Consider the following 72,089-nt stretch of genomic DNA (forward strand, 5'->3'; position numbering starts at 1 on the left):
CATAGCTCAGGAACTTTGAGTAAGCATGATGTGGTGGCACCCCACTTTAATTCCAGCACTCACACAGCAATGGAGGGTATTTTAAATGGGTTCAAGGCAAGCCTGGTCTAACAGTGACTTTGAGGCCAGCCAGGCTTCTTTCCTCTCTCTTCTGTCTGTCTGCCTGTCTGCCTGCCTATCTGTCTATTTCTATCTTTCTATCTGTGTGTATCTGTCTGTCTTTGTGTGTGTGTGTGTGTGTCTGTGTGTGTGTGTGCTTGTGTGCATGTGTGTATGTGTGTCTGTGTGTGTGTGTTCTTGCATGCATGTGTGTATGTGTGTGTGTGTGTGTGTGTGTCTATAGCTCTGTCTGTGTCTATAGCTGTGTCTGTGTCTATATCTGTGTCTATGTCTATGTGTCGGTGTGTGTAGACAAGCTTTCTCTGGGTTGCCCTGGCTGACTTGGTATTGGCTCTACAGACCAGACGAACCTCAAACTCACAGAGATCAGACTGCCTCTGCCTCCTGAGTGCCGGCACTGATAGCATGCACCACTATGCCCAGCTTCTACTCTAATTTAATATAATAAATTTAGTTGTACCACATAGAGACAACCAAATTCTCAATTTTCTTCAAGCTTATAACATGGAAGGATACCTGTTCTCTCTCTTTCCTCCCTATTAATCTGTCTATGCCTCCAAGGTACACTTCAAATTAGTAGACTAAGAAATGTGACCAATTCAGATGTATTTGGTATCCAGAGATAAAAGCCAGAGCCAAATCCACTTTTTGAATGTTTTCTTTGTGATTGTTGAGTGGTAACCTCATGAACAAATTGCTAAACCTTTTTACTCTGACACATTATATTTAAAATCCATGTAGAAAGACAAACATCACTGTTTCTTCTTTTAGTGAGATAGAATTAGTGATAAAATGAATTGCATATATTTGTGGCCAGCAAAGTGATGTGTGATACACAAAGTGTAAAATAATGAACACAATCATGCCAATTAACGTATATTCTTCTCACAACCACCCCATGTATTATGTTTGTATACCTGTGTGACGGGGACACTTAACACTACCTTCTGGGCCAACTTTAAATGGAGAAAAAAGCACTACCAGTAATTGTACTGTCACTAAAATTCTGTGCCATCTGACACATACTTTTCCTCAACAATATATGACCCACCACCCTTTCATTGCTTCAAAGTATGACATTTTGAGTCTATATTATGGTGATGTCATACAACACTTTTCCATCTGCTCCTGGTTAAATTTCTGGAGCCTAAGAATCTCTGAGACTATGCACGCCAGCACATGGGAACATACCTTTGGGTTTTTTTGGTTTTGGTTTTGGCTGTTGTTGTTGCTATTGTTGTTTATAAGATTTAATAGTGTTCTGTGTAATATTAATCACAAATCTGTATACATTTCCTTCTAAATAGTAATGGCCATAGGCCTAAGTTTTCTTTCAGAAAACTGAGTGATCCTCTGTTTGCCATGTCCCATTAATTCAATATAATTAAAATAGTAAACATTAAAGTTTCATTTTTAGGCACAAGGAAACAGCATATATCACACTAACCTTTTTTCTTAGAACTTAAGTAAAACTGACCTATGACCTATTAAAACATCCTATGCAGAGCAAGAAGAGACAGCTAGTGAAGAGCAGCTACCTGTCAGATACAACGGGTCTTCCTGTTTAACTGAAGAAGACTCAGAGGGAGAATTTGGAGCATGGGTGTTAGTAGACTCCGGAGTATGAGTCCTACAAGATTATGTTCCAAGTGTAATGGCACAGCACAGAGAGACGAATCCCTGAGAATTGAGACTTTCACACTCTCTCCTCTTGAATCCATTGATTTAGCTTGTTTTAACCCAGTTAAAGGTGTATAGACATAGTGTATTATAAACTATAAAATAAAGAACTGATCTACTAAGTTTCAACCAGTAGTCCCAGCACATGATTTAAAATACAGTATATTTTTCATTTGGAAATGTATTTAGCATAATTCACCATGGTTCAGCATATGCAGTCCTACAAAATCACATTACATTACACTTTCTATTTTGTCTATCTCTAAAAGTCATGAATTTATTACTTGAATAAACTTAGGTCAACTTTTCTCCTCCAGAAAAGAGTTATGAACAAAATCATAAGACCATGAAAAATGAGCTCTCTAAAACTAAGTACTTATCTATGGCTTAAGGAAATATGTATTTCTTCAGAAACAAAGTTTATATGAAGATGTTTTTTAAAATTGAAATTGAAATTAAATTTTTTAAAACTTTATTTAAAAATGTAATTTATTTTAAATTTACCTAATTTTTATATAGTTGTATGCATTGATAAACTGACAGGCAAGTGCTCTCAGCAGACAAATACATATACAATATTTAAATCGCATTTAATGTGATAGGTAGATATTTTTTAACTCGCTTATTCAAACAGATCACTCACTTAATCAGATATTTCACTCACTCGCTCATTCATTCATTCATTCATTCATTTGCTCATTTTCTTTTGGTTTGAGACAGAGTCTTGCTATATAGTTCTGGCTGTCATTGAACATTGAAATCCTGACTTTGTAATTGATCTTTACACTTAGTTTTAACTCCTTCTCAGATATATAGAATATATATCTATTCCATCTCTTTTGTATTGTCTTTTCATTCTGTTCATTATTCTCTTTCTGTAGGCAAATGCATTTAATCCCGTTTTCCTGTCTTTAGTTTATTTCCTGTGCTGTTGGGATATGTGTAGAGATGCTGCCATCCCCACCCCCTTTGCAGTGCTGAGGGTGCAGGTCCACACTACCACTCAGTTTATAGGGGCGTGGGATTCTCCATGTTGGGCATGCAGCCCTCAGCTAAGGAGTAACACCCCAGTCCGTCTCCACCCCCTCACTACCTTCAAAGTCCATGTGGCTTTCTCTCACTTTCTTTGTCTGTCTTCCACTCCATGTGTTCCAGGAGGGGCTTTGAACCAAAATCAATATTGACACTAAATATTTACTGAAGACACAAGAGAAGAAGCAATGTTTCCACTTGTCCTTTTCATTAAATATATGTTATGAATATGCATATGTGCATGGTGAAGTGTATAACAGAAAGATGAGTGTCATACAAATGTTTTGTGTTGACTGTTTTGAAATTCAATAGCAATAAATCTGAGCAGGCTACACTATAATATAACAATTGAGTGGGATACAATATAATACTATAAAATTTTTCAAAATAAAAGAAAATTCATTTGGAAAGCTTTTTACTAAAACAAAATAATTATCTAAATTTTGAAAGTGCTGTGACTTTACAATACCTTTAAAGGAACATATAAAAGTAATAATTTTAGAATATCTTTGCTATTTAAGGTAATAGTCAAATGCCCACCCATGAATTCTTCCTGTATATGATTTATTACATAAAACTAAAGCATTTCTCCCATCCTAAAGTTGGAACTGACACAAATTAAACTAGAGAATTGATCATCGTGGATATTAATAGGTAGGATGAAATATCCCTAGAAACATACACTTTTCTTATTACATATTGAAAAGCCTTTCTGTGAAATATAAATTTTGGTTTGCCTTCCAGAGCAAAAAAAAAAAAAAAGCACTAACATTTTTAATTCAAAATGATCAATAAGTAACAGCAACAGTACAAGGAGCTTCTAGTTCATAAACTGACACTCAGAATTCTTTATGATTTGTAATAAGTATGAGAACAAAAAAAGAGGATTAAACATTGATTCTCAATAAATTGAAAGGATTAGTGTTTTCTTTGGCATAGAAACTTGCTGAGAAGCTCAAGATAGAACCATGCATTCTAAAATGATAATTGCTGTCTTGAAAACACACGCAGTTGTAGGTTTTAAATGAAGGCTTGTAGATGAAAAATACATTGAGAAAAATCATTCCTCTGGAATACCATCTTTGAAATCTGTGAATAAGAAATGCACCACTTTAAGGAAGAATTGCTGATGTGCTAACACCATAGTTCCTGTGAAATGGTTCATTTTGCTCTATTCAGGATACAGCTTGATTCATCATGAAGTGTTCTGAGGCCTTTGCAGAATGAAGGTTAGGAGCGGCTGAATGATCATTCCATAAATACATATCCAATCCAGGAAGAAATAATTTACCTTCACAAAGCCTTATTTCCTTTTGGAGGGAGTATGATTAAGTCATATCAAATATGGCCTGACTTGAAGTTATTTTAACAATCGCGTAGTAAATTCTGTAAGTTCCTTGACAGTTTAATAAACTATTACAAAGTGGCCTTCTAAGTCAGTCAAGGATATAATGTCTTTGTGATATTTATTTCTTCTAGGTAAGGGTATGGGGGATTCTGGGTACTGAAATAGGAATTTGAGTTAAAAATAATGTGGACCACATCCTTTAAAACAGCTTAAAGTTTGTGTTAGCTACTTGCCTTAGTTACTGCTCTATTGCTGGGGGGAAGACACCAGGACAAAGGAAACTTTAAAAACTCATAAGAGACAGTCATTTGTGTGGGCTTGCCCCTTACTTCGGAAGGAAGCCATCGTGGTAGGAAGCACAGCAGCAGGTGGACAGGCAGGAGTTATGCAGGAGCAGCAGCTGAGGAGCTGCTGTTCATGCACAAGGCAGGGAGCAAAACTGGGCCTCAAACCCCATCCCAAGTGACCCTTTCCTCAACAAGTTCACACTTTCTCATCATTCCTCAACTTCAGGAACCAAAACGTTGACATAAATGATCCTCTGGGTGGCGCCATTCTTACTCAAACCACCCTACAGCTCTTCTTGTTGCAGTGATAAAATGTCTGATGACAACCAACTTAATGATGTGTTGATATTGTCTTATTGTTGAGGTTCAGCGTCCATCATGGTGAGGAAGGGAAGGCATGTTAAATGCCCTCATGGAACTGAGAGGGCCAAATGCTGGTGACACCATGCTTGCCACTGTACTATTTTTAGTCAGCACAAGATCACAGACCATGCAATGGTACCACTTATATTTAACATGCATCTCCTCCAGTAAACCTCTCTGGAATTGCCCTCATGTGTACCCTGGAAAGTATATTTCCCAGGAGCATACCAATATGGTGAGATGTCAATTAAGATCAATATCCCAGAATTACACAATGCCTGTAGAGGATAGAGGGCTCTATGAAAATTGCAGATTCTCTATTTCATAGACAGATAATCTTGAACAAAACATCCTCGGCTTAAATTTCTAGTTTTTATCTGAGTAATCAAAGCTAATATCTACCTGAATGGCCTTTGTGTATTTGAAGCATTCAGCGCAATGTATTTGTTGTGTATGAATTACTATATTATAGGAAATAGATATATAATTGAATACATATTTAATAAAATAATGTCACAAGTCTATATCTCAGAATTATGAAGATACTTAATTGCTTTAGGTAGTGATAGACATCATTGCGATTTAAGAATATTATTAGAGACTGGATGAGGAACAATGACTTTTCCCTGGCTGACGGCCTTGGGCTATATGTAGACTGGCATTCAGATGAAAATAGAATAGAAGTTTGGGTTTCTTTCCACCATCCCCTCAGTTTCAGACATTTTAAGGATTCCACAAATATCAGATATCCTTGGCTTCCACAACTACTGCCAGTCAACCATTTCAAGTGAATTTTTCACCCAGACTGGTTGATTTTCTGGCCCATTAAGAGAGCTGATTCGATTCAGTCAAGTTTATAGAGTTTAATCCCCCATGCATGCTGTAATGTCCTGCCAAGTGGCAGCTGGCCACAGCTATAGGTAATCCTTCATAGAGGTCTCTTATCTCTACTCGCTGTGTCCTGGTTTCTAAGAGGGACTTCGTGGTAAGATTGCTATGGGGTCTTCAGCACTTAGAATCACATCATTGATTCGGATGCTAAAAGGAAGAACTAAAGAGTCAACAAATTTAATTTGTCCTTTCAGTTTTTGCAATGACATGACCCTGCGAGTGAGGAGCTTGCTCAGCTTTGACTTCTGAGGCCCTCGTCAAGGATATTAAAATCCTGCACGGCGTTGTCGTATGGTGACTTTGAATTTCAAAACTGTTATCTTTTTCAGCTTTCCTGAAGTGAAGAAGATAAAAGAGACATTTAGGTCAATAGAATTATTTAGGGTAGATTAACATATCAAGTGATTTATTGATTCTAACAAATATGTCCAGAAAGTTATGATTAGAGCAAAAATATGTAGAACAACACCTGTCTTTCGTGATATAGTTTTGTAGAACAGATTAAAGAACTTGAATTTCATACAGAATGCAGACCAAAATCACAATCAGTGGCAGCATAATTTTGTATATAAATTTTAGAAGAATATTCTGGATTCTTTATGAAGGATAAGATGTGAATAAAACGAATATCTTGTTGACTGCTTCTTCTTCTAGTCTAGGTAAGAAAGAAGTCTAGATTTGTTTGTGATTGAGCACAGAGAAGATGGTGTTGTACCCATAACCCATGTCAATTACAAAGGAAGTAGGAAGACAGTGGTGGGAAATTGTCTGCAGAGGGGAGTGGTTAAAATGGATGACTGAATTGTAATATTCAAAGATGTGAAGAAAAGCAAGAATACATGGCAAAGGTCTGATTTGGGATGGCAGAGCGAATATTCTCTTTAGCATAAATTAATTTAAAAACAAATCAAACCGCAGACAATCAAGTAAAAGATTGAGTAGTAATTATTAATTTTTGTTAAGCTTATAAATGAAGCACTGTGTCTCTGGGTTCCTCAAAGAACCCCCACAGAGACAGCGAGGAGGGAGAAGGGGCGTATGTAAGGAAAGATGGCAGAGAACAGAAATCCAAAGATTCTGTGTATAAGAACTTACAACCAAGACAGAGGAAGAGCTCAGAAAAACAAATAGTTAAGAAAATAAAGGTTAAAGAAAGAAACTGTGACTGTCAGATGAGTCAGGGAAGCATCAGGTAGCTCAAATATGGATACAGATGTTTTTATGTATTTACATTTCAAATGTTATCCCGTTTCCCCCTCTCTCATACCCCCTCCCCCTGACCCTATTTCTGTGATGATGCTCCCACTCCCACCCACTCCAACCTCAATGCCCTGGCATTACCCTACACAGGACCAAGGGCTTTTCCTCCCATTGATGCTGGACAATACCATCCTCTGCTACATATGCGGCTGGAGTCATGGGTCCGTCCATATATCCTCTTTGGTTGGTGGTTTAGTCCCTGGGAGCTCTGGTGGGGTCTGGTTGGTTGATATTGTTGTTCTTCCTATGGGGTTGCAAACCTCTTCAGCTCCTTTAGTTTTTTCTCCAACTCTTCCATTGGAGTCCCCTTGTTCAGTCCAATGGTTAGCTGCAACCATCATCATCTGTATCAGTAGAGCTCTGGAAGAGTCTCTCAGGAGACACCCATATCTGGCTCCTGTTAGAAAGCACTTCTTGGCATTAGCAATAGTGACTGGGTTTGCTGGCTGCATATGGGATGGATCCCTAGGTGGGGCAGTCTCTGGGTGATCTTTTGTTCAGTCCCTGCTCCACTCTTTCTCCCAAAAGTATTTTGTTCTCTCTTCGAAGGACTGAAGAATCCACATTTTGACCTTCCTTCTTCTTGAGCTTCATATGATCTGTGAATTTTTTCTTAGGTAGTCCAAGCTTCTGGGCTAATATCCACTTATCAGTAAGTGAACATCATGTCTGTGCTTTTGTGACTGGGTTACCTCATTTAGGATGATATTTTCTCGTTCCATCCATTTGCCTAAGAATTTTATGCAGTCATTATTTGGGGAAAGAAAATTGTGGGGAAAGCTGTGGGGAAAGAAATAATTCTGGACTTAGTAACACTGTCAGTTCATTGACAGCTTCTCAGATGTTTTGGTAACAGAGTGTGATAATGAAATTTTTGCTATAGGGTAGTAAAAATAGTGAAGACGGCAAAACTGTAGATACTCTGCTGAGCCTAGGCACATAAGTCTTCCAGGCAGAATTCAGGCTGAAGCAAGAGAGCACCAATTCAAACACAGGGTGTGTTTGTCTCAGAAACGCAAAACAAATATAGTAAAAAAAAAAAGTCTGCAAAGAAATGATATATTATTTTTATAATTTCTAAATTATTGCTTCTGTGATATATATCACATACGTAAAACTAAATGTCATAGAATGTAATGAAATAATTATTTTGTTTCCTGATATAATAATTAATTGGATGGTTTATTTAGGAGAATTATAGTTTTTTAAATTATTATTTCAAGGATGGGGATTACTTTATGTAGAAGAATTTGAAGGCAGATCTGTGGACAAGAAAAATATTTGGTATATATGGTATGTCTTTCACATGTAACAGTTGTTGAAATTGACTTTGCCCATTACCGTTATGAGCAGACATTTCCCGTGGTGAGTCATTCACCACATTTCCTCACTTTCTTTTTTTTTTTCTTTCTTTTTTCTTTTTTTCGGAGCTGGGGACCGAACCCAGGGCCTTGCGCTCGCTAGGCAAGCGCTCTACCACTGAGCTAAATCCCCAACCCATTTCCTCACTTTCTGATTTGGTTGTTTTCTCTTTCTGTGTAGAGTATCATAGCTGCCTCCTATTGGCTGGCGTTCACAGACTTCAACTTAAACTCTTCCGCTAACTCTACCAAACTGGAGACAGGGCTGACTGGAAAAGATGCAGGTTATTGTTGCGTACACTTGCCCATGCCTTCTTTGTTGGAATGTAGCCAGCGGTGTTTTCATTTTGTCCCTTGTTTTATCTCCCACAATGTAGTATCCTGTTTCTCTTGGCTCTTGGTGAAAGAGCTGCAAGACCCCGAGATCATGGCCTGCGAGTGGGAGCTACCATGGTCCCTTCTCTACTTTAGGTCTCAACCTTTCTCTTGCTATAACATTGCAAAACACTCCTCTCCCCTCAAAGAGCTTAAGACTGATTTTATTTTTATGGGAAATACAAGTGACCATTGCCCAGAAAGGGAATTCAAATTGGCAAAGAAAAGCATGCTTTCATGTGGGGACAGTTTCATGAATTTTATAGTTAAAGACTAAAAGAACATCATGAATTGTTCCTAAATACATTATTCAGAACAAAAGGTAGTGATGTTTTATCTAAGCCTGCCACTCTCTGCTCTGGCGTTAGTGTGATATCTGATAACACTGTTAGTTCTGTAGTGGTGGAAACTATTCGCTTGGTCAGTGAATATATTCCTTAGGTTTCACCTGGTGGATGCTAGGTCAGACACAGCAGTTAGCAAAGACTGGCTATCAAAGGGCCAAACAATAGAGCAAAATAATTTAATTATGGATTTTCAATGTCCAGACTCTCCACAATCATGAATTTCTACTCAGTCACTAAGCATTGCAGAATCTTTGACAGAGACGTGGCTCTTTAGAGAGAACTTCAGTTCAAAGATATGACTCAAACTCAGTGAATTAAATTTTTTTGTATTTAAAGAGCTTATAATGGTTAATGCTAAACCCGATGGATAAATTGAGGTCACTGTTCTTAAGGCTGACTAGAGCAGTGGGCAGCTTCATCCATACTTATCAAAATAGCTGCATTAATGTCATTTAAAGACATAAGTGTTCAGAACACTCTTTCCACAACCAGAGAACGATTAGATTATGGGACAGACTGCTGCATTCAGAAATTGAAAACTTAATTTTGTGTTCTTACGGATTCTTAAGACTGCTCTTTTTTTCACAGTCTGAAATTGTTTTATCTGTGCTGCTGTAGTGGCATTGTGCTGAAGAAACTTCAGTGCTATTATTTCTCACTGACTAAATATTTTCCCTGGCATGCTTAATAAAATTCTGTTAGCCTTTTGTGATTCCAACTCCTTGAAAAAAAGTCTGTAGTTCTACTATGCCTTTTAAGTTAGCATTTTCTGTTTCTCCTCACGTTTTGCCCTGAAACTATCAAGCTTGAGTCCTTTGATTTTCGACCCTGTTCAGTGACATTTGTTTTCATCTGTGTCACGTTTCTCTCAGGACAACATCTAACTTTTACTCCATATTTATGACCAACTCAATTTTATCCCTCTGTTACAATTAGTAGTGAGATGAAGAAGGAAGCCATGGTTTTACATCCCATTCATTAGTTCTGGGTGTCCTCAGTCCTTCTTAACGGGGTTTGCCACAAGGATGTTTTCCTTCATTGTGTATAATTTGAAAACCCATTTCATGAGTGAGTGCATACCATGTGCGTGCTTTTGTGACTGGCTTACCACATCAGGATTCCATAAGAATTTCATAAAGTCATTGTTTTTAATAGCTGAGTAATACTTCATTGTGTAAATGTACCACATTTTCTGTATCCATTACTCTGTTGAAGGGCATCTGGGTTCTTTCCAGCTTCTGGGTATTATAAATAAGAATGCTGTGAACAGAGTAGAGCATGTGTCCTTGTTATATATTGGAGTATCTTTTGGACATATTCCCAAGAGTCGTATAGCTGGGTTGTCAGGTAGCACTCTGTCAAATTTTCTGAGGAACCTCTGGATTGATTTTCATTGTGGTTGTACCAGCTTGCAATCCAATCAGCAGTGGAGGAGTGTTCCTCTTTCTCTACATCCTTGCCAGCATCTGTTGTCACCTGAATTTTTTTTTATCTTAGCCATTCTGGTGGGTGTGAGGTAGAATCTCAGGCTTGTTTTGATTTGCATTCCCCTGATGATTAAGGATGTTGAACATTTCTTTAGGTGCTTCTCAATCATTCAATATTCCTCAGCTGAGAATTATTTGTTTAGCTCTATTCCCAATTTTTAATAGGAGTATTTGATTCTCTGAACTCTAACTTCCTGAGTTCTTTGTATATATTCGATGTTAACCCTCTATCTGATGTAGGATTGGTAAAGATCTATTCCCAATATATTGGTGGCCATTCTGTCCTATTGACAGTGTCCTTTGCCTTACAGAAGCTTTGCAATATTATGAAGTCCTATTTGTCAATTTTTGTTCTTAGAGCCAAAGCCATTGGTGTTCTGTTCAAAGAAAAGTTCCCCTTTGCCCATTTGTTTGATTCACTTCTCTAATTTCTCTTCTATAAGTTTGAGTATATCTGGTTTTATGCGTAGGGCCTTGACCCACTTGGACTTAAGCTTTGTACAGGGAAATAAGAATGGGTCAATTTGGATTCTTCTATATGCTGACTTCCAGTTGAACCAGTACCATTTGTTTAAAATGCTGTCTTTTGTCCATTGGATAATTTTAGCCCCTTTGTCAAAGATCAAGTGACCATAGGTATGTGGATTTATTCCTGGGTCTTCAGTTCTACTCCATTGATCTGCATGCCTGCCTTTGTACCAATGCCATCCAGTTTTTATCATGATTGCTCTACAAATACATCTTGAGGTCAGGGATGGTGATTCCCCCATAAGTTCTTTTATTGTTTAGAATAGTTTTTGCTATCTTGGGTTTTATACTTTTCAAAATGAATTTGCACATTTCTCTTTCCAACTCTATGAAGAATTGAGTTGGAATTTTGATGAGGATTGCATTGAATCTGTAGATTGCTCTTGGCAAGATGGCCATTTTTACTATGTAAATCCTGCCAATCCATGAGCATGGGAGTTCTTTCCATCTCCTGAGATCTTTGATTTCTTTCTTCAGAGACTTGAAGTTCTTGCCATACAGATCTTTTACTTACTTGTTTAGAGTCACACCAAGTTATTTAACTTAATTAGTGGCTTTTGTGAAGGGTGTTGTTTCCCTAATTTCTTTCTCTGCCTGTTTATCCTTTGAGTAGAGGAAGGCTCCTGATTTGTTTGAGTTAGACTGGACTAAATAAGCTTTGTTAGTTTGAGAGTCTGTGTTAAATGAACCTTGCTAAAGAAAAATCTCAAACACTGATGGAAAAAACTGTACAGCTTAGAAACTCTTCTTACACTTAAACAAAAACATTAAATCTTAAGAAACACACTAATCAAAATGGCTAAGATCAAAACCTTAGGTGACAGTACATGTTGGCTAGGATGTAGAGAAAGAAGAATACTCCTCCATTGCTAGTGGGACTGGAATTTTTCTTTCTGAAATAACAGCAGGGATAAAAATGGAGAAGAGTCTAAGAAAAAGGAACTTCAGTGACAGAACCAAATTGGGATCCAGCTCAATAGGAGGACCCAGATCCTGACACTTTTATTGATGCTGTGCTCACAAAAAGAGGCCTATCATAACTGCTCTCCAGAAGACCCAAGAAGCAGCTGAAAGAGTCAGATGCAGATATTTACTCCCAACCAATGGACAGAAGCTGGTGACCACTGTGGTTGGATTAGGGAAAAGCTGGAAGAAGCTGAGGAGGAGGGTGAAACAGTAAGAGGACCCACAGTCTCAAATGACGTGGACCCCTGAGATCTCTCAAACACTGGACCACTAAACAGACAGCATATCCAAGCTGATATGAGGCACCACACATATACAGCAGAGGACTGCTAGATCTGGGCTCAGTCAGAAAAATACCTAACCCTCAAGAGACTTGAGTCCTCAGGGAGTAGGGAGGTCTTGTAGGGGTGGTTTTGGAGAGGGATGGGAACATCTTCTTGGAGATAGGGGGAGGAAGCATGGGATGTGAAATAGTCAGAGGGGGATAAAGTCTGGAATATAAAAAATATTAAAGAATAAAGGAAAAAAATATTTATTAAAGTTTAGAATATAAAAATATTAAAAAGTAAAGAATAAACACAACAGGTATTCATAATAGCCACACTTTGAAATATATATCATTCTCATTAATACATGAAAGCTGCTAAGATTGAAGTGTCCAATGTCAATAAGCTTGAAAGATGATTATGGCCAAATGAACTCTGTTGTCAGCCACTAAATTCTATGTCTGAAGTCAATTCTTCTGAAGAAAATAAAAAGCTCTCTCCTTCCCATTATATTCAAGTCATAAGCCAGTGCCTTTTTTTGACTTTGAATACATCTTCAACATAATCACATCTGGGAGAAAAAGTGAAGCTTAAAAGTTATTGTGGATATCTGGTAGAAAGTCTTTCTTTGATGGCCCCTGGATCTGCCTTCTTTCCACCCATTGTCTTGGCTTTCCTTTGTGTGTGAGCTAGTAAAATCTGAGCAAGCACTCTTACACGACCCAGACTATACCAAACCAAATCCAAATACTGGAAATAATCTTTTTAGAATATAATCTTAATTTCAGAATAGTTTTAGCATAATCAAAGATGTGCATCTCGTGTGCAGTTCCTCTTGCTCACCCCTGACACAGGTGTGGTGCTGTTGATAGACAATGTCAACTCGCTGCTATCAGTGTCTAAACTTTACTCAAATTTACCAAAGTGTGTAAAAGTCTTTCTGTGGCAAATGGATGGAACTGGAAAATATCATCCTGAGTTAGCTAACCCAATCACAGAAAAACACATGGTATGCATTCATTGATAAGTGGCTATTAGCCCAAATGCTTGAATTACCCTAGATGCACAGAACATGTGAAACTCAAGGACGACCAAAATGAGAATGCCTCACTCCTTCTTTAAAAGGGGAACAAGAATACTCTTGGGAGGGAATAGGGAGGCAAAGTTTAGAACAGAGGCTGAAGGAACGCCCATTCAGAGCCTGTCCCACATGTGGCCCATACATATACTGCCACCAAAACTAGATAAGATGGATGAAGCAAAGAAGTGCAGGCCGACAGGAACCAGATGTAGATCTCTCCTGAGAGACACAGCCAGAATACAGCAAATACATAGGCGAATGCCAGCAGCAAACCACTGAACTAAGAATGGGACCCCTTTTGAAGGAATCAGAGAAAGGACTGGAAGAGCTTGAAGGGGCTCGAGACTCCATATGAACAACAATGCCAAGCAACCAGAGCTTCCAGGGACTAAGCCACTACCTAAAGACTATACATGGACTGACCCTGGGCTCCAACTCATAGGTAGCAATGAATAGACTAGTAAGGGCACCAGTGGAAGGGGAAGCCCTTGGTCCTGCCAAGACTGAACCCCCAGTGAATGTGATTGTTCACTGTGTGGGGGAGAGCAGTAATGGGGGGAGGATGGGGAGGGGAATCCCATATAGAAGGGGAGGTGGAGGGGTTAGGGGGATGTTGGCCTGGAAACTGGGAAAGGGAATAACAATCGAAAGGTAAATAAGAAATACCCAAGATAATAAAGATGGAGAAAAAAAATAAAAATAAAAGTCTCTCTTTTTCTTTTCTGTTTCAGAATCCCATCCAGAATAACACATCGTTTTATGTTGCTTTGGTACCTGAGGGTGTAGGAATATCTCAAATTATTTTTGTGTTCAATAACCAGAGGGATTTGGGAAATAACAACTCAGAAATTTAAAGAAAATTTTTTACCCAAGTTTGATCTCATGCTATTTTTCACCCTTAGCCTTGGTTATAAACTCCAAGGGAAAGAATGGAAATATCACCATTCTGTTCCCACTGCGTTGAGTCCAGGGCTAACTTATCAATAAGAATTATTCTTGATAGCAAAATGGTGTGACCGGGGTGGTTATTAGAGTTTCTCCACAGTAAAATTATTGTTGTTCTTTTTTCCCTTTTCGTTATTGTACTTGGGGGAAATCAATCATCCCTTCTGCTCACATTTAAGAGTCTTCTTTTCCACAATGGCTCCTAGTTGTTTCCATTTCGGATTCAGTGCTCAAACTACACAAAGGATACATATCTTTAAGACAGTTATTTGGCATATGAATATGTGGAAAAATTGACCATCTCAAACTCCTGCAAAAAATTACACAAAAAGTTTCATAGAAAGTCTCATGTTCATTGCCAGCGAGGTTGGCAAATGGCCTAACCACATCAACAGGTTGTGGACAGGACTACGTTGCTCCAACAGAGTATCTAGAGTGAACCATTCAATAACAGCACATGCTTCACTGGACACATGTTTGCATGATGAATTTATTTAATTTGTGACTCTGGATTTGACTTTATTTGATACAAGGAGCTCCAAATACTTAGGAAAAAGATTAGGGAAAGTATGGGCAATATAGCCAAATGAAACCCTTGGAACTTACGTTCTGTTAGATACATCAGTTTTACTAAATAGAATTTTTTAATTAATAGCCAACCACCATAGTATTCAATAGTAATTAGTGACTAGATAAGAATGTCACTGGTTAGTTTAATGGTTGGTTTACGTGCCTTATGTCATGTAGGTGCCATATGTCATTTCATACTCTTACTCAAGAACTGTTTCTGAGAAATTGCATAAAGCAGAAGCATGAGAATAAGGAAGGACAAAAGAGAGTTGAGTAAGCTCACTTTCTGTTAGCCTTGTCTTACAGAACTTTGGGTTTTATGAATAAATTTTCAAAATACTGTACACACATTCACACAGTGCACACATACACATAAATATACATACCATGTATCACACACCAGTCCATGCTGACATTTCAGAAAAGAGTCAGCATTCATTCAAAAGTTGGAGTTTGGTAAAGAGTGAAGGAAAGATTTTTCAAAATTATATGATGAGGAGAGAATCATGTATGCTGTCTATAGTAAATGCTTGCCTAGGAACCTGGAGATCTGTTTCTGTGGGACCACATTTTCAGGATCATTAATAGTTGTATGCCAGTTTGAAAACCTCAATAGCTATTTTCAAACAGCTCCAAAGGGTTGACACACTAGACAAAGGATCTAAGAAGAACACATGATTAAAGTAGCATTATGCATTCAGTATTCTACAGTTTTGTGAACAAACTAAATGCTCAATAAAGAATTATTTACTGAGTGAATTAGAGTAAAAATGTTAATACAGTTTTAACATTTAGCATCCCTTAGTTTACTTTTATCATCATATTTTCTGGACATGCATATAAATTATAGTGTATTTCCGCAAGTTCATTGGCAGCTTTACTTATAATAATACATATCAGCACCCAGATATATTAAATATATATACACTAGAAGAGCATGCTAAAGTACTTTAAATAATTGTTACATTTTGTTCCTAGTGATTTCTTAATCACGCAGAAATAAGATGCTCCTTCATCTCCTAGGTGGTTTCTCTAATCTCTGGAGTAAAAGGATTGCCTCATGCTGTGCCTCTAACCCTGGTGTAGCTCTTGTAAGTGCAGATGTTATTCATAGTATAAATGTCTGATCCCTGGGAATCTTCCTGAGCTCTCTGCTTCAGTGATTTCCTTCACTGGTGAATACAGATGGATTCTGAGTCACGCTCAAGGTACTGCTATTAAAATGGAGATCTCATTGTTCCCCTGCCATTGACCTGCATGTTTATTGAAAGGAATCTTCAAGAAAGAGTTTTCCTGACTCATCTATTACATTTGTTGTCCCTGCTAAACCAGACTTTATTGCTCCTATTCGATAAACGCATCCACAAATGTATTTGCTCACTTACAACTTAACAGTTGAACACGTTGACAGTTGTCGTTTAGTGTTTCCTGATAAAGTTCAGGAGGTCTCACCTCCTGTAATATAACCATTGATTCACACAACTACACAGTGTTACTTTTCATATTATTTTACATACGCGGTTTAATATTAGCAAGTATTCTGTTGCCTCTTGAACACTAAACAGCTTTCTCATTGAACTATTTATAATGATTTCTAAATGTTTTACCTCAGAGACTCGAGGTAATTCAGAGCCCTCAGTGTTCATGGGAAGTTTAAATTAGGTTTCTCAATATGCATTACTTTGCACTTATCTACACTAAATTTAATCTATCATCATATTACCCAATCACCTGGGTTAATTAGATCCTTCTGGATTTACTCATAATCGTGCAAGGTTTTTGCTATAACCTAAATCATTTTTTGGCCATCAGCAGAAATTTAATATCTCAGTTCCTAAGCCGTCGTCCAGGTCGCCAATGTTTTGGCAGTCCTGAGCCTGCCATCCACATCTGGAGAACCCTTCAAAGAAGCTGCTTCTTTTGGAGAAATGCGTGCTTTTCTGTCAAGTACCTTCATCCACATGTATTTACAAGGAAGTATAGCTCAAAATTCTACCATGTCATATAATAAATTCTTAATATATTTTTAAGGAAATTTCAGATTTGCGTTGAAATATCTTCTCTCAAGAATATTGTGGAAGCCTCTCCGTTGTAGAATGTTGTATGCATGCTATGTGGGAAGAAGTAGAGACTTAAAGAATAAGTCAGTTCCAAATTTTCTCATGTAGGTAAAAGTTTTATGTGTCTACAGGGCCCAGGGGAAAGAAGGAGAAAATGAAGATTTAATGAGGGCCTGGTAGAAGTTTCTGTTATCTGCTCGGGAAGATGTAATGAGCCTCACTGAAGTTGCTAGGCTTTACTTGATATTCCTGTGTGGATCTTCCAAGGTAACTCAGACACTGAGGACGACTTCATCATCCTGTGATTACCAAAACCACAAACCTAGGTCAGAGGGGAACAACAGTTTAGAACAGACCATTTCTTCCTAGGACACAGAGTTAAAGCCTTCCTAACTGGATATACCTTTTTCGTAGATATTACATATGATGTTTTCATATGTGTTCCTTAACTTTTTGGATGAATTATATAGAATGCATGAATGTTATAAAATGAGAGTGTTCTGAGTGTACTCTCATTTCATGATGAAACATTATAGCACATATTTTTCTATTTATTTCTAGTTTGTTGATGGCATAATGCCTCAGACATCGCTTCTTAAGAGTCTTCTATTTATTGAGAAATAAGACATTTTAAAAAGAATGACCTGGGACAAAGAAAACTGCATGCAGTGTCTGTGTGTTATACCATATGGTAGGTGACTCTGGGATACAAATAAAATTTAAAACAAACTGACACTGTCTACCAATAAAAATATTCGTTTTGTGAATATCAAGGAAGGCTTATGGCAGAATTTAAAAGGAATCCTTAGACTTTATCTTTCTCTGATTTTACTGAGCTTCTTACCATGAAATTCTAATGGCCCATGGTCAACTGTTGACACAGAAGCAGTGGCCAATTCTGAATTTGCACTTGCAGTTAGAGGAAGTATGGTAGAAAACTAAATTCTACTCTCTCATCTGAATTTAAAAAAAGAATTCCTCTGGTAATGGGCAATAAATCTTCCATAGGTATAATTAATCCAGGCCATTCTTGATCCACACCATTGTACCTAGAACTGTAGATGGGGTCACTCACTCCAGAAGAGGATGAACCAAGAGAAACTCAGTTTTCATTTCCTCTAAACAAGTCATTCAGTGTTTACAGATAAACTTACATATAACTTTGAACTCAAAGACACACACACACACACACACACACACATTATTCAAAGTATACAAACATATAATAGAAGACATAATACATGCAAATAAAAGCAAGTTTATATTTTTAAGTGACTTCTTCCCAGAGTTCTTTACTGTTTCCAGTGGTGACTTAAGGATGTCTCAAGGAAGTAATGGGTTGATTACTATCAAGACAAGTTCTGAACAAATTTGTAAGTTCTAGAAAAGCAAAGTAAGCTTAAGGGAGAACAAAAATGTCCTGTAGTCTAGTTAGTTAATTTAGAGCTTGTAAGGACACTTTAATTTTTGTTTTGTTTTATATCAAATGTACTTACTTATAATAAACACCAAAATCCAGCAAAAATGAGCATTTTCTGTAGAAACAAACTGCTATTAAAACATAGGTAAGTTATTTAAAACCTCAGGAAAAGATGAATATCACTTGAGAAAGAAAAGATAATTTTTTTCACTTACTATTTTTATACTTTAAATCACTTCTTTTATTATTGGGGTTATAATGTAATTACATCATTTCCTACCTAACTTTTATTCCTATAAATCCTCTCATATTACATCTTTGTTTGCTTTTAAGTGCATAACATCTTCTAATCAATCATTGTTACATACATACACACACACACATACATACATTCATACATGCAATCCTAAATACATAGGAACAATCTTCTTATCTATACAATGTTCCTTACACACATGCTTTCGATGATGATCTTTCTATTAAACTGTCAATATAAGCAGCATAATTAATTTCTAAACCTCAGGAGGCACTACACTTTGTCTGTAGGCTTTTGAAAATGTTTTGCTTTCATATTTACTTGAAATCTGAATCTCAGGGTGTTTACATACATAGCCATTTACTACTGTGATCTAGACATCCTGCATCTAGAGGAGGATGTCCTCTCAGTGTGGCTTTGTGTTTACGCCACAGGCAAATTCACCATTTCTATGCCTATCTGATTGCGTGTTCGTTATTGGGATATCAGGTGACCATTTCCTCTTGCTGTAGGGATGGTAATGTTGGGATGGTAACAGAAATACTCATTAAAACCCCTCCTTCCTCCTTCTACCCATCTTCCATGACCAGATAGTGAGTAAAACTAAATTCAGCTTCAGCAATAATAATAATGAGGTTTCCTGGAGGCAAATTTTATCTTATAGGAATGGTAAAGCAAGACTGATGGCTGTGTACAGTTTACTACAGGGGCGACCAGAGGATCACACTAACAAGCATGGTCTGCACATACCCTTGAAAGACTATTCTGGCATCATAGGCTTGGAGAGAAGTAGATGATGCTGGCTTGAATAGATCTACAGTCATTACCCAGTACCCTATCCAAAGAGACTATTAGATTCTCAGATCCTAAAGGATGAAGAATTGTTGACATTTTGTCCACTTGTATTTCAAAGGAATAAACTTGATATTTAAACATTAGAAAATAAACCACACAAACTAAAGGACAACAACACAACTGAGTAACTAAACCAACAAAATCCGTTTGATTATGTTTTTACTAAACAGGTATTGTCTTCTGTTGTCAGGGGATACAATGTATTCTCTCAGCACTCAAGGGTAGGGATTCAGTTGTCTGGGACTTCAGAGATTAATGGGAACCAAAGGACTAGAACAACTTCTCTGTAGATAAATGAACAAAGAGAGCAGCATGGCATCTGGCTTGGCATCATTTTATATTTCCTTTGTTCTAAATGATATCTCAGTAAGCCACTCCACAATGAAGATGAATCGATACCTGAAAAGAAGATACCGATTGCACTGCATTAAAATCGAAGACTGTTGTGGAAATCAGGAAGGAGAGTTCGCAAGGAAGCAGCAGCCACAGGTACTGGAGGTGGTCACATTTGAGAAGGACAAGAGTCAATAAACACACTCTGAATCTGTTGCTTATATTATCCTTTTTAATAGATCACCACATTTGTAGGCATGTCCAAAGTTAGTGTTTATAAAACAAGTGGGATTTTTGACCCACATAAATGACAAGCACTTGGACTTCAAATATTATTTGACCTCAGGAATGTAGACATGATCATCAATCATATTACTATCAGAAGTCTTCTTTCTTGTAACAGGGTATGTGTCTGCTCTCTGGACACCTGGAATCCTGGAACCCTGTATTTAAACAAGCAGATAAGTGCAGGCTTTCCTTGGCACTGTGCTGGGTCCTACAGCAGTGTTCTCACCCACTTCCACTTGGTACAACATTCTTTTTATATCTCTTTGAGCTTTGCTTGAGATAGTTGGCACATGGATACTTGCTCTGTCTACAGTCCTACTTGGATGCCACAGTTGCTGGTATTCATAAGCATCAGCATCTCATCCCAACATCCGACACGTTGATGTTCGAAGCAGCTGCCCTACATCATCCTGGTATTCCAGAACACAGTCTTGAGAGCTTTTGCATTAAATGCTCTTAGCATGTTCACAGTTTAACTACCTATTTGCCAGTTATATGGTCTCTGTAATTTAAAGGGATCTACCACAGGAGTGAGTCACTCTTGCAATGAAGGCCTTACTGCTGCATTTGACCATTATGAAGCTGTTAGGATTAGGACCAACAGACTCTGCTCTGGTTTTCATTCCCCTCCTCTTTAGACCCACACTGAATCAAGTGCACCTCTCTTGAACAAGTCATTATATCTGGACTCTGACAGTTTTTTAAATGCATTCAAGTTGAATAAATAAATAGATGTAAAATGTATATTGTATTTAAAAATACATGTATTCAACTGAAATCAATATTTCATACACTTGCAGGCAATTTAGAGTAAGAACTAAAGTTTGCTGTATATTTGATTCCATGATGCATAAAAATTATGGTTTATTATTCATTTGTCTTCACACTAAAATATAATCAAATAAACATCACTCATTTTTATGATAAACTTTAAATAATACAAAGATATTCATCAGGTATATTTCATAGCTGTACTGAAACTGACAGTTTTGCAAGTAAAATACAATGTTGCATATAAATTATGTTACTGTTTATGTTTTATTTGAAATATTCATAATGTTCATTTTGTAAATACAATATGCAGTGTAGAGAAATGACAATCTTGTAATTGAACTTCGATGAAAAAACTTGCCTGTTAAAATTTTAGATGAAATCCATCTTATTTGAATTTCGTGGGGTTCGGGAGACTCAGGCGCACTCAACCTTTTCCTATTTTAGGACATGCGTCGTGTATGGATTTGATGCCACTTCTTAATTTCACTTCAATTAGTAGTCTGCTTAAAACAACAGCATGAAAAATAAGCAAAACATATTCTTCATAGCTGAAACATACTACATGTTAGCACTGCAAGGTTTTTTTACATGTTCTCAATTAGATTGCAAACATGTTATAATTTTAGGTTAAATAAATAAGGTAATTAAATATGTCATACATAATATTGTTTTCAAACACTGGCATAAATAAGCTTCTATGCGGAAGAGACTATCATTGCTGTATAAGTGTATCTCATAATTTTTAATGTTATAATACAATGTGGTTTTTTGTAATGTAAAATGGTAAAAAAATTACAATGTTGTCTTTATGAATGACAGACAGGAATGAACCTTGTGGTAAAATTATGAACTGAGCAAAATAGGATTATAGTTTGCCAAGCCCTTGAAAGACAGCCAAATTAAATAAGATTTTTTCAACCTTTCTTTTCTTGTTAGTGTGTCCCTTTCAGAGATAAAGCATGATTTTTGAGAGGTCAATATGTAAAAGACCAGTCATATCCTACTGGAAGCTGTTAATTGTCCTCCCTTCAGCAATTCAGACCATAAAGAGAAAAGTCTCGAGAGGAACACAAAGAAGGTAGATATTAAAGTCAGCCTCCCATTTTACCACTAAATGTTAATGGGATCAAGTCATTCCATCTTTGAATATATCTCTGTCCAAGCAACTAGAAATGTTGAGAGAAATAATTCACTTTGTTGGACTATTATATTGTTGAACCATATTAACAGAGATATCATATGTAAGTTAGACTTTTGAAAAGAACAGTTCTGGGTTGCCTTATATCGGTGAGAGGTAGTTCAAACCACCGCTTGCTAAACTGGAAAGTGTTCAAGCAAATCTGTAATACTAAAAAATAGTTTACAACAACACCTAATGATGAGAATAGCCTTTGATATCAATGAATCTTTGCTTCCATGGAGTTTCTAACTTGGAGAAACATAGGGTGTTTAGAGAGTGTGATGGGAAATAAGAATATACATTGTGTTAATATATATTAAGGTTTTGTTGTTTTATTAAGTCTTCATTCTCAATAAGAAAGTGAATAACAGGTGATATCCTGGTATTCAAATAATTAGCACAAATCATAATAGGATTTTCTTATATAGAGATATAAGTCATGCTCATTACTAAGTGGTTTCTCCTGGCCAGAAACAGAACAGGATTATTTCACTCTAGTAACATATTTGGTAAGGGAGACAAGACCTGTGTTTACAGTGTGAGAAGGGAACAGCAGATTTCCCAAACATCTCTGTATATGAAATAAATACACAGAACTCTATTTGGTGTCTTGGGTAAGAATGCCCCATGGACTCAGGTTTGATTCCTTGATCAACAGGGAGTAGCACTAGAGCACGTATGGACTTGTTGGAGAAAGTGTGTCACTAGAGGTGAGATCAGAGGTTTTCAGATGTCCAAGCCATGCAGGATTAATAACTCTTTTTGCTGCCTGTGGATCAAGATATAGAAATCTCAGCTCCTTCTCCAGCACCGTGTCTTCTTCCTGTGTACCGCCATGCTTCCTGCCATGGCAATAATGGATTAAACCTCTGAACTGCAAGTCAGCCCCAATGAAATGACTTCAATTATAAGAGTTGCTATGAATATGGGGTTTATTCACAACAATAAAATCCTAACAAAGAATTATATTTGAAAGGGGTTTATATTTCTGCCAGCGTGCCAATGTTTCCTCTTTAATTGGACATAAAGGTCTTCCTTCTCTCACTGATAGCAACTGAATGTGTGACTTGAATTCACCATCACACATCTTCACATCCTTCCACTGAACGCAAGATACAGCCCAGATACGCTGTGATCTAGACTGTGATTTATCTGACATGATCCTCTCTGCATGTAAATGAAGGAAAATTAGCTTACTAAAATTTATAATATCATAGAGGAGTAAAGCAGGCAAGAAACAAGCTCATTAGTCGAAGCCCCCCTTTTTTTTAAACAGATGAAAAAATACAGTGTCTGTTACAACATGAATAATGCTAAAAATGCTTACAAGAGTAATTGGTTTATTTGTAATGAATTTGTTTTTATTCAGCTTTCAAATGAAATATGGCTTACTAGTTAACACAATGCAATGTTCAAGGCAAAACGGACATAAACATTATATCTTATATCAGTAGTTGAATTGAATATTTTCTTTTTATTATAGGTAGAACATATTGTTAGTGGCCAAAGCCCTTGTCCTTCACATGTTAATTACACATTGATAACTCATTAAATAAATGTAACATATGTTTACAACATCCCTGAAGCAGCACATTATGGGAGCGTTCATGCTTTGGCAAATAGAAATAAGGCACTCTGAATTATTTATAAACCTCACACAAGCAGAGAAAACTTTTTGAAATCACTAAGCAATTCTACACTTAAAAAACTTTCATTTTTAACAATATTTTTGAAAGAGTATCAAATTATTTTAGTAACAGAGGTAAAGATATGAACATTAGCTTTACACACTGCTCAATAAATAAGCATGTAGATATTGTTTAATGGGGCCTTGTTCAACTTATAAAAGTTACTCTACTTTGATATGTTAGGAAGAACTGCCTCTGGATTTCATAAAAATCTGTGCCCATTATTGTCTTGGGAATCTGGACCAGAAATGTCAGCAAAATGTAAGAAATCTGACCCAAATGACTTTATAATCATGGACATTTTAGTGGACATTCATGAAGGAATGAAAGCTGCAATATTTGTAAAACTTGATACATTTAATCTGTTGTGAATCATGAAGAGAGGCTCTATGTAAAGCTGTGAAATGAGTGTCCTTGTGCTTCCTTTACCGGGGCAAAGAAAACAGATATGAATGAGTAGCTTAAAAAGAAGACATAATTGGAATTAGGAGGGTTGCATATTGTAAACAGAATTTGAGTTGGAGGATCTGGATGTTCTCAGGTCAAGAACACTGAAGGAAAGTGAACACCAATTTGAATTTCTAAAGACATAACTCATTCACCATTAATGCTTTCCTTGCCACTATGCTAAGCTTACCCTACCTGCTAAGAAGTAACTTACCTGACAGAGCATTTTATTTTGCTCAGGAACCAACAGTGCAGTAACATCATGAGGAAGGTATGACATCATCATTGCTGTGGGCATGCAGTATTAGAACTTCTGTCTTAGTAGAACAAGGTGGAGAAATGGTGGGAAAGAAAGAAAGCATGCTATAAAACCTAATCCCACCTACCAGTGACTCCTCTCCAGCTATGCCAATGATCATCAAGTGTATATAAACCCAAAAATAGAAACGGGAGTTTACAATTGATTTTATGGGGGAGATACATATCATATCTGTGATATTGCACAATTAATTTCTGTTGAGTTTATTACCACACATTTTAAAAATTAAAATAAAATATTTTCTCCCTGTTTTCCCTCCTGCTCCCTCAAAAACTCATGATGTCATTTTTATATCTCTCTCTCTCTCTCTCTCTCTCTCTCTCTCTCTCCCTCTCTCTAGCACAAAAATATCATTACAACATGCTGATTCCATTCCGTTTTTCTCCTTAGTGTATATGTTTTAGGACTGACCACTTGGCATTGAAAATTCTTCTATAGGACTCATCTATGGGGCAGACAATTTTTCCTCTTCCAACAGGTTTTAGTTTTCCTTAGCTCTTCATCTAATGGTGGAGCCCGCCAAGAGTTTTTCTCCTCATCTGTGTTGGCATGTCAACTGCTGCTTTCAGGGTTTGGGTCATGTTTGAGTTGTCATATTGTTGAGGTTTCATAGGTAACGCTTCTGGTCACATCTAGAAGACATGACCACTCAGAAGCATTCTTCTGTATCTTCTCCTCTCCAGTGGTTTTCCTTTCTGGGCTGCCAGGCCAGATTCTAGAAAGTAGCAAATGTAGACGGTAACTGATACTCATTCTCATGAGGTGTGAACACTGCCTGTTTAAGGAAATCGCTTCTTTCAAGATCCCACCAAGAGAATTAGTCATTAGGGGCAGAAGCACAGAGACTCAAGAGGTTGGCAAAGAATGAAGGGAATGGTCTGTATCTCTCCCTTCTATTTATAAAACCTTATTTTTTTCACACATAGCATTCAGAAGGAAAACTGGGAAACAGTTATTGCCTTGTGCTTATTGTTTTAAAAATGCGGTTGGGGATTTAGCTCAGTGGTAGAGCGCTTGCCTAGCAAGCGCTAAGGCCCTGGGTTCAGTCCCCAGCTCCGAAAAAAAGAAAAAAAAAAGAAAAAAATGCATGTTGCCCTTCTTTTTTCATAGTAAACTATGAATAGATAGAAGGAAAAAGCTCTGTTGAATCAGGCACTTTTGGAAGTACATATAGCAAGAGTGCATGGCTAGATCTTCTTCTAGACAATGCTAGATATGTTCATATGCTTAAAGGACAAAGTCCACATTCTGCCAAATAGTGAGGCATGTTCAGTCTTAAGGTAGGGGATCATGGCAATAGTAGACTATTTTATTTCAAAGGGAAAAATCGTGGGAACAACCCTGTACAAGGTAAATTGGTCTCCCAATTTTATCTCTAAGATTGGCTGTCCTACACTAAGAGGCAAATATTCCATATTAGAATCTATGCTGTCATTGCTTGAAGTTCTATTCCTGTGTCTCCTTCCTATTGGTGGGGTTTATGTTCTTAATTATCATTAGATGACTTGATGATCTTGCTGAAGTCTACTTATAACATGGCCCTATAATTACTAGCATGTTAATACATAGGAAGCAAAGTTTTATGTCCATCGTCATCCTTTTGCTGTTGTATACACTGTGTATTTGTTAAATGTTCACAAAAGTGACATGCTAAATTTATTGGAAGTAGAAATCTGTTTGTGAAGAGTAATTTGTAATAGGAAAAAAAGTCATATAGGAAAATAAAGAAGAAGACAGTGGGATTAGCTCAGCCAGGGGAGTTAAAAGAAGCACTTTTATCAAATATTTACACTCACAATGGTGGTCAAACAAAAGTATATGATGATTTTCTATCTTAAGCTTTTAGTGACAGAATTGAGAGAAAATGTAAAGAAATTATTCAAATTAAATGTGGTCCTGGTTCTAAAATAATAATATAGAATGAATGTTTCACTAGATTTTTAAATTCATTTCATGTTTCTGATCTCAATTCTCTTCACAGTTGTAAAATAATACAGAAGTTCATTCTCATAATATCTTTCCTTTTTTTCTTAAAACCACCATACCCAAGCACTGCTACCTGCCTGATAACTGAACATTTTTCTCCCCATTTCTATCATAGATCGCTATTTCAATGAAAAGAATTAGACATTGGAAGAATCAACTCTCAAGTAAGATAATGACACTTTAAAAACTCTAGAACACTCCACCCACAGTTCCCCGGCCTCTCCCTCATCTCTCCTACCTGATAGTGCAGAAGAGCTGATACCCTACCCTCCTGCAAATTGAGCTGTCTTCGTCCTCTCATGCATTATCATCTTTAAGAAAACCAGGTATCTTACCCTGTTCTTACAGTGAGTGAATTTTTAGCCTAGTCTTATTGGAACTTAAGGGTATAAGTATACAGCAGACATAACTTGATGTTATTAAATTTTAAGTTAGAGAAATTAAATCCAGGATGCTTGTTTTCTGTGAAGATGCACTGGACTGTAAGTGTGGAGAGAGAACTCCTTACCACTGGACTGTGAGTGTGGAGAGAGGACTCCTTACTACTGGACTGTGAGTGTGGAGAGAGGACTCCTCACTGAACTGTGGTAATGGAGAGAGGACTCCTCAATGGACTGTGAGTGCGGAGATAGGACTCACCATTGGACTGTGAATGTGGAGAGAGAACTCCTTACCACAGGACTGTGAGTGTGAAGAGAGGAGTCCTCACTGGACTGTGAGTGTGGAGAGAGGGCTCCTCACTACACTTTTCCTTGGAGCTCCTTATCAGTATTGTTTACTCTTCTGTGTTTTCACAAAATCACTCACCATGTACGGCTTCTTAATACTGCTTTGTAGCAAATCTTGAATTCAAAAAGTAAGTCTCTCCAGGGATGATTTAATTTGTAGGTGAAAGAGGTGATTTGTTCAATTGGGTACCTAACAGCTATTTCTCAAGAGCTTTTCACTAATTATAAAATACAATATAAAACATCACTTATGAGGAGAAACAATAAAATTAGGACGGGAGTTTGCATGTGTGTGAAATGTTGTCTTCTAGATAGGATGGGATGCAACATTCTTGAACTCACAGCAGCAGTTACCCGTACAAGGCCCACAAGATGACGCCAGGCCAAATCACAGTACATTTGGAATACATGGTCTCCGGGCTCCAATAGTTACTGAGGATTTACTAGCAATCAAAAGGTACTAGGGGAGAATATTTCTTTCTTTCTTCCTTCCTTCCTTCCTTCCTTTCTTTCTTTCTTTCTTTCTCTTTCTTCCTTTCTTCCTTTCTTTCTTTCTTTTTTCTCTTATCTGATATTTTCCTTATTTACATTTCAAATGCTATCCCCTCTCTCAGTTTCCCCTCCTGTAACTCCATATCCCATCCACCCTTCCCCTCTTCTATGAGAATGCTCCCCCACCCACCCACCCACCCACCCACTCCCTGCAGCCTCCACATCCTGGCAATCCCCTACATTGGGACATCCAGCCTTCACAGGACCAAGGGCTACTTCTCCCACTGATGTCTGGCTGGAGCCATGGGACTCTCTGTGTATTCTTTGGTTGGTGCTTCAGTCCCTGGGAGATCTGGGGTTTCTGGTTGGTTGATATAGTTTTCTTCCTATGGGATTGAAACTCCTTCAGTTTCTTCAGTCTTTTCTCTAATGCCTCCATTGGGCACCCTGTTCTCAGTCCAATGATTGACTTCGAGTATCCACCTCTGTATTCGTCAGGCTCTGGCAAAACCTCTCAGGAGACAGCTGTATCAGGCTCCTGTTAGCAAGCATTTCTTGGCATTCACAATATTGTCTGGGTTTGGTGGCTGTATATGGAATGAATCCCCAGGTGGGGCTGTCTCTGCATGACATTTCCATTAGTCTCTGCTCAATACTTTATGTCTGTATCTCCTCATGTGAGTATTTTATTCCCCTTCTAAGAAGGACTGAAACATTGCACTTTGGTCTTTCTTCTTCTTGAGCTTCATGTGGTCTGTGGATTGTATCTTGGGTATTCTGAGCTATTGGATTAATACCAACTTATCAGTGAGTGCATACCATGTCTGTTCTTTTGTTATTGGGTTACCTCACTCAGGATAATATTTTCTAGTTCAATCCATTTGCCTATAACTTTCATGAAGCCATTGTTTTTGATGTCTGCGTAGTACTCCATTGTGTAGATGTACCACATTTTCTGTATCCATTTCTCTGTTGAAGGGAATCTAGGTTCTTTCCAGCTTCTGGCAATTATAAATAAGGCTGCTATGAACATAGTGGAACATGTGTTTTTGTTGTATGTTAGAGCATCATTTGGGTACATGCCCAGGAGAGGTAAGCTGGGTCCTCAGGTAGTACCATGTCCAGTTTTCTAAGAAATATCCAGATTGATTTCCAAAGTGATTATACCAGCTTGCAATATCACTAATAATGGAAGAGTGTTTCTATTTATCCACATCCTCGCTGGCATCTACTGTCACCTGAGCTTTTGACCTTAGCCATTCTGATTAGTGTGAGGTGAAATCTCAGAGTTGTTTTGATTTATATTTTTCGATGATTACAGATGTTGAACATTTCTTTCGGTGCTTCGAGGCCATTCAATATTCCTCAGTTGAGAATTGTTTGTTTAGCTGTGTACCATATTTTTAAAAGAGTTATTTGATTCTCTGGAGTCTAACATATATATATATATATATATATATATATATATATATATATATGTGTGTGTGTGTGTGTGTGTGTGTGTGTGTGTGTGTGACATTAGCCCTTTATTGGATGTAGGATTGGTAAAGTTTTTTTGCCAATCTGTTCTTTGCCATTTTGTCGTAATGGCAGTGTCATGTCCCTTTCAGAAGCTTTGAAATTTTATGAGGTCCCATTTATTGATTCTTGATCTTAGAGCATAAGCCATTGGTGATCTGTTCAGAAAAACTTTCCCCTGTGCCCATGCGTTTGAGGCTCTCCTCCACTTTCTGTTCTATTAGTTTCATTGTATCTGGTTTTCTGTGGAGGTCTTTGATCCACTTGGACTTGAGCTTTGTACAAGGAGATAAGCATGGATCAATTCGTACATGCTGACCTCCAGTTGAACCAGCACTGTTTATTTAAAATCCCTTTTTTCCACTGGATGGTTTTAGCTCCTTTGTCAAAGACCAAGTGACCATAGGTGTGCGGGTTCATTTCTGGGCTTTCAATTCTATCCCACTGATCTACCTGTCTGTCTCTGTATCAATATCAATTTTCATCACCCTTGCTCTGTAATACAGCTTGAGGTCAGGGATGGTGATTCCCTGAGTAGTATTTTTGTTTTTGAGGATAGTTTTTGCCTCTGGGTTTTTTGTTATTCCAAATGAATTTGTAAATTGCTCTTTCTAACTCTATGAAGAATTGAGTTGGAATTTTAATGGGGATTGCATTGAATCTGTAGATTGCTTTTGGCAAGATGGCCATTTTTATTAAATTAACCCTGCCAATCCATGAGCATAGGTGGTCTTTCCATCTTCTGAGATCTTCTTCAATTTCTTTATTCAGAGACTTGAAGTTCTTGTCATACAGAACTTTCACTTGCTTGGTTAAAGTCACACCGAGGTATTTTATATTATTTGGAACTATTGTGAAGGGTGTTGTTTCCCTAATTTCTTTCTTAACCTGTTTATCATTTGAGTAGAGTAAGGCTATTGATTTATTTGAGTTAATTTTATATCCAGTTACTTTGCTGAAGTTGTTATCATGTTTAGGAATTTTCTGGTGGAATTTTTGGAATCACTTTAGTATACTATCATATCATCTGCAAGTAGTAATATTTCGACTTCTTCCTTTCCAACTTGTAAACTCTAGTAGATGCCTTTTAACCCATGGACATGTGGATACCCCTAGCTAGAGTGACAAACACGATAGGAGTGCTATGAGTTGTTCTGCAATTGGAATATTAACACATGATTTATCTTTGAATACACTCAGTTTATTAACATAAACATTTATATAACATTGTGCTAATATAAAAAGTTAAACAGACATCTCACCAAGCAGGGAACATTTGACTGCACAGAAAACGCTGTTGTAGATTCTGCTAGGTAAACCTTCCTTTGTGAGGATGCTTTGGAAGCTTTATAGACTTACTCTACCTTTGTTTTGATGACTTCGACTATAGAAGTTCAGGAGGATGAAACTTGTGGAGGTCCAGCAGGCATTGGCCAGCAGCTAGTGCTAACAGATGAGAGTTCAGCAACAGTAACAAAAGTTCAATGCTCCCTTGAGCCAAGACTACAAAACAAGGCCAGTCTCAAAGTGTCTTGCCAATGGAAACAGTGCAGAGCCTTAAGATGCTGTGTCTTTTGGTCAAGGAAGTATGGTCCTATGGGCCACTTCTAAAGTGGTAATTTTATATCACCTCATTGTGTAGTGTCTTTGCACCAGGGTGGTTAACAGCTTAGAGCTGGTTCAAAATATATCAATGCCAACTTGGGGTTAGTTCATTAGCATATTAAAGTCTTTCTTGGGTTTGGCGCCTACCTGAGCCGTCTTGTAATAGGATTCTTTGTTATAAGCAATACACTATTCTAAGTAACACAGACTGGTTTTAAGTTACACAAAATGGTTTTACTTGAGTTTCTAACATTGTGTCATTAAAAAAAAAGAATGGGTATGTTGGCAATATATCAGGAAAATGATGAGGATAAACGATAGTAGAAATGATCAAATATTGTATATGTGTACAAAATTCTTGAACGAAAAATAAAACATGTCATTTTACTTAAACAGTATAACATCCCCATTTGACATTTAAACAAAAGACATAGTTTCAGTAGTACCTGTAAGAAAATACTATGTTAGTATTTTTAAGAAAAACACACACGTAGGAACTCTTTTCATGAGTTAGATCTTTAACATTATTAATAAGAAAGAATGAACTTACCACCTATCACTTCCTCTCCTATATATTTTCCTTTCATATACCCTCAAATATGTATGTGGATATTTAGGGTACAAGTATACAGTGAGGTGATCCAGTTACCTTCCCCTTTGTCTGCTCAGGATAAAACATAACTTATGAGGTTTAGCCTATAGGTGACTTACGCAGCAGTTCAAGGGAAAAAATAACTTTTAATAAAGTTTTGAGCCTGCACTTGTTTTCCCAAGGCACAATATAGCTGTTATTTATAGTTTCACTGTAAAAGCTAGGGGTGAATTTTCAGCATTTCATGTAACTAGCTTTATGCTTGGGAAGCCAACATTATATTCTGAATCCAGCTAAGAATTTGTCTCTGACAGCAATATTTTTAAAGGAGAGGAAAATCTTTCTGAGAAATCCATAATTAAGCAATAACAAAGCCAGTAAGAAGCCAGTTGCAGTTTTGTAAAATAAAACGTTCTTTGTTGCTGTTGTTTTTTGTTTTTGTTTTTGTTTACTTTTTACTAGGACTAGAAAGAAAGCTTATTCTCCCATAGTTGAGCAAATTCCAAGCAAAAGCATCAAGTTAAAAGTCTTCAGTGAGGCTCTCCATATGCAAATATCCTTCAAGAGCTCAAGAAAGCAATGCTATACACAAATGAGTGGCACCATTTGATTTGGGTTATAGACGTCCTTACTCTGATTGTCTTAACAAATCTTGTCCATTTTCTACCTGAACTAACCCTGGCTTCTATTGAATTGGAATTGTCTTTGAATTAATCATGTTCCTTCATTCAAAGTTTTTAGACTTTCTCGTAGGAGGCATTCATCATTCTTGTCCAATATGGGTTCCCACTTGTACCTTCTGAAACTGATTTTACTTTCGTCAGCATTCATTGGCCTCTCTTTCTATCTCACCCTGGAGGCCCCTCTTTCTCTCTTCTTCCATACACAAATGCCTTCTAGGACTCAGGGTAAACTAGGTTTTTTTTTTTATTTAAATTGGAATTTTTTAATTCCACACATGTATACAATGTATTTGATAGCCTCTATTGAAGCGTGTTTTCACTGATATACTAAAAATGTATCTCAATATTTTTAAGGAATGCCATGTAAATCTAGCACCCTTTTGTGCCTTAAGTATACATTATATCCCAGAGTACAGTCTCTCGTCTTCCCCCCATAGTCAGAGTCACCTTATCTTAAGCTGTGCCATGGAAACATAAAACAAAGACAGGATCCACCCCCCATCAGTACTGAATGGTCAACACACTCATTCTAACTAATGGGTTTAATCACAACCGTCTTGGCATATTTCTAGGACATAGTCATCAACAGTCCAGGGTCTGTCCTTCCAACTGGCCCTCTGATACCCTTCTTGGATCATGATTTTAAAGCTATAGAATTATTGACATTTGGGAGAAAGAATGCCTGTGCCTCACAAACGTGTGTGTCAGTCATATTCTAGGATTGACTTCAAGCCTCTAGGTTTGATAAAAAAATGAGCTGTCCAGTGCATCAGGGAAGTCATCTTAAATGAGAATGGCATGGAATCATTCCTCCTCAGCCTGGCAGTGTGGCATCATTTTTCTCCAGGAGGCAGTAAAATTGACTAGATTGGTGTATTAATTTCAACATAAACCTTTGATAATTAAAATAAAGCCTGTCCTTTGCTTTTCCTATAGTTTTGTTCATTGGATTTTTTCAACTGAGTGAAGTATGTCCTTTTGTGTTTTCTAACAGGAATTCTACAGATGGTCAAAGACCAAAAGAAATAACTATTTTTACAATAATTTTGTTTTAAAAGAGTTTTACATTTTTTTTGATAATGACATTCTAAATTTTCCTTTGATACCATATAATAGTTTATTGTATTAACTGTTCCATTTACGTATAAACATAGTTATATTGAGTTTCCTGAATGAAAAAGTGCAATGAGGAATAATGACATTTTAGTGAAAATTGATAATAAGAGAAATCTCTGATTGATGTTAGGATCCAGTTATAGTGTTTATATTACCACTTTTAAGAAACAAGTTCCAAAAAAGATACAAAATTTGGAAATACAGAGAAAAGCATAAATAGGCAATGGATGTATGATATACATTTATATTTCAAAAGTTTTCATTGTTTTTCAAGATGTTCATTTGTAATTTCAATTATGTTTACAACAAACCTTAAATTTCTTTCATTAGAAACGTGATGTGACTGATTTATTTCAAGTAGTTTTGTTTAGCAACAATGAATGGGACACCCAAAGGTGGTTAGTTCATAGATGGGTAAGAGATAAGTTTTCTTGATGTCAAATTGTTGCATTTTTGTACACTGCTCCAAATTTTGCTAATCATTGCTCATAAAGCATTGATTTCTTTTAAATTTTAGATAAGCCTATATTTTATGAATTACTAGGATGTCCCACAATGATTACTAGTTTCATGCAACAGCTTAACCTTGAAGAATGTGCCCAAATACTTAATCTAATATTATTTTGGTTGTGTATATGAAATTGATTTTGGAGAAGATTTACATATGAAATGTAGAATAAACTAGGTGTTCCCCTTCCCAGTCTGGATGGAATCAATTTGGTCAGTTAAAAGTGCAGAATCAAATGGTCTCATCTGGCTTTATGAATTAAGATGTCTGCCTATATTTTCCTATTTCCCAATTGGAACTAGATTGATTTTCATTTCCAAGCTAGACGTATAATCTTTTAAATGAAGCTTTCCTACTGTCTTTTCAAGTGCTCCAGTTTGGTTTATAGCATCTTTACTCACTGAGGCATCCCGCTAGCCGTACAGCTGCCATCATGCATTTGTAATAGTCCATGAAGTTGAAGTATAAATTAGAATATTCTGAGTGCAGGATATTCAGACTATATACCATTACTGCTTTTAACTGATATCTTATTCTTAGCAATGATGTAAAAGGAGTTTCAAAGAAGAAATACAAGAAACAAATGAATCTTCAGATCCTTTCTATGTTCTCTATACTGATATGGTACAAAAAATTGGATACAATATATCTTATTTATGCCATACATGTGCCCCTCAGGGCAAATTATCAAGACCTACATGGTTAGAAACTTTTACAGTATTTTATATGGCATAGCGCTATCAGGGCAGCTCATGTTACACATATGCAAACAGCTCATGTTACACATATGCTATCAGCAGGTTACAATGTACATTGGCACCTCTGGTTCTCTTTCCCTTTTCTGAGCTAAGATTAAACCATGAATTCGCATTCATTAGTGAATGATTTCAAATAAAGGCATGTAAGATAAAAGCTTTTCAGTGTTCCAAGAACCATCCCCTTTTCTTGGTTGATTTAATTAACACAGGGATGGGGCTTCTGGAAAATCATGTGATACCTATAGGAATGATGCAACTCCATGCCCTGTCTAATACTTAAGCACATCATCTCCTCATACTGTTATTAATGACAGAAACATTCTCCCAGTGCACTGATGATTCAAACACATGTTTAATACTTATCTCATTCTGTTTTGTGGCTAAGCAGATAATCATGGCTATTTTGTCCAGTCAGTCACTACTTGAATTGCTCTGTGCTGATATATATATATATATTATATATATGAATATATATTCATATATAATTTTCTTCAATAAACATTTGTTCTTTTTCCCCTTAAGAAAAAATATATATGTGCTGATATAATAGATATAATATATATGAATATATATATCATATATAATTTTCTTCAATAAACATTTTTTCCCCTTAAGAAAAAAATAGTTTTCAGGGGGAAAAGGACAGCTTCAGGAAGCAGGCTTTCAGTGTAGTGATGATTCCAAAATTATTTTTTAGCTTTTCTTTGTACATGACTTGTATTTTAAATTATTATAAATGTTGTTCAATAATAGGACTTACTATTATTCCTAGAGAAAAAAGAAACATAAAATGACATATTCATAATCATAGCAAAGTACCTTAATGAGGAGACTTGTATACTGAATTCATTATTTCTAAGTGTTTACAATTTACAGTTTTTGAGGTTGGCATCTCTGTTGGTTTTGATTACTTTTATGTGCAGTCTTGCTTAGCCGTGTGAAAACAGCAGAACAGCAGGCGTAGTTCTCTGTGCACTGAATGCCCATGTAGTATCTTCAGTTTGGAAAGTCAAGCCAAGGATGGGCTGGCTGATCCTTGCCATCTAGGCAAGGTTTGACTTGCTCATATGACAAATATTGTGTCTTTAGCACAAATGATTCCATTGTTTTTTAATTTAAAACATGGTTTTATGTTAGCCACAAAGCCAATGTGCTTCATGTTGGTTACATGACTGGGTTGAATAAAAAGTCAATCTGCTTTAAGAAACTGAAATATGATGATATAACTGATATACAGATATAGGTTCTGCTAAACAATAATAATGTATATACTATGAACTGGAACTCATACACATTGCTAATAAGGATGTGAAATACTGCTACAACTTTGAAAAATACTTTATTCATGTTTTATGAAATTATAAACACACATAATCCATGATTTTTCATTTCCAGTTTACCCAGGAGAAAACAAAACTTATCTACCAAAAGATATAAGTATAGAAACCCTTGTAGTATTACTATTTATATGCACAAATTGAAACAAAGCAAATAAAGATTATTTAATCAATGAATAAAAATCTATTGGCACTGTGGTGGTTTGAATATGAACAACTCCCATAGGCTCAATTATTTGAATACTTAGTCCTCAGTTGGTAGACTTCTTAGGAAGAGTTACAAGGTATGCCTTTGTTGGAGAAAGCCACTTGAGAGTGGCTTTGAGGTTTCAAAAGTCCATATCATTCTCAGTCTGTGTCTGTGTCTGTCTCTCCGCTTTTCTCCCCTCCCTCTCTCCCTCCCCTCTCTCTCTCTCTCTCTCTCTCTCTCTCTCTCTCTCTCTCTCTCTCTCTCTCCCCTCTCTCTCTCCCTTCCTCTCCTTCTTTCTCTCCCTCCCCACTCCCATCTAAGTGGTTCTATCTCAAATGTGAGCTCTCAGACACTGTTCCAATGCCATCCCTAACTGTCTGTCATGTCCTCAACCATGATAGTCATGGACTCCAATCCTCCAAAAGTTGCCTTGGTCATGGTGTTTTTCACAGAATTGGAAAAATAACTAGGATAAGCATTTTACCAAGAGGTGAGCTATCACTGTGACAGGCCTTACCATACTGACTGTCTTCTTTGTTTGTTTGTTTTGTTTTGTTTTACTTTTGGTTTGTTTTGTGGGTTTTTTTTTTTTTTTTTGCTTGTTTCAGTTTTGGCTTGCTTATTTTTGGTGGTGGTAGTAGGGTTAGACCAAGAATATGATTGAATGATGTAAGTGAAGTTTAAAGGGCCAGCCTAGTAATAGCTTGACTGACAGTACTGCTGAGAACATTGTGCACTATGGGGCTCAGCTAACAGAGAAAGATTATGAGGTATCGTCTTATTATAGGAGTTAAGACACCAAGGACAGGCTTTGAGATACAAAGGCCCATGCTATTCCCAGTGATTCAATAAGAAATAACCAAGTTAACACTTACAGGGTGGGGTAGAAGATTAATTTATCATGTGGGCATGAATGCTGAATCAATCCTCCTTCCATTATACCATACTGTCTCTGTCTTTTCTTATTTTCTGCACACTCAACTACCTAAGTATACTGGTAATGCTTCCTTACCTCAAAACCATTTCTTTGCAGTGGTATTTCAATGAGTCACATGGATGATAATAAATTTTTGATATAATAACTGATGTAATAAAATGACAATGACAGAAAGATCATAACAAGAGAAGATGGAGAGACCACATACAGGACAGGAAATGTGAAGTTCTGTTGGCATCCACAGAAAGTTGTTGGGAAAACAAAGACTAATGTCCTTTAGAAGTTCTAGAAGGAATCAATCCAGTTAACTTTTAAAATCTAAACAAGCATGGTTAAATTCACTTCTTATTCTAGTTCCTTGGGGGCTGCATCAGAGACAATAGAGTCAACTTTAAGGTAATACTGGGATAGACAGAGAATAATTCTCAGACTCGATACATCGATGATTGATAGATTGATAGGTAGGTAGGTAGATAGATAATAGATGATAGATGATAGCTTATACATAGATGATAGATAAATGATAGATGATAAATAGGTAGGTAGATAGATGATAGACAAACAGACAGATAGATTTTAGGTTCCTGATTTATGAAAGAGTAAATTCTTTTATTTTAAACTATTTGGTTTTATTAATTTATTCTGGCTACCCTAAGAAGTCAACATAAAATATTAACAACTATTTACATAGTATTTATATTGATTTAGGTATTATAATTTCCCAAAAGGTTAAGGTGTCCAGGAGGAATGAACTGGTCACATGTAACTACTGGAGCATTTTATGCAGAGACTGAGCAGCAAAGAACTTTTGTATTCATAGAGCTTATATATTCATGAAGCTGTCATCTCTCAAATCTAAGAAACAAATATATTAACTTAATTAAGAAGTAACCTCCTGAGATATGTCCAGTACATTTTTCAATAAAACTTCAAAATGCTGCTCAGGGAGATATACATTTACATAATCAAAAAATATAATCTACTTTTTACTAAGGAAGTCAAAATTAGAAACAGGAGCTAGCCATACATTACAAATTAGGTATAGAGATAGTAAAAATAACATGTAATTTATTTTTATTTGGAGAGATGTAAAATGTATACAGCATTTTCTTAATTTAATATAGGCAAGACATTTTTAAATATAAGATTAATAATTGAGAAAGCTTTGGAGATTCATATATAAAACAATATTTTGTATCTACCCGGATTCTTATTACTGAAGAGGAACAGGCAGAGTAAAATGTCCCAAGCTACTATTAATGTAGGATGAAGTAGATACCCACATGAGAAGGAACACTTCCGTGGATTTCTGGGGAAAGACAGAGTGTTGAATAAATTTGTTTCGCAAAAATGAAATCTGAAATCATTTAGGACAGATGAGGGAATACATATATATATATATATATATATATAATGCTACTCAGTAGAGGAAAGCATGTGTGCGAAGCACTGACTTGAGAATGTTACCAACAGGAAGAGGAAAGCTAATTTCTTTAACTTACAAAGCATGAGCATAAGACAGACATGACACTACTGAGAAACAGACAATTTGAATAAATATAAGATTACAAATGTACAACACATCTTAGAAAAATGTCTTGCTATGACTTAAGAGGTACAAAGGAAATTGTATTTCATTTTCTTTTCCAAATAAGAGACACAAATAAATGGTAATAGTCAAGGTTGTGAAGACTTGAAGGAATACACATTTTTTAAAGTAAAATAGGCGCATTTATTAGATGCATTCCACGTTATTTAGCCAAGTATATATAAGAAATTATCTCAATGCATAATCAAAACTTGATTCTTCTTGCTATTTTTGTCCTAAGTCTTTAAATTTCAATATATATTTATGTTTAATAATGTCCATCTAAGTTTGAACCAGGCATATCTCAAATGGCTAGCCATTACCATAGTTAATAACATAGTTATAAAATATTATGTTAAAATACTCTTGATACTTCAATAATTGAGAAATGGCATGCGTAAGTTAATTCAGTTTCAGTTATAATTTTAAACAGTGTTGAATGTTTTCTCTCATGTTATGTTTTAGGAAGTTGCAACAGCTCTCAACTTAAATGAACTGTCTATAGAATATTAACTCATGCATACTTGTAGAAAACCTTCCTGTGATATAAATATCTATCTGGCTTACAATAGAAGATGCTGTCCAAAGACTGTGAGCATCAAAAAAAATCATAAACAAAACAAGAAAATTTGACTACACAGATTAAAACTTAGTATGAAAAGTTGGGAAATATACCATAGGAATACACAATTTTAAATATGTTGATGCCAGCTATCTGGATGAAAATTAGTGCTGTCTATCAAAATCAAAGGTGTGTTTGCTAATTGACATAGGACCCAGTGCTAGAAAATTTGTGCTAGTATTTACAAGCACTGTTCATGTACTTACTACTAAAAACATATAATTCTAATGTTTAGTGGTTAATAAGGGACAGTTCTCAGTGCAAATAAAGTAAAAGGTAAAAGTAGAAAAGAAGGACCCCTGAATACATCACTGTAATTAACTAAAATGTTTGCACACAAGTTGGATACTAGTGGGACATAGAGAAAGATGGGCCTAGATTGCTGCTTACAGTAACATAAGAAGCTCACACTACATAGATGTCACACCAGTAGAGTACCTATGACCTAACTCTCAGCTTATGTGTCTAAAAGATCTTAGAGAAGGCTTCGAGAAGGACCTGGCAGACAGGTATATATGTTCACAAAATAGTAAAGAAAAGATTTTAATTAAATAAAATAAATGTGTCATTGTACAAAACTATGATTATTTTATGTGTCTAACAGGCATCTTTTGAGGTGTATCCCTGGGTGTGTGCTCAACATATACATAGCACAGCCTTTTTGGTAAAGGTTAGGATTAGAAAAGCTTGATCTTACCCGTTATATCTGTCAGAAATGACTGGTTTCATAAATAATTCCAAATGTAGGAGTAAACAGAACATTTTAAAGTTTCTTTTTTGTACATACACAGTTATCATTAAATGATAAAATAATCATGAATAAATACTCAAAGAAAGCAGAAACATTTTTTTTGAAGTAAGGGCGAAATCTTTTTGTTACCTGAGGGATACTGTACACTTGAATTTATTATAATTTTATATTTAAATTTCCCCCCAAAATTCATCATAAAGAATGCCATTTATTACAGTCTAAGTTGGAATCTGAATGAAGCTTTGTAAGTCTGTACCTGCAGTGAACGGGAGCAGGACCTGGACTCTGATGTCAGGAAGCACCACTCACCCTCACTCGAGGCACTGGACCATTTTGTCTTTAACAGGCAAGGACATTTTATTTATCTGCTAACATCTTATCTGTTTGACAATCTGCGTCATTTGAATATAGAAGTCCTCACAAAATATATCAGTAAATAAAATAAAAGCCTACAATAAAAGATCAGGATCACTCTGTTTAATCAGTTGTCATTTTCTATAGGATTTAGAAAATCTACAGTCTTGCTTTACCCATTAATCATCAATTAATCAGTCAATCAGAAAATAAAGTTTCTCTCTACTAGTATTCTTCATCAAGTTCCTAGACATTGCTCACATTTAACTTTTCCCCTAATGAGTGTTTGAGATCGCCACAGTCTCTTCTCTCTAGTTCACAGAGGGTAGATGTTGTCTGCATTATTCATTAGTGAAATGGTGGCATCTCTTGGTTAAACTCTACAGTCAAAACATTTCCCCTCACCAACCCTGTGTCTCCCATAGACTTCATGAATTATGGAGTGTGCAAATCTCTCCATTATATTATCAGTGATCCTGGCAAGCTAGCTTGCTATTTTTATTAAATGTTGCTCATCCTCCACTTGGGCTCCTGATTTTAAGTTAATTATAAAACAGAGATGAACACATATTCAATTTGTAAAGTATCTTTCCAATTAAAAAATACTGTAGGAGACCACACCATATGAAATGGTTTCTGCATGGTTCCACACATCAAGATCCAATCCTTTACTCCAAATTATGTTAAATGACACAAACCACTGAACTACTGGAATGTTTTACTCAGCTGGGGCCATGATCTCTTCCCACTGGAAAAGAAGGAAATATTCTGTTTTCCCTTTGTTGTTTTTGTTTTCTTAGCATGCGTTCATTTGTATGCACATATACATTTGTGGGCACATGTGTGGTGGTGTCTATGCAGGTGTTCAGGTGAATGCAGGTGTGCACATGTGTGCAAGTGTAGGTTCCTGTATCAGGTCTTCTTCACCAGGCACTATCTATCCTCCAGACAGTGTTTTTCCAACAGTTGACTAATTATGCTAGGCTAGATGGCCAAGGAGACCCAGAGATCTGTCTGTTTCCATCTCAGTTCTGGGATTAGAAACACACACCAACACAACATTTTCTTTCTTTCTGGTTTTACTGTTTTGGGTTTCATTTTGTTTGTTTGACTTATTTTTGTATTCTTTTTGTTTGTTTTTGCAGGTCCTATAGATCTAGTTTAGTCTTAGTTCTTACAAGGCTTCTCCTCAGCCCATGGGATTTTTTTTTTTGTAATAAATCAGCCTATAATACTTCAACAATAAATGACCGCTATACATATTTATCAGGTAATATTGGGGATATATATACATACACATATATTTAATGTATATATTTAAAAAGGAAGGCTATGAACATATATTATACTCTCAAAAATGGAATATGTTATTTGCTAGTTTAGGAAAGAGTCCATGTGAACATAGTTTAATAAGAACTTGTAATTCTTGGATCACTCTTCTTCGTCACGAAATGTAATATTTCCGTAACTGCAAGGTTTCCTTTAAAATTGCACACAGCCTCAGGGCTAACTGTCTTCATTCTCGATAACATTTCAGTTTATACAGATAGTCTTTGTTAAATTAAAATTGTCTCAGGGGTTGGAGATTTAGCTCAGTGGCAGAGCGCTTGCCTAGCAAGCGCAAGGGCCTGGGTTCGGTCCTCAGCTCCGGAAAAAAAAGAAAAAAAAAAGAAAAGAAAAATTGTCCCCTTTTCTTCTCCATGGAATTTTTGACAAAGCAATGTTGATCACGACACTCATGCAATGATCATTAAAGTCAGCCTGTCTAAGCTTCCTGACATTCCTGTTTACATAATTAGTTTATGATATGTTGGGTGGTGAAGTAGAAAATAATACTATTTTGTGAATATTACAATGAAATATGAGGTCTTATTCTTTCTTTTATTCCTTGTCAGATTCAAGTTGTTGAAGATGTAAAAGAATACGTATCTATTTCTAATTATTGCCAATTTATAAAAGAAGAAACTAACATGGAGAATTATAACTTAAAAGTCAAGTAGACATTTCTCAGATTGGCTGCTAATTCAGAAACTACCAGTTAATTCAGAACTCTGCTGTGAAAACTATGGACACATTTATGATTCATTTTTAAAAATGGCACACTGATTAGTAATTTTTCACATCAGAAGATGTTTATTAAAGGCTGTCATATGCAATACTTTGACACAATCTTTAGAGGATCAAAATTGCAAAGATCATGTTTTCACTTACAAAAGTTTTAATGGGATAAATGAGGGACTAATAAATTCTTTTGAAGCAAATAACGACTTTATTATTTGCCTCACAGAAAGTTCTGAAGCTTTGCTCAAGTCTCTTGATATATCTGATCCTACAACTTGGTTTCTATGACCCATTGAAACAGGTTAGCAGTTGGTCAGACAGGTCCGTAGATAATAGCACATCTTGTTCTCTCAGGGGACCAGAGAGTTCAGCTATTGGCCCTTCTGTCAAGTAATTAAAACATTTGTGACTACAATGCTAGGGTTCCCATGCCAGTGCCATCTTCTGGCATCTGTATGCAGCTGTATCCAACACACACACACACACACACACACACACACACACACACACACACACACACACACACACTCAAATATTCTCATACAAATAAAATTAACCTTAAGAGAGAAAACTTAAGTTTGTGTCAAAAACAAAATAATTATCAATACTTGTTATTTTCCTCCCAAAACTAAAGAGATTTTTCAGAATCTGTCCAGAATGTCCTTTAGTTAGTGATAAGGAGAATCAGAAGTATTTTCATAATAACCCCTTGTAAGCACCGAGGTTAAAAATTCCATGGTAAGAAGAGCATGACAGAAATGCTGCATTATGAGGTTTTATCGCCATATCTAATAAAACATGCAAATACTAGTTGTTTAACCCAAGAAGTGGTCATTGCTTGCTTCTTTGTGTCTATGCCTCAGTTTTCCCAGCTCTCAGAATGTCAGGCCGACTTATCCTCTGTCCTCATTTTCATGTGACTTCTAGCATCATATTCGCATTCACCATTGAAGAAGGGTATTAAACTGGGTGTGGGTCTTCAGTAATCAAGGCTGAGCATAGTGTATCACAGGTTTAGAGAAGAACAGAGTCATATGCCAGTGACATAATTGCACTCAAAAGGAAACTCGGAATTGAGCTATTTTGATTATTCATGACTGTGTACAAAAAAAACCCCACTAAATCTAAAATCTTAATACTCTAAGGACTGATTAATCACCTCCTTTGAATAAATCGAGAAGTTGGTTGGATGTGGCTGCATCGCCTTCAGATGGCTTTTCTTCTGAGTCAAGCTTAATGTTGGCTAGTTCAATTTAAGGCGAGCCCTCTCAATGTGAAGTTTAGCACTGTTTGTTGGTAACACACTGTCTGGATGGTGAAGACAGTATCTGCGAGTAGACTTGTGTGGTAGAAGCTATCCACATGGTAGCTGAGTTATTAAGTTATTGTAAGAGAACACATTCTGAGGGACAGGATGCGGGTGCTATCTACTCAGTGCAGTTACGCTGGCATCAGGACCAGGGCCCAACTCTGCCCTGTCACATTGGTTACACAGCCCACTCTGCTCAAAACCCTGTAGGCACTGCTTTTGCCTGGGCCTGTGCACTGCATGTGAGCGGAGTAGATAAAGTTCAATGCCACAACTATCAACCACCCTTGGGAAAGGAAGTAGGCTCCATGCTGTGCATGCCATTCAGTAAGGAAACAAAACAGACCTGGTAAATAGCTGGCCTGTTTCTGCCACATTGCATTAACGTGATACACACCTAGGAAATAACCACCATGATCTTGGTTACCCAGAAAAATGATTAAATAATCAAATTGGAATGAACTTACATGGTTAGTTTTTCAGCCATTCTGCTGAACCGGAGGCAATGAGTAATGCCATTAAACTAATCGCTCTTTGTTCTGAATTATTTACCATTCTTTCAGTATAGACTTCTCCTCCACACAGGCACAGTGGGAGACATAAGTTAAGCAGCCCTCCTCATTAGTAAAAGTTGTTGGTTTGTTTGTTTTTCCCTGGTCAGAAAGTCCTATTTTCCAATGGAAAATTGCCTCTTCCTTTTAAGAACTTCTATTGGCCTCTACAATTACTAGCTTTATATAATAAAAATAAGTAATGTTTTCTCTGAGAAGATCAAACTAGAACAGAATGATCACAGTAGTCTTCTCATTGCAGTACATTACTGCATTTCCTAATTATACATATAAATGCTAATACCATACCATCTCAGCTGAGAAGACCATACTGCATAGGTGAGGGCACAGCTCTGAGCATATCTGAGTATGCAGCATATGGTAATTTTTCTGTTATAGCTAGACTATCCTGAGAGTCAAAAAATGAAAATCAGTATTGCTGTGGCCTTGTACCAATTCAGTGATGCTTTTCTTGCTTCCTGGAAACTCTGAGCTTTGTTGAGTTGAGTTGAAAATCATGAGATAATCATTCTGAGTATTTTAGGGCGTTACAAACAATCTCCAGTTTCTCAGTGGCTTATTGCCTCAAAGTTTATTTCTTGCTAACATTGTCTGGTAGAATCTCTCTTCTACCTCTTTGGTTTCACAAATTGAAAGACAAATTTTCTTTTAACCCAGAGTTTCCTCAACAGTTTGAATGAATGGTGGAAGAGGAATGACAAAAGAAGAAGTCATCGTGTATGTGCCACAAGCCAATCAAGGTGCATGATTTCCACTCTTATTTGCACTTGCCATGAGTTAATCACATGGATGAAACAAGTATTACATGCTTAGTAATGGTGGTGATATTTGCTAAGCCGTAAAGTTTATTGCACAAAAGTCTTCATTTATGTTCGTTCTAGGACAAACATCAACAGTCCTCACAGAGGAGAAGTTAAGACGGCCACTTATTCGGTTCCTCTATTCTAAGCCAATATTCAGAGAAAAGAATATGATGTAGTGCAAAGGTAAAGAACCCTGGTTACCAAGGGCAAATATGTGTGTTACTGTATAATGGCAGTAAAAGCTAAGTCTGATTCTCTAAAACATATTTTAGTGCTAGAATACCCATAAGTAGAGTGGAGGGAAAGGATAATACACAGGCTTCAGAAATCAGAGAGTAACAAGCATAGTTTCAATCTATTGCTACTGTCAACCCGTCTGAGGTACATGAGTCAGCTCTTGGGAACACTGATAGGGTTAAGTCAACTACATAAATGTGAAATCTAAGTTACTAGAAGGATTCAACTACTTCACGATTTTATAAAGCAACCGAAATAGGTACCTTGAGACACAGTGGAATCTGTAATGTTCCTCTCCCATCTTAAGACATGCTATCCAAGTTTCTTGGTTAGATCACAAAGGCTGCAAATCTACAGGTCAGAACAGATGATACAGCAAAGAGTGATATACACAAGGAAATAGATTCTTGCTTCACTGGGATGAGCTGCAATATTACAAGATGCAGGACACAAACAAATTGCTCTGAAGATTAAAATTATACAAAGATAGAAATACTACACCCAAGAAATGCTACTACATAATGCCATCACCATAGCTAGTGAAACTCAGATGATAACACAAAGTGATACCACTTTGTTCAGGATAAAGAGCAGAGAGGGTTTGAAGTGAAATTGAACAGACATGAAATGATTAGATTTATGATAAATCACAAGTTTCCAATACCAAAAGCTTTCAAGTTTGGACACTTCCCCTGCAATCTAACTCCATCATCGGCTTAGGCAAGGTGAGCAGTGCTTAATCACTCACGAGAGGATAAAAGCCATGTCAATAAAATGTTTCCAGTTTCCTCACCATGCAAGGACAGATGTTAGCCTTTCCTTCTCATGTTTCCTCTGATAAACACATATTGACACCCACATTTTACTCTCCTGTAGCTGGGAGACGGAAGAGTCCCAGGAAGGTATGACAAAGTGCTCATGACAGAGGATCTTATTAGGATAGAAGTTGCTCATTACTATGCAGGCAAATTTATTTCTAATAGTCTTGAGGGCTTCAGATTTTCAAGAACATCTGATCAGAGTCCTGACTGAATCCAGCATGGCAGAGGCCATTACATGCTCGCAGAGCACCCAGAAGCTAGAGAAAACAAGAGAGCATGCAGTAATCCAGTACCCAAAACTCTGATCAGCTCCTAAATAGAGATGATAGATGTTCTGCGTCCATGGGGCAGATTAAAGGTTCGTAAATGTTTTCGTGTTCTCTAAGATTCATGAGCATTGCTTATGTCTCCTCTTCTTTCTTCTCCTGCTCTTCCTCCTTCTTCTCCTCTTCATCCTTGTAGTCATCCTTTGATCCTATGCTTTCTTTATTCTGAGAATACTTAAGCCATGTAAGAACGTCACTAACTTCTTCCTTCCCTTTTCTGTGTTCTGTAAATATGTTCAGTTGGTTTGGGAGAAGGTCCATGGAGCTGTAAAGTAGGTCTGAGCATAAAGAGGAGAAAGAAGTTGAAGATTCCCATAGTGGGGTTAAGTAAGACTAATATTGATGCTGAAATTTTTGCAGATCAATTTCTTGCACACGTTTAAGGCACTCAAACATTTGATAAGGAAAACCTACTTGATTAAAACTAACATTATTATGAAGAAATTTATATTCAGCTTACTGGATATGAAGATATTCAGATATTAAGAAATCTGCCAACATTAGACATCTATCCAGTATTTGCTTATGAGAAAGAAGCATAGCTATACTTTGTTTCTTCAGGCAGAAATACATTAGCACAGTGGGTTGTGCTCCCTCCACATACTTTTGAGCAGATATAAAGAAATAGAAAGTACATGAATGTCACTGAATGAAAGCTATACCTTCTGTCTCCTTGTTCAAAAGCAAGATCTCATCAAAGGGTGGAACTTGGGCACATATTTCCATATTTCATAGAATAGATTTGAGGCCTCAGGACTGATTCCGTGTCTCGTTCCATTTTATAAGAATTATTACCATATAATAACAACTGTATTCAATATAATCTTATGCTTATTTACATTTTAAAGTATATCCAACTGGCTTTCTTCTTGATGGAGATAATCAATAATTAACAAAATCCTTTCAAATGAATAGAAAAAATGCTATATTCTAATGTACACTTTGCTGTGGAATGACAACACTCAAATTTGTTTATGAAAGAGAAAATTAATGCATAGCTATACATGGATATAGCTTGAATACTAACTCTTACTCAGAAGAATTATAATGAGAAGTATTTCATTCTATGCCTAATTTCATATTATTTGCACTTATTTAGGCAATTACTTAAAGTATCTTCTATTTCAAGGTCTCGGGGATTGGACTATAAATATAACAACAGCAGTTTATAATTTCCCACAACTCCCAGGAAGTCAATACATAGGTAATTACTCTGCTTGGGAAATAAAGGTCCTTACCTGGTTTGAAACACATTAATAAGGAAGGTATAACCCAAGCCATCAATGCTGATTCAGCTAAAGACATAATATTAGAATATTTGACTTAACATATTATTAAGTAAAAATAATGTCTAATATAATCTGTGAATTTAGAGTCTTGGTTTTGAGGGATGACTCAATGGTTAAGAGCACTGACTGCTCTTCCGAAGATCCTGACTTCAAATCTCAGCAACCACATGGTGGCTCACAACCATCTGTAATGAAATCTGATGCCCTTTTCTGGTGTGTCTGAAGATAGCTACAATGTACTTATATATAATAAGTAAATAAATCTTAATAACAAATGATCTTTCTCAACTGGTCATGGCAATGTGGACCTTGATTTCATCTATTAAGTATTCTTAAAATCTGAATGAAATCATTTTATACTTTAAAAGTCATGTTATTTTATACAGAAATAAAGTGCCCCTTGCTACTCTGTCATTCAACTGGTTACTCCCTGTGTTCTTAAAGCATAACTAGGTCATAATTTCTAATGTAAATAGGTGCAAGTATATATTCCTTTCTAAGATGTATTCTAAAATGTTTATGCATATTGTTAGCAAAGACTCCCAAAATATAATATGGTGATCTGAAAAGAAGCTCTTTCTAAGGAGAAGGTAACATGTTAAACAGCAAAGGAGAAATCACAGAAGTGAACTAAGGATATCTCCATAAGACAGCATCGAGGTCTTAAAAAGGGCTTGTGTTTGAAAACATAACCTGCAATATTGGTGGTTAGAATTACTTTAGTTCCATCAATTTGTGCTTTCACTTTACATATGACGGGTTATGATTACTTATGTGTGGGTCATAAAAACCCACTGTGTTTTCCAAGCAGTCAAATTGCCTGTCAGCTGCTAAAAGGGCAGAATTAATGAGAAACTTACTTTATAGTCTAAAGATTAGCAGCCAGGGTCTGTCTTAACAAGTCCCTGGAAACATACATAGAGAGGAATTCTTTGTGGCCAGACTGATACCCAGCTTTTGCTAATAATAAAATTCCTTTCATTGAGTTGAACAAAGGCATGGGGATATTTTTACTTATCCTTGATGGGTAGTAAAAGAAGTCAGGGGGGATTGTTCTGCTTTCTACTGTAGCAGAATGTCAGATGTCCAACAAATCCATGTTCTTGCAGTCCAAGGATAAAGCTGGGTTAAGTTCCTCAGTTCTCCTTGCACGTCCAATGTGACCATATGAATTCATTCTGCTAAGGAAGTGTAGGGAACGAATTTTAGGCAAGACCTTCCAAGGTGTTTGCAACTATATTCTCTGTGTCTTTAAAATTCCTCTTACCTTTCAAGGCATGTTAAGAACTCAGAAGATCGGGAGGAATCTGAAACAGTAAAATCCACCTGAATCGATGCTATAATAAAGGTTAGAGGATTACACAATGCCGAGCCTCAGAGACGGGATGGTACACTTCCAAGCACTGAAAGACGATCGTGGGCGTTATAATGAGACAAAGAAAAACTGCACGTGGAAACGAGTCAGCGAAGGGGAAGGGAAGGTTGAAGTCCCCACACACAGCTGGACATCTGCAGTGCACCACTTTCTGGAATGCCTGCAGGATCCCTTGTACCTGACGTGACACGAGCTCACAAATGTAAGCTGAAATAAGAAGCAGACCCGGTCATCCAGAGCCTTTCCCACATGTGCCCCATACATATATACAGCCACCAAAACTAGATAAGATGGATGAAGCTAAGAAAGTACAGGCTGACAGGAACTGGATATAGATCTCTCCTGAGAGACACAGCCAGAGCATGTCAAATACAGAGGCGAATGCCAGCAGCAAATCATTGAACTGAGAATGGGACCCCTGTTGGAGGAATTAGAGAAAAGACAGAAAGAGCTGAAGGGCTTGCAAGGCCATAAGAACAACAATACCAACCAACCAGAGCTTCTAGGAACTAAACCACTATCCAAAGATTATGTACATGGACTGACCCATGGCTTCAGTTATGTAGCAGAGGAAGGCTTTACTGGGGCACCGATGGAAGGAGAAGCCCTTGGTCCTGCCAAGGTTTGACCCCCCAGCGTAGGGGAATTTCGGAGGCAGAGGCAGGACAGGGATGTGGTGGGGAGGGGAACACCCTTATATAAGAAGGGGAGGGAGATGAGATAGGCAACCAATGTCTGGGAAACCGGGAAAAGGAATAGCACTTGAAATGTAAATAAAAAAAAGATACAATAAAAGAAAAAAAACAAAAATAAACAAACAAAAAACAAAACAAAATAAAAAAAAGAAGCCGATGTGTATCACACCTCTATGGAGCACTTGTGAATGCTTATACCCCTACAGTATGGGGTGGAGAGTCCTCAAAACACCTAAACTTCTGTCTTTTCAAAATGGAGTTTACCTTGTGTAGGAAGACAATGCCAATCAAAAGCATGTCCGGTGACCATTGGGCTGAGCGTGGAAACACGTTTTCCTGTTCCAGAGTTGTATAGGGTTAAGCTCTGTCCACTTTCAGGAGGACATTGTCTCATTTGTAATTCATTGTCACTGATCAAACCGCTACAGACAAAACCTGGGACCAGTCTAGCTCATATTTGTTCTGCTTCCTAAAATACAAATTTTGCATTGTAACAGAAGACATTCATAAATTTATCTAATAGGTGAAAGTCAGGGCAAAAAATTCCATTGGACTTCTTACACTTTTTAACTCTAACTGGATGGCTTCCAAAATAATTTATTAATTTAACCTGATATCTAGAAGTCCAGAAAAGATGCCTAAAAATTTAGCCTAGTGATCTAAGAGGATGCACAAGAAATTTATACGAGAATAGTAAATATTAATTTCAATTACTACATTAATTTGAAAAGAACTTTTAGAGCCATTTAACAAGTCTCTTACTAGTAGTATGGGATTCCAATATAACTTTATGTATTGGGGAATGGATAAAAGTCAAATAGAAGTTGACTGGTATTGGCATGCTTGAAAAGTTTTAGATAACCCTTGACAAAGATATAATTCCAAATGGAAAAGCTTAAAATTTTTTATTTGTCAAAATGAGTGACACTAAACATTTCAAAAACAGCAACAAAAATCCGAATAGCTAAAGGATCCAAGGAACATACAAAGCAGCCAGACATGTGATAGGTTTCATTTACTTAATTGTAGCTGAGTCTGTAGGTCAATGCAGAGCAACTTCCAAATGTACACAGTATTCTATACATAGGTTGCTGGATCCTGCTTGGCCATTTGGAAGGAATAGCATGGCACAGTGCCTGCCCCTGGAGCAGAGCTAGCAGGTCATGGGCCTCCACAAGGGTTAACAGTTGCTAGGTGCAAGGTTTGTTTGTGTATTTTAATTTATGTTCCTCCTTCAGGGGAATCTCCTCTTTGCCAAGGTTAATGACTGTGATAATCTGTGACAGCAGGATGCCAGGAAGTGAGGGTGTGTCTAACTTCCATAGCAAAATGGTAAATGCTGTAACCTTCGATCTTTCAGACAGCCCTTAAGTCTATGGAGAACTCTAAAAACATGAGGTCCAGAATGTGTAATTCCTCAAATATATGTATCAGGAGCTTCACTGACCTAAAAAATAAAACAAAAGAACAATAACAACAAAAAATCAAATGAAAAACAAAAGAACACAGGTATCTGCACTGTGGCAAGCTTGTCAGAAAGATATTAAGGAAAGAGATAAAAAGATTTGGGGAGTGGTGATCTCAGGGCAAGATCCACCCAGCTATTTTATTGTCTGTGCTTACAAAGGCAGGCAGGTCTGTGAATTCATTTGCCATAATTTAAAAAAAAAAATGCACTTGATGTCTTCTAAGAATCAAGGGGCTAATTTCATAAAATGCTAATTCATGGGATAATCAATAGGCGACCTCAAGAAATGACTGAATTGATATGTAAATAAATGACTGGCCTTTGGTCTGCAAGAAAGAACTACCCAGAGAGAACTGCTTGGAGAACAAATGCAGCTCTTTTAGGATTTCTGACTCTGGTCAGAAAATCTAAGAAATTTTTCTAGCAGCTTTTTTTGACTTTGATCAGAAAACCCATGAGCTATCCAGAGAGCTTTTAGAATATTTTTCCTAGCAAGTTGAGAGCTGTCTCAAGGAAAACATAAGGCTATTGACTTTGAGTTGTTCTTTTGCCACTCCCAAGCATCCCTTCCTCAGATCATTTCTCCAAGCTGAGGCTGGTCCTTGGAAGTAGGTAATTATGTATCAGAGAGATGATGGATGGATAGATAGATAGATAGATAGATAGATAGATAGATAGATAGATAATAGATAGATAGATAGAAGGATGGATGGATGGATGGATGGATGGATGGATGGATGATGGATGGATAGATGGATGGATGGATGGATGGATGGATGGATGGATGGATTGATGGATAGTTAGATAGATGGATGGATGGATGGATGGATGGATAAATAGATGGATGGATGGATAGATAGGTGGATGGATGGATGGATGAGTGGATGGATAGTTAGATAGATGGATAGATAGGTGATAGAGATGGGTGGGTGACTATGTGGACAGATGGGTGAATGGAGGATAGATGGATGAATGGACAGACAGATCAACAAACTTTATGAGTTCAGAAGATGATCCATCTGATTAACACACTTGGAATAAAGCATGATCACTTGAGTTCTGTACTTACAACTCACATAATAGAAGAGGACTTCCATCCATGTGATATCATCTTATCTCCTATGACAGTGACACTGTGGCAATATGCCATCATAATTTCCAACACACAAGTATAGAAATAGTGAAAGAGACATTATTTTCAAATAGTAACAAATAACAATTGGCAGGTTTGTGCCAGTATGCTTGTGTCCGTTTACTCTTGTAGTGACAATGGGCTTGTCATTTGCTCTGACATATAAAATGCATGGAAGCATCGCTGTTTAGGTTCTGATCCAGGATGTGAGGTCCCACGAGCTTTGTTCACATTCGATTCCTACAACTGCTTCACCTCACAGGTCGCCTTCTTCCTTCAGAAATTTTTTCTCCTGTATTTTCATGTCTTACATACTTAAACTTAGATTGCATAGATAAGAAAAAACAAACAACATTTTTCTTCCTGAGTCTGCTTCATTTAATTTAAAATGATGGTCTAATCTGTCATGTTTATGCATCGTATACACTCATCATCTGTTGAGGAACTATCCTGACTGTTGGCAATTGTGCTCTATTACAAATAAAGCTGCTATAGACACTGCTTATGAGTTTGTGGGTAAACATTAGCATTCATTTCTTTGTGACAAATGCACACGTGTAGAATTGCTAAGACATGTTATAATTGAATGTTTAGCTTTCCAAGAAGTAGGTATCAAATCATCTTTCAAAATAGCTGTAATTTTATATAACATCATTGCATAAATGATATCACTTCTCTGAGTCTTAATTGGAATTTGCTGTTGTCTGTATAGGATGTTATGGCAGGTATGTAAGAACGCCTAGTAAGCTTGATTTGCATTGACCAGGTATCTAAAACTGCTGACCACACCTGCACGGACTTATCTGCATCTGTGGGTCCTCACAATTCACCTGTCTGTTCCTGTTGTCTCTCATTTACTTTTGGCTTGTTTAGTTTGTGCTGAGTTTCAAAGTTCTTTATATATTCTAGATACTATTCCTTATTTAGATGTGCATTTAAAACTGCTCTCTGCTAATGTATTGCTTTTCGTCTACGTTCTCTAAAGTTACAGTTGAGGAAACAGTTCAGAGTTTGTAATTCTAATTTAAAATAAAGTTAGTCTGTAACAATGGAAGAAGAGAAGTAGAAAGAATTTGTTGTTTTTCTCATTAAAGGGCTTATTTTAGCTCACAGTTTCAGGTTAAATTCTGTCATGGTAGGTAGTAAAAACTATAGTAGGGCATGAGGCAGCTGCGATGTTTTATTCACACTGAGTGAGAGAGTGTTTATGCACGATCCTGCCTGCATTCTTTGTTTCACTTAGTTCAGATCCCTATAGGATGCTGTCACTCACACTTCGATTGGGCATTCCCCAATCTACTCAGGAAAGTTCTAGGAAGACCTCCAGAGGTGTGCTTTCATGGTGAATGTAGCTTCAGTTAAACTGACCTTGAAAAACAGCAATTGCAATTGGCTTTTGCCATCAAATGACTCACAAGCTGGGAATAAGCATGTTTAAAAGTGAGAACTTTCTCAACAGAGAAGAATGAAAGAAAACTTTGAAGCCATGAGAATATTAAACCACTGTGATAAGAGAAGAACATCATACAGTTAGCATGAGAAGACTCGATATTTGGAGAGTAGAAAATAGGGCAGGTACATAATGTGCCATTTGATACTAGAAACAAGCTATGACTTTGGGTACTGGATAGCAGTCATGAGTTGGTGAAAATTATCTGTGCATATGGCTTTTGCTTTGGGTGTGTGAATTTCCAAATAACGTTTAAGGCTACATATACAAGACCTTATAAATATACTCAGCCTCTGCATTCCAAGTCAGGATCACTGTTAATAAGCTACCATATAAGAAAAATCGGTATTTCCCTAATCAGTAACTATCATGTATACATAAGCAAATGTTTGCACTCCCACACACTGAAGCATTGCCAAAAAATATAGGGAAGAGCTTCCTTCTTTTTTCTTCCATCTAATTTTGAAATCTCTTAAGATCTTTTTCAAAATCCTTCTTTATCCACCATGTAACTAACATTTACCCTGCCCAGGTAATCTGCAAAGCATTGTACAAAGCTGGTATTTTAAAATGAAGCAATGGACTCTTTCCTTAAACAACTTACACTATGGTTGGGACTAGACTGAGCGAGGGGCACACATGGTATGGTAACAGAACCAGGCACTGTATCTCATCAGAGACACAAAAGATTTAGGAAAATTTCAGGAAGATAAACTTGATAAATCTTCATTTTTTAGGTGTTATTCTACCTTCTAGGAATTGGCAACTTAGTTTTACTTAAATTCAACTGCTGTTTTACAAAAAAAAAAAAAAAAAAAAACCTGCAAAGGAAGTCAGTCTAGCCACATCATTGGATTTTAGGAATGGCATAGACTAGAGGTATCATGGGGCAAGAAACATGTGTAGACATGCCCGGACTGAGTTCCTTAGCAATACTAGAGCCCTTTCTGTTGCTATGTAAAATTAACAATTACACAAAGAGAGTTTCAAAATATAACAGTTACCAGAATTACAGGGAAAAGTTAAAATTGCTTGGCACCCCAATGAAACACATAATTTGGGCTCATAATTTAACAATATCGTAAGCATAAAAACATCTTATGAAACAGTAATGTTACCTAGCTGAAATGGAGGGAAAATGTCAGCAGAAAGGGAATACCCAATTCATTTGGAGTTAAATTATTTAATGAGTCAAAATCCAGAATCAGTAATAATCAGGGAACTTTGGTTTTGAAATATTAGAAATGAGGAATACATAAAATTGTGGAAAAATATTTTTACTTAATTAAAAATATATAAATGGGTCAAAATAAATGACATGGAGTATGGATAACCATGAAATCAATCAGTTGTAGAAGTGAGTTGTGTACAAAATCAAGTAAATCTTCTTTTAAAAATTAGATAAAAAATTTTGCTCCTTAGAGAATCAAGGTAGAGATTTCAGATGGGGGGAGCATAAGAGTACAGCATTAAAGACTGATAGGCAAGCCTGAAAAGAAATGGCTTTCATGATCAACAGCAGTCAGCACATGTACCGAATAGTTTGTGCCTTCTAAGATTTCCAACTCCTTGTTACAGAGATAAATGTGATCTTTAATGGCAATGCTAAGGGGTCATTGAGAAAGAAGCTATTAAAAGCAAAACAAATGACATCTGCTAAGAGAGGAAAAGGTATCTTTTTCAATGGACCAGCACTGGGTATCAACCACACTCCAAGGTATGGCCAGCACAAAATCGACTCCTGTGTTTTCAGTGGCTTCTTTATTTCTTTTCTTTTCTTTTTCTTTCTTTCTTTTTTTTTTAAGAAAAAGAAAGAGGATGCACTTGGTTTGTATGGAAGAAAGGGGGATCTGTGAGAATTTGGGGGACTGGAAACATCTAAGGGTATAGTAATAGCACACAGACCTTGAAGTAACCAACAACTTTCTTTCTTTCTTTCTTTCTTTTTAATCTTTATTAACTTGAGTATTTCTTATTTACATTTCGATTGTTATTCCCCTTCCCGGTTTCTGGGCCAACATCCCACTAACCCCTCCCCCTCCTCGTCTATATGGGCTTCCCCTCCCCATCCTCCTCCCATTACCGCCCTCCCCCCAACAATCACGATCACTGGGGGTTCAGTCTTGGCAGGGCCAAGGGCTTCCTCTTCCACTGGTGCTCTTACTAGGATATTCATTGCTACCTATTAGGTTGGAGCCCAGGGTCAGTCCATGTATAGACTTTGGGTAGTGGCTTAGTCCCTGGAAGCTCTGGTTGGTTGGCATGGTTGTTCATATGGGGTCCCGAGCCCCTTCAAGCTCTTCCAGTCCTTTCTCTGATTCCTTCAACGGGGGTCCTGTTCTCAGAAGAAACACCCATTCAGAGCCTGCTCCATATGTGGCCCATACATATACAGCCATCCAATTAGACAAGATGGATAAAGCAAAGAAGTGCAGGCCAACAGGAACCGGATGTAGATCTCTCCTGAGAGACACAACCAGAATACAGCAAATACATGGGCGATGCCAGCAGCAATCCACTGAACCAACAGGTTTCTAATTGGACTTTAAACTCAGACAACAAGAAGGAAGCTTCCTATTGGAAACGTAGCCAACTTCAAGGGCTAATGCAGTCATGGATCTTAGAGAACCTACCTCCACCACTTTACTAAAGCAGGAAAATGTCTTAACTAAATTATCAACCTTTACTCTATACAAACAGGTAAGTATAGTCACTCTCCCTCAGCAAGGAAACTTCTCTTTGTGGCAGAGACCTCTACAGAAAACCATTACCAATCGCAACGCAGAGTTGTAGAGAGCGGTTCCAATGGATACATCTACAAAACGACTCACGTACCTAAGATTCAGAAGACGTTGAGGAGTGGGGGGAAGATTTTAAGTCCCAGAGGAACAAGGACTTTCTTGTGAGATTATGCTTTCTAACAATGCTAGGAGGTACACTTATAAAGTCTTACCCACGTGAATGCCCAAACATAAGCAAAACAAAGATGACACAGCACAGCAACAACAGCAACAACAACAACAACAACAACAGGCATGCCAAGGTGGACACAAGAGCAACCGTGAAACCATGAAGCCTCAACCCTAGAAAAAGAAATAAGAGAAAAAAAAAAAAAAAAGAATGCTGAGAGTGGAAGAAATAATCCCAAGAAAGAAGTTGCCAATTGATTATCAATACCAAATGACCACCCAGAAACTCTACCTACAAATAATATTAAACCAAGCAAGCAGTTTCTATTTAGGAATATATTTGTAAATACATGCACATGCATATATACACACACACACACCATACATCCACATGCACATCAACATACATGTACTCATATGCATACATGCATGCCACAACAAGAGGAGGAGAAGCCACAGATTTGAAAGAGATCAACGAGAGATATATGAGACACTTTTGGAAAGAGAAGACGTAAATGATGCAATTGTACTTGTAATTATACATGTTATAATTATAATGTTAAAATAAAAGAAATTTGATATATATATATATATATATATATATTGTCTGTGTGTCATGAAATTCTCAAAAAATGAAAATAAGAAAACAATACAAGAATGACTAGAAAGAAAAGAAAACTGGGTAGGCCACCCTCAAACATGGTCTTCTCTCTGTTTTATCAGACCCAATACCTGAGTCTAGTCCTTATGGCCTCAACAGAACATCAACAGTAGCCTTCCCATATCCCTGCTTATATCTCCTGTGGATTTCACAATCTATACTCTTCTAACTCCCCTCCTACTTATTGATTTTTCTTAACAAGCAGCCCTTGGTAACCCAAGGGCTACATCTTCCAAGGCAATAAGTAGGGTACAGGCAGACTCACACTTTTCCTACAACTCCTGACAGAACCTCCCAGTCTCATATACACATCCGTAGCTGAAAAATTATTGTTCCCTCCCTTTGCACTATGACCCACATTCCAATGGATCACAAAGATCTTCTTAGTCTAATGTCCCCTACCTCATCCTAGTTAACCAGACTCTCCAACCCAGTCAAGCATTCCTTCTGACATACTAGCTTATCAAGCCAGAAAAACAGCATCGATAACTTCAACATAAAACAAGATATACTAAATATGATAGTAGAAAAAGTGGGGTATAGACTTGAATGCATTGATTCAGGAGACAACATTCTTAATAGAGCACAAAACTCTTAGTTCAAAAGTTAACAATTGGAACTGCATGAAACTGAAAAGCTTGTGTAAGACATAGGCACAGTCAATAGGACAAAATGGCAGCTTGCAGAATGGGAAATATTTTCACCAACTCCACATCTGATGGGTCAATTTCCAAAATATGTAAAGAATTCAAGAAACTAGACATCAAAAAACCAAATAATCAAATAAAAAATGAGGTACAGATATAAACAGAGAATCGTCAGTAGAAGAATCTCAAATGCCTGAGAAACACTAAGAAATGATCAACATGGCATCACGGTAATACTGGGAGAATAGGGACAGGAACTGGTAGGAGAATCAAGTTGGGAGATTAGGGTGCGTGTGCGTGTGTGTGTGTGTGTGTGTGTGTGTGTGTGTGTGTGTGTGTATGCGTGCCTGTGTGTGTGTGTGTGTGTGTGTATGCGTGCCTCTGTGTGTGTGTGTGTGTGTGTGTGTGTGTGTGTGTGTGTGTGTGTGTGTGTGTGTGAAAACCTAGTGCAGTAGAAGCTTCCTGGAATCACAATTGTCCATCTCTTGTAGTCAGGTGAGGGTTCTAGTAGTGGAAATAGGGTATATTCATTTAAATTGTTGGCCAGAGGGAACACATGGAAATTCCCAAATAACTCAAATGGTCGCAAGACAAAAATCTGTTCTCTGAAAACTGACATCATGGTCCTATTGCTAAGGACAATCCCCACACAACACAGTCAGCATGGAGAACTGGAGCTGATGGAACCTTCACTCCAAGTTCTAATATCTTTGATATGGGAAAGTATTGTGCCATCTACTGGAAGAGAAATCTGGCCACAAAACCTCTGGCCTACAATCAGTACTTTCTGGAAAGTATGCTAGCACAATGGTGACACAGAACATGTGGTAGTAGCCAAGCAATGTCTGGTTTGATGGGAGTCCCATTTCATGAGAAGGAATCCACATCAGACATTCCGGGGTATCCATGAACTAGAGAATAGGGTAAAAAGAAATCAATAAAATAATTCCTAATGATATTCTGCTATACTCATAAATCAGTCCCTTATCCATTCATCACCAGAGAGGATTTCTCTGGCAACAGATGGTAACATATTCAAAGACCCACAGCCATACATTATGCAGAAAGAGTCTAAATTTGAAGTCTCAGTCAAATCCCTCTCCACAGAGCTCAATGAAAAAAAAAATCACAGAAGATGAAGCAGAAAGTTTGTGACAGCCGGAGTGGATGGAGAATAACAGAACAAGCCTCTTGGAATCAACTAGGTAAGGAGTGTATATGAGCTCACAAAGACTGAAGCAGCAAGCACATGACCTGTGCAGGTCTACACCATACCCTCTCTATATGGCGTTAGCCTAGTACTTTTATGGGACTCTTGCCTGTGAGGAAAGATGAGCCTGCGACTCTGTGGCTGCCCTTGGGACTCTTTTCCTCCTATGGGGCTACCATGTACAACTTCGATGTGATAGTTTTTAGTACTGCATCTTATTATATTTTGTCACGTTTGGTCCCTGTCTTAGGAACTTCCTTTTCTAAGGAGAAACAAAGGTAGTGATTCCATAGAGAAAGTGGAGAGGAGTTGGGAGGAGTAAGTTAAGGAGAAACTATAATCAACATATATTTATTGTATGAGAAAAGTATCTAATTTCAGTAAAAGGGAGAAAGGAGTAAATAAATAAATAATAAAGTAAAGTAAAAAAAATGCTAAATTCTAGGTCCAAAAATGTTAACCTTCTAGCAAAGGTAATATTCCTGTTGCAAATCCTGAGGGTCTTAATGTTTAACAGAGCTAGAAATCTATGTTCTCATAAAGTTGATGGTTTGATTACACTTACTTTTTATCTCAATATTTAGCAGTTTATATGATAGGGCGTGGGGCTTTCAAGAGCTAGTATATATGAGTTCTATCACCAGAAATATACTTTTCCCAGGGGAAAAAAATACTCTGAGTCAGAGCTGACTTTATAAGAACACCCTGTTATGACTATTTCATCAGATAAGGGGAAGGAAATCCCTGGAAACGTGTTTATGAGCAGATGACCTCCTCAGCTCTACTTCATTGCCAGCAGATCTGTGGAATTCTGTGAAGTCCAAGAAGCAAGTTTATATGGGTTTGTGATTATTGAGAACTCTCACTAAACCTCCCTTGTAACTGAAAAATGTAAGTATAATATAGTCCTAGATGTTGTACTTTTAAAATTTCCATAGATTATCTTATTTAAAACAGAAAAGATGCTAGGCTGCTCTATAAACACATTAAGCCCCCAAAATTTAAAAGCAGGGTGACAGGTTTTTACAGATTCTTCTTTGAGATTTTTTTTTTGCCCTTCCTTGAGTAATGGATGTCTGTTGCCACAACTTGATCATTTGCTGGCTCTTGGGGTACCGCAGGAGGGCATCTAAAACATTGGCTCAAGGCAAAGAGATCTATAAGAAGAATGAGAGGAATAACACTAGGAATTTTCAGTGTCTTACTCTAACATGAGAGAAACAGACATTCATTTTTGCAGACTATTTGGAAGCCTCTGTCTCGTGGCAAAGCATTAAGAAAATGATACTGGCTTTGGGGGAAGCACCCTGCCGAAGTTAGATTTCCTAATTTGCAAGCCTTGGTTGACCTCAGTTCTTTGCATGACCTTCAATGTGAATCTTGCATACACAGTTTTCTGTTGTATTAATTAGTTTTACATACTTAAGCAGTAGATGCAAATTTATGTTAATCAATGTTCCCTTTCCATGTAAAGTAATATAAATATGCGTGTGCCCTAGATTTCTTAAAATGAATATAGTTTTAAGTGTATATGTTTTTAATTTAAAGAGAACTTTCACTTTGGTGTTTCAATAGTAGTAAGACCACAAAAAATTTAAAAAAATAAAAAAAACAACTTAATATTTTCTAGTAACCCTACAATGAATAATTAATTCTAAGCCCTTCATGTAACTTTCTTTAGAATCATCTTTCAACCTGCATTCCTTCAATTTAAGGTGGGAATTTAATGTTGGCTTAATGAATGGATTTTAATGTGTGTTTAATTGAAGTAGAATGACATCATATCTCACTTCCGTTACTCCTTTTGCTTGCACCAGACCCACCCTGCTTCTCTCCCACATTCTCAAGATGCCCTCTTCTCAAGTCCGTAATCTCTTTTTATTTGATTGTTAGTGATACATACATGTATGTATGAGTGTTTATGTGTATGAACAAAATGTTTAAATACAATCTCCTGCTGAGTCCATTTCTGTTGCTAGTGTGTCTATGGCTTCAGGATTGGTGTCTCTGTCTCATCCCTGGGAGAGGGTGATTCTTCACCCAACACTCCCCTGTCGCCTGTGTGTGTGTGTGTATGTGTGTGTGTCTGTCTATGTGTCTCTGTGTGTGTCTGTCTGTGTGTGTGTGTGTATGTGTGTGTGTCTCTGTGTGTGTCTGTCTGTGTGTGTGTGTGTCTGTCTGTGTGTGTCTGTGTGTGTCTATGTCATTGTCTGAGTGTGTGTAGGGGTAGGGTCTTGTGAATTTTGTCTCTCCCTTGTTAATATGTCTACTGATCTTTATTATTAAGAAGTTTTGATAATCTTTGCTGGCAGATCTGTGGCAAGCAGAAAGAAGGTTCTAGAAAGTAAAAACAAATGTGCAAATATACTTACATTTTCTTATTGTCACCAGACTCTGGACTTCCTTTTGCTTTTTTTCTAGAGAGTCAATCTCTATTAATATATGAAGAAATGTGTCTTTCTTGTCTATTAGCAAACTCTTTTCTAGTAATCAGAATAATATAATTATGAATGAAATTGATTTTAATCTGAATTCTAAATTTTCCTTTGTTTCTGTTCTATCTCCACCTTATGCTGCTAAACCAGAAAGTGTCTCAAAGGCAATCATTGCTATTGTTCAGCCATTTCAACATGTTCATAGGTTTACTTATGCTGTTAGAGTTAATTTAATTTCATTCCTGTCACCAAAAGCCTGATGCAAACAACAAAACATAAGAATGATTTATTCTGGTTCAAGGTCAGAAGGACATAGCAACAGGAATGTGATGGCTGCTTGCATGCAGGTAACATTCAGAAACAGTCAACAGTTGCTGGAGGTCCAATGGCTTCCTCCTTTTCCCTCTTCATTCAGTGCAGAATATCAACCCATGGATAGAGCCTGTATGGAATTATACTACAACACTCAGAGGGCACAAAGATGAAAACCCAGTTCTCACCTCAAAATAAGTACTATACAGTTTACTTTTGTGCCAAACATTAATGAGCATAGACCAGGACACAGGGTCAGGATTCTGAAAAACATATTCCATTCTAGAAGTGGTGACATTATATTTTAATTAGATTACAGAACAAAAAAAAATAGTAACGTATCAAAGATTTTTACCAAAGCTACAATGAAGCAAGGAACACTCTCCTATTATCAGACAGTATCATTAGCTTCTGGAATACTCGGTAAGCTTTCCTTAATCAAAGGATGTTTGTAAGACAATGAAAGGCTTTCAAAAAGACTCAAAGTTGGGAGTCAATGGGGCCACCCACCCATCTCAAAAATATTAACCCAGAATTGCTTCAGTCTAAAGGAAGTGCAGAGACTGAAGGAAAGGTCATCCAGAGACTGCCCTACCTGGGGATCCATCCCATCTACAGACACCAAACCCAGACAATATTTCTAAAGCCAAAAGGGTTTACTGACAGGAACCTGCTATAGCTGTCCCCTGAGAGGCTGTGCCAGAGCCTGACCAATACAGAGGTGGATACCTGGAGCCAACCATAGGAGTAAGCTCAGGATCCCCAGTAGAGGAGTTAGAGAAAGGACTGAAGGAGCTGAAGGGGTTTGCAACCCCACAGGAAGAGCAACAGTATCAACCAACCAGATCCCCCAGAGTTCTCAGGGACTAAACCACCAACAAAAGAGTACACATGGAAAGACCCATGGCTCCAGCTGTATATGTAGCAGAAGATGGCCTTGTCAGGCATCAATGGGAGGAGAAGCCCTTGGTCCTGTGAAGGCTTGATGGCCCAATTTAGGGGGATGCTGGGGTGCTGAGGTGGGAGGGGTGGGTGGTGGGGGAACACCATAGAAGCAGAGGGATGGGGGAAAGGATAGGGGGGTTAACTTGGAAGAGAGATAACACTTGCAATGTAAATAAATATCATAACCAATAAAAAAGGTAATTTGACTTTTATCTACAATATTTTATATATTCATAATCTTGAAGTTTGATCATTTGGGCTTGTAGACACTAACACCAGAGCCACCCTGAGACCACTACCACTACTTTTGGGGAACTTTTGGTTCTGACGGTGAAGATCAACTGAAGGGAAGAAGCTGCTCTTGAGATTACAGAGCTCCGTGCATTTATTTCTGCCCTTTCAGGTGTACGCTGTGTTCTAAGCATCTGGACTTCAAGATCACTTAGGATGGCTCAGATGCTTCCTCGTAAAGAAAGATGGGACAAGGATTCCTATAAATGTTTTCTTGTCTCTACTTACAAGTATACTCTATGGTTAAACTAAAGAAATGCAATCGATCTATCATCTTTAATTTAAAATGAGAATATAGCCAAGTAATTGATTTCCAAAGGGGTTCCTGTATTCTGCATTCCCATAGCAGGTGACTCCAATAATAGATATGAAGATGCGAGTGTAATTTTCCCAAACTCTGCAGTGTCAGAGTTCAAAGCAGTAGTATTTTTCAAGTGCAAGAGCCTAGAGTCATCAAAGAAGAAACTAGTGAAGGGAAAAAGCACCTCCTCAAAAACAAATGTGCTCTTATAGTGTATATTTTATATATAAAAACATAACTCACTTTCTATTTTCTTAATCTACTCAAAATACTCATTAAATCCTTGCCTGATTTTTAGTGTGTGTGTCTGTGTGTGTGTGTAGTTTCAGAGGATAATTTGCTGATATTGGCTTTCTCCTTCTGCTGTGTGAATCCTAGAGATCAAATCCAAGTTTCCAGGGTTGGTGGCAAGTGACTTTACACTCAGCCATCTTGGTGGCCCCAAACTGCATATTTTATTATGTTTATATTATATTAATTAGATTATATTAATTATTTTTTATAGCAAAAATTGTTTAAGTACTGCTGTAGCCTAGTTGAACCTCATAGGAAAATGCCACAGAGACCATAGTTCACTTCCTTCCTGTAGGTTGAGTCACTAGAAGGCTGGAGTAAAAGTAACAGAGGACTCACCGTCTGGTGGGCAACAGATTCCTGCTTTAGTGAACATGAGGGTAAAGCACTTCTAAGTTGCTTTTCTTAAACAACATGAAATCTTCACTTGGAATCAAGTCAGGTATCTATAATCAGGATGATTTAGATGTGTCTGGAGGCACAGAACGAAACATATTGTCCTTCTAGTTTCTTGATGAAAAAAAGAACAAAAAAAAAGAAAAAAAACCACCAATTTTCAAAAGGATAAAACCTCTCAGGACAGAGCCAAAGGTGACTATGCATGACACTGACATTATGATTTAATTTTGAAATGAAAGGACTCATCTGATAGAAACCATCTTTGGACCCCTAAGTGATTACAACCACAAAAACATACTTGGACCATTGGTCAGAACCAGAACTAAGAAAATCCTCACCGAGACACACCTTGATCAGGGCTGTTTCTTTATTCTTGTCTCCTATCCTGCCCTACGACTTTGTCTCCTAGAGCTTAATGCTTAAAGCACTACCGCAAAGCTGGCTTGCCAGGATGACTGGACTTCTGCTGTCATTCCCAACATGACCATATTGAGTTAATATCCATTGATTTTCACCAATACTCATCTCATTAGACAGCACATACCACGAGTAACCAATTCCAGCCCATTGGGACTTCCGGAGCCCAGCTTCTTCCTAGGATTCAGTTTACAATGTTAGCAATCTAAACGGGATAAATAGATGTCATAAGGCAAGCCTCTGTGGAAAAAGAAAAAAATTTAATGGCCTCCATGGAAAAGAAAAATTGAATGCACCTTTAAAGTTGCTGGCGACTTAAAATAAAATCTGTTTTATTGCAAGGACTTTTCTAATATATTTTCAGCTGCCCTTGGATTCTTTCTGCCACTATGTAGTGAGACAGAAAAATAGATGTTTAGACTTAATGCACCCTGATGTAAGTCTTAACCATCGCCCTGGCTTTGCACTTGCTGTTTTCCGGGTGATCTTTGGAGCTGATTTAGTTCCTTGTGAATCACTAAAAAAACCTAAGGAGAGCTAAGCTTTCACTTATTTATTTATTTATTTATTTATTTATTTATTTATATCCTGATTACAGTTTCCCCTCCCTCCTCTCCACCTGTCCCTCCCCAGCATCTACTCTCTCCACCTCAATCCCATTCACTTCTCCATTTCTCTTTGGCAATGAGCAGACTTCCCATGGATATCAATCAGACATGTGTCCTGTCAATGCACACTAAGACTGGGTAACTTCTCTCCTATTATAGGCCTGGACAAGGCAACCCAGAAGAAGGAAAGGTTTCCCAACAGCAGTCAACAAATTCAGAGGCAACCCTACTCTCCTTGTTAAGAGTCTTACAAGAAGACCAAGCTACTTAACTCTGACACTTGTGCAGAGGGCCTAGGTCCATCCCATGTGTGCTCCATGGTTGACAGGTCAGTCTCTCTGAGCCCCTGTAAGGTCAGGTTGGTTGATTCTATGAGGTTCTTTGTGGTGTCTTTGACCCCTCTGCTCTTTCTTCCCCTTCTTCCTCAGAGTTTCCTAAATTCTACCTAATGTCTGACTGTGGGTCTCCACAAAACCTTCTACTTGAAATTTGTCCTGTCTACAAGATGCAGTGTGCTGGGGTAAGACGGCATACAAATGGTGGGAGAGGCCAACAATGATTGGTTAACCTTGAAACCCATGCCAAGAGAGTGCCCCCCTTCCTGACACTGCCTGGAAGACCAGAATTCAGATTCTGGATACTACAGAGACCTAGGATAGAACCAAACTTGACTAAGAAAAAACATCAGTGAAGTGATTCCTAATGCCATTCTGCTATACTCACAGATGCCTCCCAGTCATCATCAGAGTGGTTTTACAGCAACAGATGGAGATAGATAGACTCACTTTTTGTTTTAAATTTTTTAGTCACTTTCGCACCAGCCAGAGTAAAGGACACACAGTTGTTTCTGTAGATCTTTCTTCCATTCTTTCTCATGTGTGATGATGAGCTCAGCACTCTGAAGAATCTGGTGTCTATACTTATAGCCCCACTGGAACACTGTCTGCACAATGGCCTCCTGCACACCTAGGAGAGACTTGCTTCACTATAGGTGACTTAGTATTTAATTGAAATTCCGAGGGGACATAAACCATCACATTTGACATAAGGAATTACATAGAAGAAACCCTCCCATTCTGGAGGCAGAAGGAACTCTGGTAGTACATGCAAGGTGCACTTATGACCCTGCTTCCCACCCGTTCATGCTGAGGCTTTTAGAGACATGTAAGAGGGCACACAATATCACTGACACTGTGGGAGGGAATTAATATTAATCAGTATCCTGTAATGACTCCATAGTCTGGCCAAGCATTGATTCATAAAAAAATACCCTGGGAATCCTATGGACAAATCTGCTCCTTTCAATCTATGCCTCTGAGGTAAGAAATTGGTGAGAAATCTGACTTACAGCTGGTGAGACTCTCAAGGAAAACACCAGCAGCCGCTGCTTGACTTGATTAAATCAGTATTTCATTGTCACATACATGGCATGTTCATTGGACAGTGGGTTTGTCCATACTAAAATGGTTAGTGGTTCTAACACTGTTCATATGCTTGTAACTTTACCATGACTATCAGGTTTAAGCAAAACTAACTTGATGTGCCTCAAACATATATATTCCAAAAAGAATTTCTATTTAAAAAACTAAATATAGATATTGGTTTATCTAAATACTGCATTGGCAAACAAATACATTCTATTTTACTTAGAAAGCTTTATATTCTTAAATAGAGATTAGTATATAAAATCAACTTCTTATTGACAAATAATGTCATTCTTTAAGTGAAACCAAATTTAAATGCTTTTCTTAGGAGAATTAGGACAGCCCAAGAATCCTAACATAATACTGCCAATCATAGTTATCATACCAACATTTCATTTTAATATAAATAACTTGTCTGTTTTTTGAATTCCCAAACTTTCTACAAAATTGAAACTCTAGGTCATCTGTCTTTTGTCACCCATTGTTTTGATTAATTTGCAATAAACTCAAAGTCAAATACATAGCAACACTCATTTTTATCTTGATAACTCTGTTTTAAATTTTCCATGTAAAATTTTGTGTCTGTTTCTTTTGACATCCTTCAGAATGTCACAAAATTACTTCCCACAAAATAACCAGAACAGTTCTAAGTATCAAGGGTGCATCAGGAAGATTGAGCCTTGGAAATGGACTCTAGTCCCATGCAACCCAGGAGCTATTCACACTGAGGCTTTGGGATCAGTTACTTTACCCCACACTGGGTTTGGGCCAGACCCACAAGGACAGATTTTTATGCCAGGAATACAGCACACACAGTACCTCACTATGAAAGCCATTGCTATCTCCACAGCTAATTCTTCTGACTGGGATATTGTCAGAACCCAAAGGAAATGAGGCTTGGGGTGGGGGAACATGCTTATAGACACAGTTAGAACTTGTTAAACAAAAGTAGTAGAATTGTAAGTCTGAAGCTAGGCTTGACTACTTGTGCCAGTCACTCTAAAAGTAACCAAGGTCACAGGCTATGGAGAAACAGCCCGAATGTACACATAGCTGTCACTAAGTTCTTTGCACTAGAATTCTCAATCACCTACCAGAGAGACCTATCTAACAAGGATGGCGAGTCAGTGCAATTTGTGTAACCAGGCGGGTTCTGACTCTGCTTTCTTCTATAAACTGTTGTATGCAGTGGGATTTCTACATCCAAATGTAAATCCATGGCTCTTTTCCAGGGCGCGATTCTATCCTCCAGTGTCCTCCTTCCCATGACCTTGCTCATCACTTGGCCAGAAAAACAGTAAACTGCATTAGCCAGGAACTCAGGATTAAGGAATTCTCAAACCCAGGAGGGGATCTAAGGAAGCACTTGAAAGCCACCTCTGTAAAAAGCATTGGTTAGCCATCTGGGCAAGCCAAGTAACACAAAGGAGAGTGGGGTCTGGCGTATTTGCCTTCGTTTTCTGTTGGTTTCCTTTGCCTTGGTTAGGGCTCAGTGACCAACGGTTATCTTTACCCTTTCTTCTTGTGCCATCTTCAATCCAAATAGGAACAAAGCCTTTCAAGATAAATCTTCCTGACTCCTCCCAACCCAGACGACGGTATTACCATGGAAGACTTGGCTACAGCATCTTGAAGCAGATGTGAAAGTCTTATAGGACAAGATTGATCTCCTCATTTAATGACAGTGATGAGGACTTCTTGGACCATTTTTATAACCAGAGCTGGGACAATGGCCAACCAGATTACACTTTGACCATGCCTTCTTTATTACACATATCTATCCTTTCCCAACTCTTTCTCTCCTTAAACATATATTACTACTTAAAGATAATCTTGGAGTCACTAGATCCCTTCACATGTTCTTTACCCAGTGTGGTACCACTGTGTAAATCTCACTCTACTTCATAGTATTTCTCCTCTTGTTAACTGGTGTATTGAGATGAATGACTAGGTCTATCCTGAACTATAATTATATTTTTGATAAGTTCAAACAGTTGAAACAGAAAACAGATACTTTATCATTACTGTTAGAAAATTAATCTCACTAAAAAGGCTTTGTTGTTCTATGAACACATGTCTGTTTAATAACTTTGGAGGTTAGAATTCTAACCTATGAATGTGGGGACACATAAGCATTTGAATTATGGTACATTGTATTTGAATATATATATATATATATATATATATATATGCCCTTTTATGTTATTTAAGCAACTATAAGAAATTTTGTGAAGTGTTTAGAAGTTAAATTAACTTTTGATGATATTCTTGAATTCAACAGATTGATCTTTTTGAAGTGTAAATCAGATTTTATTTACCTAATGTCTTTATGAAGGCATTTTTCCAGGGACAGAATAGTGTGGGGCACACAGAAAATATTCTGTAAATATTTTTAAATGAATATATTATTATTGATTGAATGAATCAGCAAATAGACATCAATATTTTATTGATGTTTAGCAAAGTATAAAAGCTGTTTTGAAACACTATGCAGCTGCCTGTTAGTATAAACATCTCAATTTTTAATTGATGCATTTGATAGTTTTTAGTCTATTTGATCAGTTGCCTCAAGATGTACATATAACAAAATTTCTTGCTAAGGCTTTAAATTTGCCAATTTATCAATTCTGCATAAAAATTTTGGGGTTCTTTTAGTCTATCAAAATATTATTCTGCTTGTGGAAACGAATAATGCTGCCTGTTGGCATTTAGAACTTAAGATTGGTTTGGGGCTTTTAGTTTTGCTGTGTTATATTTAGTCTCAGCAACTCTGGATTCTGCCTGAGGAAATTATTAAGATCTGTGTTATTCAGCTGCCCATCAAAATAACAGATGCTTGAAGTAATTAACATACACAGGAAGGGATTATTTTAGCTATCGCCTTTGGAGATCTTAGTCTGTTATTGTTCGACCTTGTTGCTTTAGTTCTGTGGCAAGGCAGCATATCACATGGGACCATGTAGCAGAGTCATCCCTCTCACTTCATGGATAAGGTACAAAACAGGAAAGAATGGGGGTCCCACTATCCCTTCCTGCCATGCCCTCCATGACCTAAAAGCCTCCCACTGAACTGAACATTCTAAAAGTCTCACCACTTCTGGACATCATTTCTTTGGGGACCAATAAATTACTTTTCATAAATGATGGAAGACCAAAAGTCCAATTACAAAGCTACAGGAGTGGTGTAGGTTGATTTCATTATGCAGGTGAGGGCTAGGGATCAAGGCATGATTGGACAATAAAAGAAGAAGGTTGGTCCAAAGATTTTGTAGGGACGGAGAGAAGGAGGAGGGAGAATCAAGATGGATACTAAAAAGGATGACCCAGATCTGGATGGTCCTGAATTGTCAAAGTAGCTGGGATAGGTTTCTGTAGCCAAATTTATTTTATCTAGGTAGGTGGTTTATATCCTTATCAATTGGTTATACGTTTATTGTGTGGGTATATCATGGATTGAGAATTTAACATATAAATCTGATTATTGGAATACAATTTGTTGAGTCATGATTTCACTGGGTTGTTGGGAGTGTGAGCATAGTCTGTGACAGGAAGCAGTGCCAGGCTATAGAATGCTTAAGGCTAGTGCGGTGTGGGGCCACATTAGCACGGCCCATGGAAAGCAATGTGTGTGTCAGACATGGTAACAACCTGACAAGGGGACAGTGTGTGACAGTGGCTGACAGAGAAACATCTAAAGGGCCAGGCTCCCATGGATCCGCTGGATCCGCATGGAGTGGGAATTCACTGGAACCATTTCTGCCGCTCTTTTAATTATACGGCAACAGAGTGGCGTTCATGGTGGTACTGTCTGCTTGGCTTGCCAGGCTGCCCTTGCTTTCTTTTTCTTCTCCTTATTTTGTTAACTGCGCCAAGGGTTCTTGATTCTGAGCTGTTTCGAGTGTTCTTGATTCTGAGCTGTTTCAAAGGTACAACTTCTTATAATCTCTCATGTATTCTCAAGTACATTTGTTTTAATTTTATTATTCAATTCAAACATCAAATATTCATTAGTGTTCACATTTCCTAATAAGATAAGAATTATAAAATTACTCTTCTTAGTTTGGCTGATTTCATGATAAATATCATATAGAAATTTCACTTTTATGTCCTTAGAAGTTTAAGGGTCTTTTAATTATAATTATATAGTTGATTGTGCTAATTGGATGTATAAACAAATAGTCTGTTAATGTTCAATAGGTACATATTAATTATAATTATGTAATTATTATATGCTCATATGTTGGGACAAAAATAACCTTAGGAAAAATTGCTACAATCCTTGCATCCATACTTCACTTTTGAAATTTGCTAAGCTGTCAGGGATTGGTGACTCAGGGCTTCTAATCTTAGTATATTGATCTCCATGAGTTCAAGTTCAGGTATGTCTATAGCAAGTTCTAAGACATTAGAATTGCATAAAGAAACCCAGTCTAAAAACAAACAAACAAATCAGAAAAGAAAAGTTGGTGGGTTTCATGAAGAAGAAGGAGGAAGAGAAGGAGGAGGAGGAAGAGGAAGAAAGAAAGAAAAAAATTACTGAGATACGTTTTAATTAAGGTTTTTGCCTTCATTGCAGATATGATCAGGTTTGCTTTTTCCTATTCTTTTCTTTTATTGGATATTTTGTTTACATTTCAAATGTTATCCTCTTTCCTGGTTTCCCCTCTGAAACCCCCTATCTCATCCCTCCTTCCCCTGTGTCTATGAGGGTGCTCCACCCCCCAATTCACAACTCCCTCCCTCCTCTCCACCCTGGCATTTCCTTACACTGAGGCATCAAGCCTTCTCAGGACCAAGGGCTTCTCCTCCCACTGATGCCTTCCTCTGCTACATAATCTGCTGGAGCCACGGGTCGCTCTATGTGTGCTCTTTGGTTGGTGGTTTAGTCCCTGGGGAGCTCTGGGGATTTGGTTGGCTGATACTGTTGTTCTTCCTATGGGGTTGCAAACTCCTTCAGCTCCTTCAGTCCTTTCTATAACTCCTCTATTTGGGATCCCATTCTCAATCCAATGGTTGGCTGAGAGCATCCATCTGTGTATTTGTCAGACTCTGGCAGAGCCTCTAAGGAGATAGCTATGTCAGGCTCCTGTCAACATGCAGTTCTGGGCATCAGCAACAGTGTCTGGGTTTGATGACTGTATATGGGTTGGATCCATAGGTAGGGCGGTCTCTGGATGGCCTACCTTCCCTTCAGTCTCTGCTCCACTTTGTCTCTGTATTTTCTCCTGTGAGTAATTCGTTCCCCCTTCTAAGAAGGACTGAGGCATCTATACTTTGGTCTTCCTTCTTCTTGAGTTTGCTTTTTTAAAGCTAAAATTTAAGAGCCACAAACACTATGGAATACAATTATTCTCAAAGAGGTTTAAAAGTAATAGCTCAAGATTTCTCACAGGGAAATATTCCTGA

The sequence above is a fragment of the Rattus rattus genome, chromosome 3 (genome assembly GCF_011064425.1).
Source record: "Rattus rattus isolate New Zealand chromosome 3, Rrattus_CSIRO_v1, whole genome shotgun sequence".
Classification (NCBI taxonomy): Eukaryota; Metazoa; Chordata; class Mammalia; order Rodentia; family Muridae; genus Rattus; species Rattus rattus.